Source organism: Halichoerus grypus, chromosome 12, assembly GCF_964656455.1.
Source record: "Halichoerus grypus chromosome 12, mHalGry1.hap1.1, whole genome shotgun sequence".
NCBI lineage: Eukaryota > Metazoa > Chordata > Mammalia > Carnivora > Phocidae > Halichoerus > Halichoerus grypus.
Genome location: NC_135723.1, coordinates 89,242,533 through 89,312,539, shown reverse-complemented (window position 1 = coordinate 89,312,539; position 70,007 = coordinate 89,242,533). Strand labels below are relative to the sequence as shown.

Sequence of the window (70,007 nt, the reverse complement as noted above, 5' to 3'; positions counted from 1 at the left end):
CATTTACTCTAAGTGACAGCTTTGTAGCATATTTTCACATCCATTCATCAAATCCCTGCTAGGCAAGAATTCAGGGTGCAAGATGGGATTTAACTTGCAGAGATTCCAACACTCCCTCCTTTATGAAGTCTCGGCAATATCTTCGGCTTCTTTGGAATCCTAGCCAAAGAGCAGCCAAAATGCCTTCCCCACAGAGAACTTTCCGTTCTGAGAAATTCCTTCTGGAGTCACCCAACCACCACCTCCACCTCTCTGACACTTACGCCCACCTTCCCCCAACACACATAGACACACATAGACACACACACACAGACATTCACACACAAACACACACACAGAGTATATTGGTCAGGGCAGGCCTAACCCCTGTAACAAACATTCCCAACATCCCAGTGGATCAACATACTGAAGGGCTATGTCCCACATTTAATGCCTACTGCTCTTACCAGATAGTGCCTTGATTGTAAGTTTTTTTCTAATTAAATGTCTTGCCTTCTAGGTCATAATTCTTTGAGGGAGTGTGTCTTCTACATTTTTATGTAACTGAGAGGCCCCTTTTTATCATTTGCAGTACAAATAGCAACCACCAACCTCGACCACATCCCATAGTTGGTAGTAGCTGGAAATCTAGTTTACGTTCTCCAAGGCCCTAGCTCCTTCGCCTTTACATATCCAAAAATACCCAAGTTCTTATTGGTATGTAGGTAGGGCATTGGAGGAGAAACTGCAAAGGAAATGAGAAGTCTTGCAGAGGGATCAAATGGTCTTTAGTCCTCACTAACTATGCCAACAGTAGCGGCGGGCTGAGGGCTGAAGAAGACTTTCACTTCCCTGGGTCTAGAGTCGCAATAAGCAGAGTGCCTTCTGGAAGCCACAGAGGTGATCTCTCTGGACTGTGCTCAGGCAAGAAAACTATGCCACTGGGGAGGGGAATGGGAGGAAGCTGATCCAAAGATACAAACTTCCAGTTATCAGATAAATAAGGACTAGGGATGGGACACACGACGTGATGACCACAGCTAACACTGCTGTGTGACGTATCCAAACGTAGATCCTGAGCGTCCTTGTCCTGAGGAGAATTTCTTTCCTTTTATTATAGCTATGTGAGGAGGTGGATGTTAGCCGAAGCTCTTGTGGTCATCACTTCACAACATATGTAAATCAAACCCTCATGCTGAATGCCTTAATCTTATATGGTGATGTATGTCAATTATTTCTCCATAAAACCCCGGGGGAAAAAAGCTATTCTGAAGATCTGAGCCCCCCACCCCCACCCCGAGATTCCATCAGCTGCTTCCTCAGGTGAGGCAACCCCGGGAGAACTGGATTGGGATGGGTTCCAGCAAACATTTCACAGACCCAGAACCCCTACCCCCTTCTCTCCCGCATCAGTCAGGTGGATCTATCAATCCACCTGTCTGTCAGCCTGTCTATCTATCTATCTCAATCTCCCTGGTAACTTCATTTGGGAGATCCTGTTTGGCAGTTCCTTTTGCTAAAGAAGAAAAATTCATTACCTCTCAAAGGACAGCGCCACCACTTATGTTTTCCCCACAGTGGCTTGTAGTGGTGGACAGAGTGAATGTTCATCTGAAGGCAACTGGGACAATTCTAAGAGGATTAGTAGCACCATTATTATCGTTCAAAAACCTAAGGGATGGATGGGAACCTCTAGAATTTGTTCCAGCTAAATCTGTGCATATGCTATGTCCCTGTTTTAGCTACCACCCCTTCCCGCCCACACACACACACACACACACCCTAGAAACAAGGGGCGTAATTGGTTATTTTTAATGTGAGAAATGCAAAGACCCCAGACTGGACAAAGTGCAACAAAAATACAGTCTCCTCTCCCTGGCCTCCCGAGACAAGGCACCTGCATTTAGAATGGGGAGTACGCGGTCACGTGGTCTACACAACAGCCAGGCGGCCGAGGGGATCGCATTGCAGGCGTTGCGGGGCCGTGTAAACCCAGCTCCAGAGGCTTTGCCCGTGTGGCCCGAGCTTGATGGTATTCCCACCGGAGGAGAGATCTGGCCCATTTTGTTCAATTGGCCCATCGATTCACAGACCTCACCTTTACCGCCCTCCCCCAAATTACTGCTCTGGCTCGCAGAGCTGGCAACAACTGCATGCCAAGGGCTTGCATCAACACAGGAGCTCAATTACCCTAATGCTCCTTTTAGCTCCGTGCACAGCGGACCTCTGCGTGGCACAGGGTGGCCTGGCCAGGGCTGGCCCGAGTGTGCACCTAGTACTGAGTCACTGAAGCTGGCAACTCTTCCGGCCGGTGGCTTTCCTGCTTTAGAGGCTGGCACTTCATAATTACAGCTGTGTTTCTGTTGTCATACCAAATTACCTCACTTACAGCCTTAAAATAGAAGCCAGCCTCAAGGTGCTGGCTGCACAAACAAGGAGGGAGGCTTCACAAGACCCAGAACCTGGGTGTGGAGCCCGGAGGCAGGGCTCGAAGTCAGACACAAATGTCCTCCCTGTTAAAACCTATGTCTCCTCTCTTTTCTCCTCCTGGTGGAAACGGAGGAGTGCCATAAACTGTGTCCAAACGAGAAACGAGAAGGACCTTGGAGTTCCGTCTCTGTCATGGCCCCATTCATTTTACTTACTTACTGGATGGGCTCTACTCCCCTTGCCTTCACATCACTCTCCCCCTTGGCCAGTCTGCTGTGTGCCTCGGAGCCTTCCGCAGACCCCATCACCCCACTCCCTTGCCCTCTGGCTGCCCGTTGGGTTAGGCTAATGGGAGCAGAAGATGGGAATTAGAAAGTGGGAGAGGAGAGAGGTCAAGGCATCTATCTATCCCCCTGTTCCCCGCTAGGCTGTAGTTTGCCGTGGCTGCATCCTTCCACCTGGGCCATAGCTCCTGGCTGGTGGCTGCTCTGCTACAGGTCATTGCAAACAATGGATTTCCTCCCCTTGTCCTGGAAGCCTAGGAGGTGTGTAGGAGTGTCCCAAAGCTGCTGTCCCCAAGCGCCACCAATTGGACCGTTGAAGACAAAAGAAGTGTGTTGTCTCCCAGTTCTGGAGGCTAGATATCTGAAATCAAGGTGTTGGCAAGGCCACGCTCCCTCAGAAACACGTAGGGGAGAATCCTTCTTTGCCTCTTCTAGCTTCTGATGGTTGCCAACAGTCGTGGGCCTTCCTTGGCTTACAGGGGCATCCCTCCAATCTCCGTCTCCTTCCTCGCATGGCTGTCTTCTCCTTACTGTCTCTGTCTGTGTCTCCTCTTCTAAGGATACCAGTCATATCGGCTGAAGGCCCACCCTAGTGACCTTATCTTAACTTGATTACATCTGCAAAGATCCTATTTCAAATTAAGATTACATTCACAGAAACTCGGGGCTAGGACTTCAAAATATCTTCTTGAAGGACATATTTCAGTCCACAACACGTGGTAACAGCCTCCACTGTGATGAGTCCCTGGACTAATCCCTTAACCCTTTCACTCCTTTATAAAGAGTCCCTTCGTTAGACTCTTCGATTCCTTTTCAGAGAGTGCCACCTGTTTTCTGCCAGGACCTTGACGGAGACCCCTACTGCCTCACTGCCTTGCTGGTAGAGCACCTACAAAGTACCAGAAGGTTCTAGGGATACAATGGTGAGCAAACACTAGCACAGTCCCTGCATTCATGGGGCTTACAGTCCACAGTTTAAGAGGCTTCATCAAAATATCACAAAGTAAAATTGCAACTGGGCTGAGATACAGAGGATCGGGTCACAGTGCTATGAACGTGCTTAACTGGGGGAATCACTCTAGTCAGGGAGGTCAGGAAGGGCTTCCCAGGGAGAGGGACACCTGCGCCAGAACGCAAAGGATGAATGGAGTCAACCAGGTAAAGAAGGGAGCTCTAGTCCCCCTCTTGGCTAAGGGAGAAGACGCCAGAAGACTTATGTCATGGTGTCCGTATTTCCTTCCATTGGGGGATCTATTTGCATTCATATCCCAATCCATCCACAAGTTACCCACCTCTGAGAAGACTTGACCCTGTCTCCCACCCTCACAGCTGCAGAGCACAGCAGAGAATCCGGATGTTGAAGGGAGTGCTCGGAGAGTGAGAAGCCACTCCCACGGCTCACGGGCAGCAACACAGTACAGATGGTATGGCAGGGAGTGAGCGCCTAGACACCAAGTAACACGAGGCCCAGCACACGAACTCAACACTTCCACACCGAAATCACAGCGTCCCTGAAACCAGCACCTCCTCCTTCTGTGCCCACAGTCTCAGCTGGGGACACCCCAGGACTTTCTTGTCTGCCCCCCTCTCCCCCCCTCAGCTCTCACTCTGAGGAATCACTGTGTGTTCCCAATTCTGCCTCTTCAGTCTTTCTCGAATCATGCCCTCCTCTCCTTCACCACTAGCTCCTGCCCTGATTCAGGTCCTTACCATCTTTCCCAAGAACTTTGCATCTACTCCCTCCTTGACCGGTCTCTACCCTATCAAACCCACCCTCCGCAGCAAAGCCACCATAAACCTAGCCACCTCGTTCACCTGGTGGCGGCCTCCAGGACTCCTTACTCCTGGCAGGAAACGGTCCAGGTGTGGCACAGAAGGCTCTCTATGACGGGGCCCTTCCTCCCTAGCAGCCTGCCTCCCACTGCTGCCTGCTTCACCCTTGATCTTCCAACAAGACCACCACTTTCAGTTCCACGTACACATCAAGTTGTCTCTCCCCTCTGTGCCATTTTTCAGGTTGTCCCACCCCCCACCATCCCTTCCCCCACAACCTAATTAAATCCAACTCATCCCTAAAATATTAACTCAGGTGTCGATTCCTCCAAGAAGCCTTCCCAGATAACCCTCCCCTCTCGTTTCCTACCATAGGGTCCTCCATCATTAAATCTAACATCGCATATTCTAAATAGCTATGGAGGTGTCTATTTCCCCGATTAGAATAAAGAGCCTTGATGCCAGGGACCATGTCTCATTTGGTTTGACATGCCTACTGCCTGGCATGGAGTTGATGCTCAAAGACTAGAGGAATGAAGGACTGCATGACAAACAAATGGGTGTTGACCGTGGTGCTTCTGCACTGGAGCCCTCAGAATGAATAGAATCCTCCCCCGCCTATTACTCCCTAGTACATGGGCCCAGCCCAGCAGTCCCCCAGCTGCATCATGCTTCCCCTGTGTAGCTGCTTTACTGGTGTCGTGTTTTCATCTCGGGCCCTGCTGGGTAGGATATGGGGGTACTTACCATTTAACAGTTGTGCGACCCTAGCCCTTGATCCTTTCTAAGCTTCAGTTTGCCATCTGTAAAATGGGCTCTATTATAGTATCCACTGAACAGAACTGCTATGAAAACTGAGTGAAATAAAATAAGGTGTGTGGTCAGAACTCAGTAAATGCTTGGAGTAACTCAGCTGTAAGGCGACCGGAGCTGACAAGAAGTACAAAGGGAAGTACAGAGGCAAAAATGCCCTTGAAAACGGTTGCCTTAAGGAGCACATCCTCACCACCCCCTAAGTGTCCTTTGTATAATCAGTAACTCGGGGAAGCTCCACTGTTGTGGGTTTATTGTGTTGTCACAAAAGGCTTCCATTTGCTTGCCAGTCTTACCCGGTGTACAAGACAAACAAGAAGAATGGGGAAAAAATCAGTGCAGTAGGCCAGGGTTTTCCAAGACTTCAATGAGGCTCCTGGAGAAACGAGGCATTTCCCTCCTGCTGCCAAGTTGTAGTGGTGGGAGAGAAGACCTAGTTCATCATCTCATGAAATGAAATTAGTTACAAACACATCCGTTCCCAGCCCAAATCCAAAAGCCAATCTTCAATGCAGCTTAGGAATTAGGAGGTGACAGTTTGGTGATTTGAGCCTACCTATGAAAAACTCCAGGACTGGAAGCCAAGAGTGTGATTTCTGGCCCTAGTTTCCCCGTGGCCAGGCAGTCATGTCCATCTTCCCTCCCCAGCACTGCCTCATTCACAGGAGTGTTGGCAAGAGAACAGGGAGGAGCTGGAGCTTTCTCTGCTTCCGTATCAGTCAACAAATATTGGATGGGCAGCTAGAGTGCCCAGTCCCATGCTAGGTCCTTTGGGTAATCTTTGCAGATTTAAAAAGGAAGTACACTGAATAGCAAAGGAAACCATCAACAAAATGAAAAGACAACCTACAGAATGGGAGAAAATATTTGCCAATCATATTCTGGTAAAGGAATAATATCCAAGATATATAAAGAACTCATACAAAAAAAAAAAAAAGAACTCATACAACTCAATAGCAAAAAAACAATCTGATTAAAAAAACAGGCAGAGGAACTGAACATTTTTCCAAAGAAGACATATAAATGACCAGGTATATGAAAAGGCACTCATCACCAGAGAAATGCAAATCAAAACCATAATGAGATATCACCTCACACCTGTTAGGCTGGCTAGCATCAAAAAAAAACAAACAATTACAAGTGCTGGTGAGGATGTGAGAAAAAGGGGACCCTTGAGCACTGTGGGTGAGAATGTAAATTGGTGCAGCCACCATGGAAAACAATATGGAGGGCCCTCAAAAAATTAATAATAGAATTATCATATGATCCAACAATGCCACTTCTGGGTATATATCCAAAGGAAATGAAATCCCTATCTCAAACTGACATCTGTACCCCATTTTCATTGCAGCATTATTTACAATAGCCAAGACATGGAAACAACCTAGCGTCCACTGACAGATGAATGGATAAAGAAGATGTCGTGTGTGTATACACAAACACACACACACACACACACAATAGAATATTTTCAGCCATAGGAAAGAAGGAAATCATGCCATTTGGAACAACATGGGTGGAAGTTGAGGGCATTATGCTAAGTGAGATAAACCAGATGGAGAAAGACAAATAGTAGATGATCTCACTTATATGTGGAATCTAAAAAAACCAAACTTAAAGGAACAGAGAACAGACTGATGGTTGCCAGAGGTAGAAGAAATGGGTGAAGGTGGGTCAAAGGTGCAAACTTCCAGTTATAAGATAAATATGTCCTGGGGATGTGATGTACATCATGGTTACTCCAACTAATAATACATCATTGTACATGTGACAGTTGCTAAGAAAGTAGATCTTATGTGAGGTGATAAATGTTAACTAAACTTACCGTGTTGCTCGGGCTACAGAACCCACCCTCTTACCTTCTAGCCTTGCTCCACCCAAGCAGTAGCCTCTGGTCACATGTGACTGTTGAACACTTAAAATGTGGCTGGTCTGAACCGAGATGTGCTGTGGGAAGTACACATTGGATTTCAAAGACCTGGTCTGAAAAAGAATCAAAAACTACTGTTGATATTTATATTGATTACACAGAGAAATTATATTCCAAATATATTTGGTTAAATGAAATGTATTATTATGATTGCTGCAATACTGTTTCTTTTCGCTTTTTTTTAACGGGGCTCCCAGAAAATTTGAAATTACATTTGTGACTCATGTTACACATCTACAGGACAGGAGTGCAGTCTTGTACTATTAACCGCATAGCTTTTGGTGCCAGCACTAATTCAGTCGAGACAAGGAGGACCTAGCGCAGTGCATAAAACAAATTAAGCACCAAGAGCTATTGTTAATATTAGTAAGATCAGTGGTTTTCAAATTTTATACTCAAGTTTGTTTTTCAAGCCATTTCTTACAACATTTAAAAAAGGAGTTCTGGGGGCGCCTGGGTGGCTCAGTCGGTTAAGCGTCTGCCTTCAGCTCAAAAGAGAAGGCGTTCTGATCAAAGCAGAGAGAGCTTGGCATCTCCCCAGGGACCCATTCACCCTGGGCACCACCTCCACAGGTTGGAAACCCGCGTGGTTAAGTCATCCTAAAATGTCCTTGAAGCTCTAGCTCCTTCAGAGAAGGTGAAGAGGTGATAGGAGACAAAAACCACGGTGTCTGTCTATGGCAGTCTTTAAAAATGATCATGAACCTCAAATGTTCTCACCAGAAAAAAGGAATGATAATCACGTGACATGATAGAGGTGCTAGCCAACACTCCAGTGGTCATCATATTGCAATACAGAAGTGCAGCAAATCGAATCAACACATTGTACACCTTAAGCCTACACAATGCTATATGTCAATTATATCTCGATAAAAGTTAATTAATGAATTACCCAAAACAAGATCATGGAAGAACACTACCGTTTTGCTTGGGAGAATCAAAGTGGTTTGGTCCCGGGTCTAGCTAGACACAGTCCAGCAACTGGGGTGTCATGAATGTGAATGGGAGGAGAGGGTCACTGTGGGTCCCCGGATCATTAGTGGCATATACAATACCCATGCACCACAGCGCTGTTCTACCACTGCTCCTCACAACTGCTGACTCCCCATCCATCCACAACCTGGGGAAGGCTCTCGGAGCTGGCCCTAGGCACCAAGATGGCTAGGTCCAGCTCCGGGGAAGGGCAGCAAGTGATACTCAACCCAGACACTACAATGACTCTGCTGTCCTCAAGGCAACTCCGGGCTGTCAGCCCCAGTTTCTGCCAACCAGGCCTCCCAGCTCTTCCAGCAGCCCTCGCCCCTGGCTCTGCTGTGTGTGTGTGTGTGTGTGTGTGTGTGTGTGTGTGTGTGTGGACGGGGACGGCAGCCAGCTCTCTAACAAGTTCCACGAGTCTGTTTGTCAAAGAAAAATTCCAGTGGGTCCATCCAACACATGGAACTCAAGTACAGAAATTATATTTATCCACCCCACTGCCAAGGAGATCACATGCCCCGTGAGTCACTCCAGATGTGCTCAAAAACAGAGTCTCTCTGTGGAAGCCCAGTCCCCCAATCCCGGAGAGAGTCGAATTAGCAGAGGTCCCAATTCCTGTCCCCCCCCACTCCCCCCCTCTTAGGAGGTTGCCTCTGCCTTCACCCTTCTGGGGCAGGAGAGGGCATCTGTGCACGTCTGTAAAGGGAACGGGGGTACGGACTACATCTTCGTGCCGGGAGGACCAGTGCGGGCATACCTGTAGCTCCCAAGGTCCCATTGGGTTTGAGGACAACTTTTCACCTTTTTAGAGGAAAAGATGTGCTGGAAGACGCTGCTGCTTCTGCTGTTGTGTTATGATGCCCAGGCTGCTGTGTCCCGCAGGTGGGGCAGGGGTGAGTTGCTTTCTATTTGTCTGTTGGATGCTCATTGCTCTTCCTTAAATACAATTAGGAATTTGGGGGAGAAAGAATAAGGTGGTGGAAGGAAATTAAAAACCCTGCACCAACCCCCCTCCTTTTATCTCCTCTCTGCCAATTGCTTGAAGCTTCCTGACATGTTAGAAGATGCTAGAAGCTGAGGAGGAATGGGACACTGAAAAATATCAAAGCCGCTGAGGGAACTCGGTGGAGGTGAAGAATGCAGAGGGCATGCCTTTCTGACATGCCAGAGCTAAGTCATCTCTGCTTCCAAGAATGTGAGCAGACTCCCTTGAGCACCCCCCACCCCCCAGCTGCTGTAGCCCGGCAGGGCATGTGAAGAGCAGGTACCAGGACTGATGCTAGTATCGTGGGACTGTGGGTGCTGGGGTGCAAAAGGCCTGCTACAAGGGGTCCTGGGCATTGGCTGTCCCCGTGGAGGTCTCCATGCTGCTTCCGAGCAGGGGTGGACGCATCTTTCCGGCTGGGGAGGGCTGGCCCAGTGGCAGGACAAGAAGAGTGACCCTTTAGCATTCACTCAGGTGTGTGTCAGACAGCTACTCCCACCTGCCCCGAGGTCCACCTCGGAAAGGAGGGAGCCTGGCAAGGCTGTTCCCTCATGGCCGACTTCCTTTCCCCCGGGACCCCATGGCATCTTTTCTCTATGCCCAGGACTGGCTCCAGTTGGCGGACACTGGTGGCATGTCCAGCCAATTAGAGTTGATCACTGCTGGGGACCGAGGGAGCAGCAGTGTAGACCACTCCGTGCAGAGCTCAACTCAACCCTCTCTGCTGCCTAAAATCAACTGAGGTCTCTCTCCCCAGAAGCACTGGAAAAAGAAGTCAGGCTCATAGGTGTTTCTAGAGCTCCAAAAGAGGACGCAGACTGGCATGGCGGGAGGGGTGGGTGTGGGGCTGAGCCTCCAGGTTCTCAAGGAGAGTGTTGAGGAAAGAAGGGGCATTGAGTGTGAACCAGAGATGCACAGAGCAAATGAATCTGACACGGGTGGGGAGCAAAAGCCATTCACGTATTTGAGTTTTATGCCCTCAGTTTTAAGCTTGAGATCAGTGATTTGCCAATTCTCTGAGCTGAGCTATGAAATGATTGTTACCCAGAGGCAAATAATTAATGGAACATTTTCCTTTTTTTCTGGGAACATCACACACACACACACACACCCTCCCTGCTCATGATGTGCACAAACTTCGGAGACAACACTTAGGAGAGCAAAGAGACCTTGGCGTTACATTCAGCCACTTACCCTGTGTGCTACTGGGGGCCTTCCCTAATTTGCCTATTAGAAAAAGATGATAATACCCCCCCTCGCAATGCACAGGCTGTTAGAAAGCCAAGTGAGATCACTGGATTTGTAACAAGGCTGTAAACACCACAGCCACGTCATGGGCAATCCTGTAAGAAACGCAAAGATTTAAGCTCTGCCTTTCATTGGCTGTGTGATGTCTGGCAAATCTCTTAACCTCTCTGAGCTTCGGCTCACTAACGAGTCACATATTAACAGTAACAGAGCTTATCTCCACTACGTGTGGTGAGGGTCATATTCAAAATGTAAATAAAATGTTTTGTAAACGGTAAAGAAGCTTATCACTGTGAATTATTACCTACCACCTAAACCAATGAAAAAAATTTCATTGAAGAAAGTTTGAGGTTCTCATTCCACAGAAGGTTCTATAGCAACATCCGGGGAGCTAGTGCTCTGCCCACCCCCTCCCTGGAGAAGGTCAGCCCCTAAATAATAATAACAAATCTATCTAGAGACAGGAAGCCAGCAGAGCTGGAACAGAGACCATGATGAGGCAGCTTTGTTAAGTGCTAGATTAGTGGTTCCCAGCAGAGTCAACAAGCGATAGAGTCCCTCTAACCATCATCAAAAAGTCTTCCACGTAGTTGATTTTTTTTTCATTTTTAACATTTTTTTCTAATTATAAAAGGAATACCCAATTGCCATTTTTTAAAGATGGAATGGGAGTCCCACCCAAATAAAAAACAATTTTTCCGAATGTACTTAACTGTTCCCTTCGCCTTCATCCTTACCCCAACCCCCACCCACCCCAGCGCCAGGCCTAATTTAGAAGAATTCCCTGTCGAAACAGCCAGAGAGCCACCTCTCCCTGCAGGGTCTTCCACCTCTACATGCAAACCCCCCCTCCACGCCCCTCCAACCCCCTCCACCCCGCCTCTCTCCCCCCTCCCTGAGCCCCAACCCCCAGCACCAGCACCCCAGTCCCCATCCTCCCCCACCCGCTGCCCCCAAGTGGAAATGCAGAAATCAACCCAAAAGGAACACACCCTGCTGTCAAGACGACCTTTTTCCTACCATTCTCCGGGCCTCTCCCTAGAACCGCTCTCTAGGATTCGGCCTTGGGAGGCAGTTTTCCACGCCAGCCTGATCCAGCCCCACCAACTTCTCGGAGACCTGATGACTCACCTGTGGTTAGCTGGTGACTCACCTGTGGTCGGCCGGACACACCTGGCCCAAGCCCCCAGGTCCTGCCAGAACACCACTTGGGGGGCTGAGGAGAACTAACCAGTCTTTTTAAAAAAGAAAAAGAAAAAAAAAAAGAAATGTATGCATTACATACTATAACTGTTTTTATTAAATACATGTCAATTGTTCTTTTCAAAAGCAGGTTAATAGGGAAGGATGGCCCTTCAGTTATCTCGCGGAATTTACGTCATTTTCAGGATTCCCTTTTAGTGCTGTGTGTGTTTTCAGGCATGAAGGGAAGGGCCCATGGTCAGTGTTCAGTATGTCCTAACAGGACTCGCGTAACTGAGCACAGCCCCGTAGGCCCAGTGACTCGGCGGGGCGGGTGGTCTTCTGACCACACACAGATAAGGACACTAGAGCATGGGCGAGCAGTCGAGGAGCCCAGATCACTCAGCCAGAAGGCTAGAGCTGGAGGTTGTCACCCACCCCACGTCTGCGGCATCAGAGTCCGGCTGCCCTCCCTCATCCCCTCCCCACCCCGCAGGTGCTCCCTGCTCCCCGTAGCCCTCTGGCCCTCTGGTGCTCCCAGAGGACCCCAACACATGGGGCCAAGATCCTGGCTCCCTCAGAATGTCACTGCGTTTCTGAAGGGCGGGCCCGGGAGCAGAAAAGTAAATGACATCCGTAAGATCTCACAAAAGATCTTTCATAAATGAGAGTTTTTCCTTTCCACACCCAAACCATTTCCATTGAGTTGCTTCAACTGCTTCGTTAAAAATATCGTGTATTTTGGCTTGATACGGTGTGCAGTTCGAATCCTTTCCAACAAGCTCTTTGGTACAAATGCTGTGTACAGTTATGCGGGAACCAGGCTTAGCCTTACTACCATTCTGTTCTACCAAACATGTTTGGAAGATGGCGGGGTGGAAGATTTTTATCCCAGATTACAAAAGGTCAACGAGAAGGTCAGGCTTCAGAGCACAGACAGGCTCTTCCATTTAAGGAGATTTCTGTCTGTATGTCTGGGCAAGAAAGCTTGGACAAGCTAAGGTGTGGGGGAGACAGGCGCCCGCCTTGACTGAGAACATTAAAAGGGGCTTCTCCCGGGCAAGAATACAGGCTCCTCGGAGATAAAGGGAGGGGGTGGTAGAGACAGGAGATCACATCTACATTTTGATAATTACCCAGCACCTGGAACTAAGAATAAGTTCTAGAATCCTCCTGTTAGAAAGAGAAGAATTTAGGGGCACCTGGGTGGTTCAGTCAGTTAAGCATCTGACTCTTGATTTCGGCCTAGGTCTTGATCTCAGGGTCGTGAGTTCAAGCCCCGCCTTGGGCTCCACACTGGGCATGAAGCATATTAATAAAAGGGGGGTGGGAGGGGAGAGAAGGATTTAGTAAAGCGCTCTGAAAAGAATGGGGTTTAGTGACAAGGGTAGTTAATGTGTTTCTATGGGATCATCTACTCCTTCGATAGTTGTGGGCAGGATGCTATGCACTGGGAATACAGCACCGAACAAAACAGACAAGATCCCACGCCCTCAGGGAGCTGACATCCTAGTGAGGGAAACAGACACAAACACAAATATAAATAAGACATCTGGTTTGTTTGCTGACAATAAATTAGGGACAGAGTATAAAGGATTATACGTTTAAATAGAGAAATCAGGGAGGGTGTCCCTGAGGAGGTGATGAAAGGCCTGAAGGAAACATGGGAGTAAGCCATGCAATCGCTGGAGGAATTATTCCAGGCAGAGGAAAGAGAAGTGCAAAGGCCCTGTGGCAGAAGCATGCCTGGTGTGCTCACATGGCAGTGAAGAGGCCTGTGGCTGGGGTGGCAGGAGTCTGCTTGAGATTCTCTCTCCCTCTCCCTCTGCCTCTTCCCCTGCTCGCACATATTCTCTCTCTCTCTCTCACTCTCTCTCTCCCTCTCAAATAAATGAATAAATCTTAAAAAAAAAAAAAAAAGAACAGAACAAGGGTGGGAGCCAAGAATGGAAGCTAAGACAACTTTAGGAGAGGTGCTCAAGCCTTGAACCAGGAGTCTAGCAAGAAGTACACGGATTCCAGATATATTTTGAAGGCAGAGCCGGGAAGACTTGCTGATTGGTTGGATGTGCAATGTGAAAGAGAAAAATCGAGGATGACTCCAAGGTTTTTGGCCTGAGCAACTGAGAGAGATGGGGAAGACTATAGACAGCAGGATGGGTGTGTAGGGGGAGCAGTGTTTGTATGTGTGGGGTATGTGTGTTTGTGTGGTATGTACGGTGTGTGTGCATGTGTGTGTGGCATGGGTCTGGTTTGTGTGGAGGTATGGTGCATGCATATGTGGAGTGTGTTTGTGTGTGTGTGTGGCATGTGGTGTGTGTGTGGTGTGGTAGGAGTGTGTGCGGGGGTGTGTGTGTGTGCGGTGTGGCATGCGTCTGGTTGTGTGTGTGTGGTATGTGTGCGTGGTGTGGTGTGTGCGTGTGTGTGTGGTGTGGCATGCGTCTGGGGTGTGTGTGTGTGTGTGTGTGTGGTGTGTGTGCGTGGTGTGCGTGCATGCGTGCGTGTGTGTGCGGTGTGGCATGCGTCTGGTTGTGTGTGTGTGTGGTATGTGTGCGTGGTGTGTGTGCGTGTGTGTGCGGTGTGGCATGCATCTGGTGTGTGTGTGTGGTATGTGTGTGTGTGTGGTGTGTGTGCGTGGTGTGTGCATGGTGTGTGCGTGTGTGTGCGGTGTGGCATGCGTCTGGTTGTGTGTGTGTGGTATGTGTGCGTGGTGTGGTGTGGTGTGTGCGTGTGTGTGCGGTGTGGCATGCGTCTGGGGTGTGTGTGTGTGGTGTGTGTGCGTGGTGTGTGCATGGTGTGTGCGTGTGTGTGTGCGTGTGTGTGCGGTGTGGCATGCGTCTGGGGTGTGTGTGTGTGGTGTGTGTGCGTGGTGTGTGCATGGTGTGTGCGTGTGTGTGTGCGTGTGTGTGCGGTGTGGCATGCGTCTGGGGTGTGTGTGTGGTGTGTGTGCGTGGTGTGGTGTGGTGTGTGCGCGTGGTGTGGTGTGGTGTGTGCGTGTGTGTGCGGTGTGGCATGCGTCTGGGGTGTGTGTGTGGTGTGTGTGCGTGGTGTGGTGTGGTGTGTGCGTGTGTGTGCGGTGTGGCATGCGTCTGGGGTGTGTGTGTGGTATGTGTGCGTGCTGTGTGCGTGCGTGCGTGTGTGTGCGGTGTGGCATGCGTCTGGGGTGTGTGTGTGGTGTGTGTGCGTGGTGTGTGCGTGCGTGCGTGCGTGGTGCGTGCGTGTGTGCGTGGTGCGTGCGTGCGTGCGTGCGTGCGCGCGCTGGCGTCGGCCCGGGTACGGGTCGGGAGAGGCCGCTCTCCCAGGCGGCCAAGGCGATGCGCGCGGGCGGCTGGGTGGCCGGCCGTCGGGTGTGGAGGGCGAGGCTGGAAGTCCGCGGGGCGGCGGCGAGGCCCGAAGCGAGGAGAGAGCGGGGATGAGGAGGGCTCGGCCGCGGGAAGAGGCAGGGGGAAGGAGGAGCCGCCCGTACAGAGGGCTTTGTGCTTCTCGGACAGAACAAGTGTTGGTGCCGATGTGGAAGACCCGGTAGCGAGGGGGGTGAAAGACGCGGGAGAGAGCAGAGGACGGGGGAGAGCTGCGGGCCATCTCCGCGGACGCGGCGCTCGCACGCGGGGAGGTCGGCTCCGGACGGGCGCACGGGCGCAACAGCGACGTCCGAGTGTGCGGACACGGCGCAGGCAGCTTTAAGGAAAGACTAGAAGGTGTGGAACCAAGTGGGAGGAACCAGGAAATCCGGAGCGTGGTCGGGCAGCATGGAAAGGCCCCTGTGAGCCGAACGACCGTGAACTCACGATGAGAGCACGTGACACGGTTGTGTTTTCCTCCGGCCACATCCAGGGGCACGGGTGCAGCAGGGGACACGGGCGGAGATGCGCTGTGACTTTGCCAAGTGATTGCAGAGAACAAACAGGGAGCAGAGGAGTTGAGGGTCTATGTAGGAGAGTGATCGCAGGGCTGTAGTAATGTGACCTTGCGTATCACAGGATTATAAATCAAAGTTAGAGAATTTTTAAAAATTCTGTGTGTGGTAAGGGGCGCCTGGGTGGCGCTGTCGGTTAAGCGGCTGACTCTTGAGTTCAGCTCAGGTCATGATCTCAGGGTCGTGAGATCAAGCCCTGCCTTGGGTTCTGCGCTGGGCGTGGAGCCTGCTTAAAATTCTCTCTCCCCCTCTTCCTCTGTCCCTCCCCCCACTCACGCACACTCTTTCTCTCTAAAAAAAAGAAAAAATTATGTGTGATTCATTTCAGAATATGTCTTATACCAAATGCATTCATTCATAATTAACTGCACTATCTTTCCTGAGCCCAGTCTTCGGGGGGATACACCTGCAAAAAGATAGCATTGTTCTCCCTATCGGTGAGATAGGGTTTGGGAGCCTGCGAGGTCTGGATTTTATCTCAGTCCTACGGCAAACAAATTGGGTGGCCTAGGGCAAGTTTCTTAACCTCCACGTTTCTTCATCTGTGAAATGGCATGTTAGTACTCACCTCACAAGGTGCGTCCGGAAAGCACACAGCACGTCGACTAGCACACAGTGGGCTCATGCACCTTTACGGTATCTGAGCTTCACATTTTAACAACTTTGGTCTGCGGTCCGAACGCGGCTCTCAGCAGAAGATATGGACAGAACATGCCGTAATACAGACTCTCGAATCTCTGGATCCAGTTCCCGGACTGGATCAGTGAACATGCATGACCTTTAGCAAGAAAATCCTTTGTTCTATGCTGGTCTGTCCGATATATCATAGACCCTCAATGTCCCCCCCACAAGGCTCATATGGCCAGGGTGTCGGGGAGGAGGGGAGAAGCTTACGGTCTCCCTGCCCCGAGACCAGCCTTGCAGCAGACCTTCGTGCTAGGAGACATGGAAGCCTCTGATGTCCCCTGGTCACACTGAGTGGTCCTCATGGGCACATTCACATCCTGAAGAAATAGCTGGAGGGCAGGCTGGCTGGGGAGTATTGAGAGGAGAAGAAGAAAACAAATTGGCCCAGTTTTACATCAAGCAAGAGGCACATGAAGTCAGTGATTTCAACAAACCTGTCCCAGTAGCCTTCTTGCTTGAGGCTCCATGCTCGGGTGGGGTCCTTCTGCCCGTCTCTGGCCCCCCACACTGTCCCCGCTGTCCCCTCTCTCCGCAAAGGTGCCATCGCTAATAGCCACCCAGTGGGGAGCCCTCAGGTCTCCCTCCCATCAGCCTGGTGGAGGCCGGGCTGCCCCAGATGAGCAGGCAGCCAAGCTTACGATGACCTCCATCAAGGTAGGTGATGAGCTGGCAGGACAGGAAGACCTCAGCAAAGCCTGAAGAGTGCACGGCTGTTTTGGTTTGGTGAGGCTTTTTAAAAATCCCTCGCTCATCTTTATTTCTATTTAAGATTTTTTTCTTAAGATTTTATTCATTTATTTGACAGAGAGAGAGAGAGAGAGAGCACAAGCAAGGGGAGCAGCGGAGGGAGAGGGAGAAGCAGGCTTCCCGCTGAGCAAAGAGCCTGATGTGGGACTCGATCCCAGGACCCTGGGATCATGACCTGAGCCAAAGGCAGACGCTTAACCCACTGAGCCACCCAGGCACCCCCAAAATCCCTGGCTCGTCTTTAAAATCATCCCCACATATATACTGAGCCTTCCCTTGAAGCCCAGTGTTACGCAGACATTGAGGTCAAGCAGGGGGAGCATAAACTTCCTCCCTCGCTCCCAGGAGCCGGCCACCCTGACGAACGCTTTCAGGGTGACAGACAGCAAGATGGGAAATGTGGAGACAGGACGCAGAGGGCATACGGAGCTGGAGAGAGGACACCGGTGGCCAGCAGGGTTGCAGGAAAGGCTTCCTGGGGGAGCGTGTCTAATGACGCGGGAGCAGGTCTAGCTTAAAGCTTCGCTCATACATGCCTCTGGGAGCTGGTCAGCTCTCGCGTGGGCCATTTGCCTTTCTGGCAGAGTCCAGCCTTTCCTGTCGCAGACAAGAACATCGGGAGTGACTGTATATCTAACCTTTTATCCAAATGTTTTGCCGAGGACCAGACATAGCTTATTTCCCGCCCCACCCCGGCCCCCTCCAGCGTCTCTGCAAAGGTGAATCTATCCCTCTCCAGGCCTTGCCTTCTTTCCAGAGAGTCAGACCCCAGCCTCTCAGATGTCTGGCCAGGGGCTAGCTGCATTTCCACACCCAGGGTGGTAGAAAAGCACCTGCTGGATACACCATCCAAGCAGTCCCAGCAACGGGCGGGGCTCCGGCAGAAGGTGGTGGAAGCATGTGGAGCAGGAGAACAAGGGGGGAGGTTGTCCATCTTTCAGATTTCTGTGCCCCCCACACATACACTTTCTGGGGCAATGATCAGTCTCCTGGTCCAGAGGCTGAAGCTATTTCTAACCATCTTCCCCAAACTGTGTTACCATTTTTAAAAAGAAACAGAACAAGGGCTCTTGGAAACAACAGTGTTTTCATGATTAAGCTGAGCTTTGAATCCAGAAGTATTTTCTTCCCCATTCTTTGAGAACTCAGGGTCCACTTGGGGTGTGTGTGTTAAAGGAGTGTTGGTGTTCACAGGGAGACAGTTCAGCTGTGAAGAACTTTCCGGAAGGCAGCCATCCCAAGTCTGAGAAGACAGGAAGCAGAAAGGGCTCCATGCCCACGGCATTCATTCCCTCCTATCCCCTTCACCTATTGGGGTGTGAATTTTTTTAAGGGAACAATACCTGTAATTTCACAATAAGAATGGAATCCGGGGACAAGAATTAAAGAAGTAAAGTTGCTCTCGGATCCTATCCTGAGAATGGGATTTCATCCACCCTTTCATGGTAAGAAGAGAAAAAGGGCACACAGAAAGAAGCAGGTCACATCTCGGTCTAAAACCAGGTCTGATCCTGGTGTCATCTCCCACCAAAGAGAAATTGGAGTCAAAGTACGCACCCTCTTTGTGCCTCTACTCGTTTGTCTCCAAGAACATGATGGCCCTGGTCTCTTCAGATGACCCCTCAGATGGGAGTGGGGTTCGCCTCATAGCAGGGCACCCGCTGCTTGGCTGTGGGTCTGGATAACTCAATGCCTGCCCACTGTAATGACCTGGAAGCTGTAAAAAGTCCCATTGCCTACATCCACCCCAGGGAGAGGCCCATGAATTGGCCTGGGAGCTGGCCTTGGGCATTCGGGATTTTCCAAGCTCCCAGGTGATCCGGATGTCCGGTCAAGGGTGACAACCGCTGGGTTACCCTAAGAGTGGCCATATGGCCGGGGCAGCTCCTTCTCCACAACGTCAGGTCAAGCACCGTCTGATTCTCAACCTCGGCTGCCATTAGAAGCTGCCCTAAGAAGCCTAGGAAGCTTTGAAAAAAACTCTTCCTGTCCCATGTGCACCCCGCTCAGTTAAATCAGAACCTCTGCAGCTGGGACCCATGCATCAGCCCCTTGGGTCAAGGTTGCAAATCAGTGGAGCAGGGGATGCCTCCCTCCACCTGAGACTGTAGGCAGAGGCAATGAGTGAACAGAGGCCAAGGCCTTCTCAAGCCCTAAAATCTATGATTCTGTGGGAAGTTGGCACTTCCTGGCAAAGAAAACAAATTTTGCTAAACTGCTGGGCTAGGAACTATTGCTCAGCAATTCATAGGCTCCTTCCCCCGAAATGCTCTGGGAAAGCAGAGTTGGTCACTCTGCCCGTCAAGGCTTCCTTCAGTGCAGGGATTTGGTCAGCCTGCCAGGCTCTGCTGGGATAGAGAAACACGAAACCGTATATATCCCAGCCCGGGAGGAACCTGTGGTATAGATAATAAATGAGTTACAGAGTAAACAGTATTATAGCAATACAATATCCAACCAGCTTTTTCCAGGAAGTAGGAGATGCCCACCAGTGGGCTTTTCAGGAAATGTCCTTTACATTGAAAATGTTTCACTTGTATCACTTCCGATTGAAAACCTTCTAAAATGCTTAGGCAGTGCCCTGCCTTCTTTAACCAGAGTACACTGGACATCACTAGACTCTTTCTTGGTGGTTCCAAGGGCACCATTATCAAGAAGGAGAACTGTTGTGTATGGTTGTACAACTTGTGGTTCGCACAACTTCAGGGGGCGCTACTTACCTCCAAGTCTCTTGGATTTTTACAGTTAGTTGCCCAGGCTTCTGGCAGATCACATTCAAGTGTCTTGAAGAAGATGCATCTTTTTTTATCAGCCGGCAGCAGGGGGACCAATCCCTTCTGCACAGTGCCCTGGTACAAGGTGGGGCTGGGCTGAACGGGGCTGTCTGCTCCTACCCAACACGATCCTGGAGAACAGCAATTTGTCCTGGTTATTCCCATACTCTAATAGTTGGTCTCCTCCTTCACCTTCCTCTGTCAGTTCCCAATTCTGCTACGCCCTCTACCTCTAGCAGCTCATCCATCTTCCTCCAGCTATAACTTCTAAATGCAGTCCCCAAGGAATAACACTGACAAGTCATTGACTTCATACCAAATGCATCTCTAAGTCAGCCAGCCCTTGGGGGAAGCGCTGAGCTTGGCTCACCACACCCCTGGGGCCAAGCGTCAGGGTCTCGTGACAGCTCCTTTCCTGCACTTTGTCACCTGTATTCAGATTCTTGGCGGCTATATCTCAGATGGCTGGGGACTAGCCAGAAGTCTGATCCTCTCATTAAAAGGGTTGTCAATAAATATAAACCAGTCCTTCCTATTGATAAAGGGAGCAGTATTATTAGAGAACTCATCTGTTGAATTGGGGCAGGGGGAGGGCTGTCAGTTTGCTCATTTCTGTTTTATTTTGTTTTATGTAAATTCTCTAGGATATACATATCCCTAGACATACATATTTTTCAAAACTTTCTGGGATGATTCTGATGAGCAGCCAGGTTTGAAGTCGCTGGTCTGAAATAGTAACGTCTGACATGCCTGGGAGCTCTCGGGGACACACCAGAGTCATCTGTCACCTCTCGCCGCTTCACGTCTACCGCCACCTGGAGTCAGTCACTCTCTGGACTGGCTGGCCGGCCTCCAGGCCATGTGCACAGCGCAGCCCCTCCAGCTAACTCTGGTTTCTTGCAGCCGTGCTGTTTCCTGCTGCCCATCGGCCAAAGAGATCCTCATCAATGCCCTTGAACCCCGTCCTGCAGAACTCCCTGGAGGAAGTCGAACTGCTCTATGAGGTAGGCAGAAGGGAAAGTGGTCAATTCAAGGCCTTCTCTATGTTTTTTGGAGAAGGGACCTAAGCGCCAGAGGGACTGGTCTAGACTACTTGGCGGATTCATCCCGTCCCGCCCATCCCAGAGCCAGGTCTTCCTCGTATCTCCTCCCCTCTCCCACACGCCGTGACACGGAAGGATGGCATCGGGAGTTCAGTCGAGGCAAAATCAGAGATTTCCGTTTGGCCCCGAGGTTCCAGCACCCGAGCAGCAGAGTCGGGCAACATTCCCAAGCAGAGGTTTTTTTGTTGTTGTTGTTTTTGGTTTTTTTAAAGATTTTATTTATTTATTTGACAGAGAGAGAGTTAGCGAGAGCAGGAACACAAGCAGGAGGAGTAGGAGAGGGAGAAGCAGGCTTCCCGCTGAGCAGGGAGCCCGATGTGGGGCTCGATCCCAGGACCCCGGGATCATGACCTGAGCCGAAGGCAGACGCTTAACGACTGAGCCACCCAGGCGCCCCCCAAGCAGAGGTTCTGAGGCAGGACTGGTCAGGAGTGCTGAGCTGAGCCGTGTCTCAGGAACTGCATGCTGGGACAGCTCCGTTTCTGACGGGCTGGGGCCACCCCGAAGCTCTCTTCCTCTGCCCCTCTCACCTGGGCCCCTAAGACCCCACTCATCCTCAAACCACAGGTAGATTCCCCAAGGCTGCTTGGACTGGTTCAGTGATAGAATTCCCAGTTCAAGATCTGAGCTGTCGTTCTGGTTCTGCCCCCACCAGCTGGGTGACCTCGGGTCAGCCGCCATTGCTCTCTGGGCCTGAATCTCCTCCACTGTTAAATGAGGAACTACAATGATCTCCAAAATTCCCCTCCTGCCTTGATATCCTCTCACATCCTCCACGTCCCAGAACTGTCTGGCTAAGAGACAGCCTTGTGCAGCCAAGCAGTTGAGCTGGGGTAAGGGGAAGGGATTTCAAATCCCGCCACGGGGGACAAACTTTGCCAAGTCTTGAACTTGGGAGTCACATGAACAGATCTGTTCTAGAAAGATAGCAGACAGTAGCATGGAGGATGGATTAGAGCCAGGAGGAGTCAGAGACAGAGAGGAAAGTTAGAATTCGGAGTCCAAGAAGTATTTATTATGTTGCTGGGATGAACCCGGCACGGAGCAGGGGATGCACGTGGCAGACTCCACGCTACTCTTAAAGAACAGGTGAGAAATGAGGACAAATCCCTGTATCCCACTTAATTCCTGGCACAATTCTCTGCATCCTTCGAATTCAGCTTCTGATTTTAAATTACCCAAAATAGTCAGTTCGTGCTCTAGAAGATCTTCGGTGGGTGGGTGGGAGGGAGATCAGGAACTAGTGCGCTGGTCCAGGCCACTAGTAACAGTAAGCAGTCCCTGAAATAGTGGCTTTGTACCAGACACCGTATTTGTCTTACTTCTCACAATATCCCAGTGAAGTATTATTGTCACTAATCATCTCACAGAGGAGGAAAATGAGGCTCAGAGAAGTTAAGTAACTCACCCAGGGTTACACAGCTAGTGGGAAAGTCAGAATTGGAGACACAGCTGCCTCCCCAGATGAACATATGTGATAATGAACACAGTGATGTCCTCAGCGATGCCCAAATGCTTCATGTCTTTCCATGTCCCGTGTCTCTCTCCAGTTCCTGCTAGCTGAACTTGACATCAGCCCTGACCTGCAGATCTCCATCAAGGACGAGGAGCTCGCCTCCTTGAGGAAGGCCTCTGACTTCCACATCATCTGCAATCACGTGATCCCCAAGAGCATCCCGGACATCCGCCGGCTGAGCATCAGCCTCTCCAGCCACCCTGGCGTCCTCAAGAAAGAGGACTTTGAAAGGACAGCGCTGACCCTGGCCTACACGGCCTACCGCACAGCCCTGTCCCAAGGGCATCAGAAGGACATCTGGGCCCAGTCCCTCCGTAGCCTCTTCCGGGCCCTGCGGCACGACTTGATGCGGTCCTCAGGCCCCAGAGCGTCTCCCTGAGAGACTGGCCCGCACCAGGACCACAGAGCAGGGACCGACACACACAGTAATCCAAATACTCTTCATTCTCTACTCCGTTTACAGAGCCCAGCAACAAAGCACATGCCACCAACTCAGAGTAGCAGAGGTAACATAAGGACGCCGTCATGTTCTTTGCCCCTTATAGATTCCCGACAAGCACATCTGATTGATGTCACAGTGTGACCTGGGCTGGAAGAAAGGGCTAGAGTGGTAATTTCGAGATGCCTCCAAAGGCCCAATGATTTGCCTGGCGACATGTAGAGTCTCAGCCATGCTCCAACACCGAGTGACTGCCTCCAACACCCAAGGGCGAGCACAGAGCTAGAGGAGACAACACAGAGGTTTGGGCATGGTGGGAAGATGGGGGACAGACCTCAGGCTGTGAGGTTGATTGAACATCTTTCCAAAGGTTCTATAGGAAGAGACTAAAAAAAAAAAAAACCCCAACCTAGAGCTATAGCCAAATAAATACATTGTTATCAAAGATATACTTCTCACCTTTTCCAAAGGTCGCCAAGAAGAATCAGTCAGAAAATCAGTAATTTTATGACCTATAGGTCTTGATTCTTCTTCTCTGAAAGCTGATCTAATACAGAGGAGAAACGTGAAGGGGGCCCACAGAAAGGCTACAACACTCATGCCTTGTCTTCCAAACAGAGAAAGCAAGCTAATGCAGAGAGGGTCACTCTCATCACCCTAATGAAGAGGTGGCACCAACGGCCATGTCTAGCCAAATGCTTAAAATCATTTAGCATCATCAGAAAATGAGGTGCTCCAAATAAAAATGATTTTTCGGATGACAGGATTTCCCCTTTCAAATGCCAAAACTTTCCTTTGAGCAATATTGACCTGGTATCTTTTTAAAGTCTACATACGAAACACCTTAGGCTCTTATTTAATATCTTTGAAACACCCTGATGAAGGAGTTGGATAAAATAACCTTTAACATTGCTTTAACTGCTTCTGAAATGCCCGTGATCATTGAGCTAAGTGCGAGCTATTACAGAGAGGACAGCAGGACCTAAGGGACCTGCTGGACTGTTTGCCCCGATCCTGGAAGGCCCCAGGCTCTTCTAATTCTGCATGTGCTCTGAGCTCTTCTGCTGCCTTCTTCACCGTGAGGCTTTGAGATGCACTTTTCTTTCTTGCCAACAGAACCCGCCCTTTGCAATGTGTTCTTTTGTAGCTGCTATCGCCTGAAGAACAAGATGGCTAGGCTTGTTATAATTCTAGGTTAAGTATGAGTTAGCAGATGAAGATCTCTGCTAGCAGGAAAGTCCTGGGCTCTAGGACAGACTCCCCACCGGCTCAGAGATCTTTCTGGCTCTCCTGGGTTGACAGCCGGGTTTTGGAGGCTACCGTTGCAAGAAGTCTAATCGTTGAATGAGTGAGACCTTATCGGGCTAAATTCGATACTGAAATGGGTATTTAACAGTGGTCATTTGATGATGCCTGAAGCTGCTCTGGACTTCTTAAAAACTTTGAATAAGTGATTTCCGAGCCGCACAAGCTGCATGAACACCTTGGAGAAATAGTAGGATGGAGGAAGAAGGTATTCATCATCAGAGAAGCATACAGCTTGGCATCCTCATGTGCTTGGGTTCAGAAGATTAGTAACTGTCAGTCTCTCTGGTTCTCATTCCCTGGTTATACTTCTCTCTTACCTCCCTCAAATGCAGTCTCTGATATTTGCTTTTTGTTCAGTTTTTCTCTTTCTAATATTACGTATTCTCTTTGACATGGTTACTAAGCTGGTCTCTTAATTTCAGTTGGTGTCTCTTCTGCTCTAGCTTTGGGCCCAGTTCTGATTATCTTTGTGTCCACTTCTTAGAGGCGTCTCCCAGTCTCTTTGGGCTGACTTTTGCTCACTTGAACTCTGCCTGCCTGCACTCTGATACTCACTGTCTTTCCGCCCCCTTCGGGTATCACTGTCTGACTCAAACAAAGGTCAATGTACAGGGATGGGATTTCCCAAAAGGCAGATTAGCCTCATGGTCTGCCTCCGCTATTTGTACTTTCCCTGGATGTGGGGTGGGGAGGAGGTGAGCAGAGGCCTCAACCCTTCGACATTGGGCAATAGCCCGGCCTCAGAGTCTTGCATCCCACCCCAGGGCTCCACCCCCCCTTAGGTTGGATCTGAGTGCTTTCTTCCAGTCACTGGGTGGAAAGACCACCCTGTAGGCCCTCCCTGTCTTCCATGTTATGATATACATGCCTGCTCCCAGGAGTAGGAGATCCATGAATGGGAGGATGGTTCCCAGGACCAGTGATAAAATGGTAGTTCATTCACCCTGCAGCAAAAAATTAAAGGCACCTGTGTAGTCATAAATCAGGGCCCATATTTATGTGGTAGTCAATGACTAAAAAAAATAGAAACAAGAAGGGCATGACCTTTTTAAAGACAAATGACAATTCCATTTTTACTAACTAGATGACACTAGTAATGACTGTTTTAGGCTGAATACAAATTGACTATTTACCCACAAGAACAGTTTATAATAGTAACTTCATTTACATGCAAAGTCAAATATAACACTCACCACCACTACCCCAAGACCCGACCCTTTGCTCAACGAACAGTAAAGTAGTAGACTGGACAGAAACGGACTGTCCCATTTTGCCTCATTAATACCACACTGTAACACCACGATCACAACCGGGTCACATTTTGTCATATGTACACATAGAATAATCTAGGGCATGGTGTCTGTTGTGGAAATTTGCCTGTAACTTATGGAATTTGCCTGTAACTAATTCTGCCATTTCTATACTGCTGGGGACTTTTAGGATCTAAAAATTCTGGAAGCGTCTTCTAGAGTTGGCACCCTCATGGCTACTTCTGGTGTCACTCAAGAGACATTGAAAAACATCTCTGTGCTGAAACTTCCATTGCTCTGTCATCTCACCTTGAATCTAAAAAAGAATCGCCTCAGTGATAAATCAGTCAGAGGTATTTCCACAGGTGAACGCTTGTCAAATGTCTTTACATGGCACCCCTTAGTTGCCTAACCCATTTTAACATCTTACATTTTTTTTATTGTTAAAAACACAACGTGAAATTTACCATCTGAATGTCTAAGTACGCAGTACAATAGTGTTAGCTCTATGCATATTGTGGTATGACAGATCTCTAGAACTTTTCATCTTGCAAAATTGATACCTCTGGAACAACTCCCCTCCCCCACCCCCACAGTGGCTGGCACCTGCCTTTCTACTTTCTGTTACTAAGAGTTTGACTACTTTAGATACCTCATCTAAGTGGAACCTGCCTTCTATTTCTCAAGCATAGTATTCTGGAAAATGTTTCCTTCATCTGAAAAAACGGATAGAGTCACGAAGAAGAACTACTGTCTTAATTGTGTCGCTCACCTTACCTAACTTTATTTAACAATTATTCACTTATGGTGTAATAAAAATGTCCTGATCGAGTTTACTAGGCTCCATGGAATCTTTGTTATGTCAGATTATGTCACCAAGGAATTTGAAGTGGTCTAGGGGTTGAATGGTGGATATTGAGTTCCGCAGCTGTTTATTATTTTCCAGCCTCTTTAATATTTGCCACCCAAACATCACACCTGTGGTCTTGTTCATTCTGAGTTTCAAAATCAGCACAGGAAGGAGGCCCGAATGTAGCAAACATGGCAGCCAGTTTTTCACATGCATTTAAAGAGATGGGTCATCGTAGCCTATCCTACAATGGCAAGATAACCTGGAAGGGAACCTGGACTGTCCATAATTGCCCCTGCCTTGGAAGTCAAGAAGAACTGGTTTTCTGGAGTCACTTCTCCAGTCTCTTTGCGTTTAGCCTGGGGACCATTTCCAACTGCAGACCTTGGAATGCCATTCTTGCATTCTGTGAATTCAAGAAAAACATGGGTAACCTTATCCACATGTCCCTTCTGAGAAAAGAGGCTAACAGCTTCTCCTGATCTCTAAGCAGCAGAAATTGCAGAGTGCAACAGCTGCTAAGGCCCTGACCCTGAACTTGTCAACTTCTTCCCTGCCCTCCCATCTCCTTCCTCCTTGCATACCGGCCAAAGGAAGCTTTCTGCTTCTTTTTTGGTAAAGAGCCTCAGAGAGGAGCATTTGAGCACCTACTCCAGTCGAGAGAGACCACTGACATCTGGGCTCCGAGGGCCTTTGAAATGAGACCGGCATCTAGACTTTTCCAGAGAGGTAGTAGCTACCCTTCCCATTCTCCCTAAAAAAGGTCTGTGGTCTTTCTTATAGGCTAACACCTTCTGCTGACCCAGATGCTTTGTATTCACTCAGATGCTGAAGCAAATGATCTTTGTCATCAGGAAAGTCCGAAGGGCTTAATATTGTACACTCTGGGGGCAAATTTCTCCAGAATTATTATTTCATTTTCTCCCTGCCACCAAACACATCTTCCTAAGGACAAGGTTCATAAGTGCTCTCCCAGGGAAAGCTCTGCGTAAGTGGGATCATGTTTACCATGATGATCATCACTCCAGCCCCTAGGATGTTTGAGAAACAAAAATAAGCTTTGCAAGTTGCCTAGGTTCTGCAGACTCAGCAGGCCCCTGCTGGGACCAATCCAGGGCTGCCTCTGGAAGAGATACTGCCTCGATCTTTCCACCGTACTGATTGGCTTTGAGGCATGGGCGGGACCAGGGCCACTGCCTGGGTCCGGCTCCCCATAGGTGAAGGAAAGTTAAGGTGGGCTTCCAGCAAGACTTTTGTCCGGTGACAGCAAGGAAAGTCTTGGGGATTTTTTTTTTTTTTTCCTGCTTTGGAGGCCCAGGTTCAAGGCAAATTATAAGTGGGAAACCAACTTGAAGGAAAGAAATTTGAACCGAGTTCAGGTGCCAGGTCCTGGGAGAGAAGACCAGCCCTGTTTGAAGTCTGCATCCGCCGCTGACCAACTTGGGGGCCTGGGTTAAGGGAAGGGGGTCCAGCAAGCACAGGCGGAAGAGAAACGGGTACCGCCCCAGACAGGCCATCAGAGGGAGCAAAAATGGTGGAGGGCACCAGCCCATGCACTTGGTGTTTTTAACTGGGTAAAGCCTTTCTATGATTTCTTCAAGGCGACCAGCAGCAGCAGAGGTGTGCCTTTGATTGGCTGGGGGGGCTTTCTGCGGAGCCCTAGAATGAAGTTTCTCTGCTACTAATCAAGCAAAGGGGCAACCCACTATGCCTGGGCTCAGCCTCCTCTCCCGCTCCCTTTCTGCTGGGCGTAAAACGATGCTCCCCAATCCCACCTAAACCAGGAGGCAAGGAGCCCAGGCTTTTTGTGCACACGGGACCTGTCACTGCCCGCCTTTTCTGCCCCCAAGACAAGGGAGGACTCTTGGAAGCCGACAAGGGTTTCAGAAGTCTTTCTGGCCCGAGCCGAGCGTGGTGAGGAGCGAAGGCCCCTGGCGGCCGGCGGGAGGCGGGAGGGGGGCGCCGAGGGCCACCATGGGCCTGCTCAAGGGCCTCCTCGGGGCGAGAAACCTGCTGCTCGTCATCTTCGTGCCGCTCCTGCTGCTGCCCCTGCCCGTGCTCCACCCCAGCAGCGTGAGTACCGCGCGTCCCCTCGGGTCCCTACGGGCCGGCCGTCGGGGGTGCGAGGGCAGGTAGGGCAGCGGGGGCAGGGGGGCCGAGGGATGGGGTGCTTCGCTCCCGGGCTCAAGGCATGGACAGCGCCTTCTGGGGGAGGCTCGAATGCTTTCTTCCCCCGGCGTTGCCACTTTCGTCCCTCCGCCCCCTCCCCGGGGCCCCGACCGACTGCGTGGCCCCCAGCCAGGGGTGAGGTTGGCGCGGCAGCTGAATCGGCTGAGGGGTGCTACCCGGTCGTCTGGCCGCCGGGACGGCGCGGGGGCCACGCGCTGTGCCCCCGAGGAGAGGGACACGCTGCTGGGCCGGCATTTGTCCTGGGCTCAACTGGGTCACCATGTGACCGGCTCTCTGTGAGAGAGCTGGAGAGCAGGGAGGCTTCCCACTAAGGACACCGGGGGTTGGGAGGGATGCGGGAGGGAGGGGATTACCCTGCAGGACTGGGGGGTCGCGGGCAGGGGCGTGGGGGTCAGGAGTTCCACCGGGACTCCTCTGCACCCACCAGGGTCTGTGGTCCTGATAACCACGCTTTGAAATGCAATCGCTGAAGTTCCTCTGAACTTGACGTTGAAAGCAGAGCTTGGCATCTTGCCCCAGTCCATGCATATGGCCCTTTGATCATTTGTATCCTCTGTGTTTTCTTCTCTGGGCTCTTGAAGGAGAGACTTTCAACCACGCGATAAAAAAGAAATAAGAGCCCCCAACTCTAGACCATGACCCAATTTTTGACCGGTTTGCACAAGCAGAGATGCCAAAGCTTTGGCTCTGCCTTCTGCCGGCTTCTCAGACCTTCAGGGCCTCCCTTCCCTTCCTGTCTCCCTCCCCTCCCCTCCTCCTCCTCTCCTCCTCCTCCCCCTCCTCCCCCTCCTCCCCTCCTCCTCCTCCCCTCCTCCTCTTCCCCCTCCTCTCAGGGGCTTTACCCCTTGTCCTGCAGCCACTACCCTTGAGACTTTAGGAAAAATAAGCTAAGAGAGGTTAATCATGTTTGTGGGAGGGAAGAGATTTTCCAGGCAGCTCTCCGAGTAACTTGGTAACCAACATTGAGTTATAAAGTTAAATAGAGGGGATTAGAATGGCTCGTCTTAAAAAACAAACTGGCTTAAATCTTTACTAGAATAAATACCCCAGAGTGATTAACAGCAGGCTGGGATTAGCTGACGGTGATTGTTGCTGACAGTTTTCCTGGGCTCACGCTAGTCAGTTCTCTGCCCTGTCCAAATGGGCTGTTTGTTTTTTCTTTCTTTCTTTTTTCAAGGTTTGTTGTTGTTGTTGTTTTTCCTCAATGTCTGATGCACTTAAGGGACTGTTCACCAAAGACACAGGGCCCTCCTCTTCGTGGCGGTATCCGGCACCTCTGTGTCCCCCCAAGTCAGCCCCATCTTTGGGGACCATGACTCTAGGGTGTGGTGTTGCCTACTTTTCATTCGGGGGCCCTGGCTTTGAGCTTCTCAGTCACCAATGACTAGTAAGAAGGATCCACAAGAAGAAAAAAATAAAATAACAAGTTATTGAAGTAGGCAAAATAATCTATAAATTCAACAGAAGACAGGTGTTATTTAAAAAAGGAAGAGAAAAAAGTCTTAAAAAAAAAAAAAAAGAGGAGAGAAAAGGAAGACCAGGTGAGCCTCTGCTTTGTTTGGGTCTGTAAATAATCTTTGAAGAGATTTTTATAGCTGGACTTACTGAGACCAAGGGACACTGCCCTTTCTTGGCCTAGCTCCTTCTGTCAGACTCAGTTTCAACTTCGAAGGGGGTTTCTCAACAGCCACACCAGTGACATTTGGGGCCAGATAATTCTTTGCTGCGGGGAGGGCTGTCCTGTGCATGGTAGGATGTTTAGCAGCATCCCTGGTCTTCACCCATTAGATGCCCGTAGCACACAGTGCCGCCCCCACCCCACTATGACAGCTCAAAATCCTTCCAGATACTACCCAATATCCCCTGGGCCGGTGGGGGGGGGGGTGTGCAAAATCGCCCCCTTTAAGAACAAGTGCCTTTTAAGAAAGTAGACCTCCCACTACGTCAGAGCTTCCCAGTAGGCGCACATGGGTGGACACTGTGAGTCCCACAGCCTCGGGGACAGCTAGATGGAGCCCGGCGTGACCAGTGCCCTCAGAGCTGGACGCAGGTGGCTTGCCACTTACCCAGGGTGCCCTACAAAGATGATTTCTCGGGGCGCCTGGGTGGCTCAGTCATTAAGCGTCTGCCTTCGGCTCAGGTCATGATCCCAGGGTCCTGGGATCGAGCCCCACATCAGGCTCCCTGCTCAGCGGGAAGCCTGCTTCTCCCTCTCCCACTCCCCCCCCCCCGCTTGTGTTCCCTCTCTCGCTGTGTCTCTCTCTGTCAAATAAATAAATAAAATTAAAAAAAAAAAAAAAGATGATTTCTCTGTGGGTCACCGTGTCAACGACAGCTCTGCCCTTCTTCTACAATGACATAAAATCACCTTGAGGTCACCAACGCCCACAGTAAGCACAAACCAACACAGAGAACGTCTCTCACCCATTCTTACTCCCGCGCATCAGACTTTTAGATTCTGATATTTAATCCCTAAGATTCCTAAACGGACCTGGTTGCTCTGGGCTGGAGCTGAGGGAAGGGCACCTGGCCGGGAGTTCTGGGCCTGCTGTTCTGACAGTTCTTCGAAGACATAAGCCATAGCTACATTCTAGGAAGGATTAGAATGACCTTCCCCTTTTCCCTGCCAGGGGCCCAGACTTGGTCTCCCATGTTACAGAAGAGAAGGGTGCAAGAGGGGCTTGTCCATAACTGAGCCCTGCCTCAGTGTCCCTGGCAGGACAAAGGTTATTTCAGAAAGGCCTCACAGTCATTTATGACAGCAAATAAACAGACCTCAAGCCCCTTCCAGTGAAGTTCGAATGGGACATCATTGAGGTGATCGGACAACATGGGAAAGGAACAGATTTACACATCAGTTGGTAGCAGAGTCAGGAAATACCCTATATGGGGAATGCCACTTTTGAGCTCCCTCCTTTATTTGTAAACAGAAGCAAAAAGAACTGAAAATACTATCCTTTAAAGGCACTGCCTGAATACTCATCGGCCCCTACACACCTGCTGACTAGTGGCAATGATAAGGGGTCAAGAGTTTCCAGAATATTCTCTCCAACAGATAGAGAAGAGAAACCCGATAGCCAGCAGAGGAACCCAATTCAGTTCAACCAATGTTAACTGCCAGACACTGACCAGATGTGGGACCCCAGGATTCCTGTGATCAACCCTCACAAAGATTTTTGAGGATTATCTAAATATAAGCTTACCCATTGAATTTTGAGAAGGTTCAGAAGGAGCAAAAGGAAGTTTATGTAAATTCCATGCATGAACTGGGTAAGAAATATGGAAAGGGCCTCTGGAGGTGGTCTCTTGGCCATTCTTGTGCTCTAAGGAAAGTCCAGGTAAAAATGATGATGGTGGTTTATCCTGTTCTTAATGCTGGATGAAGGTGGCTTGCTGACTTCCTCCAAGCCAACCTATTCTAATTCGTAACGATAATTACAGTCAAAAAGCGTACCTTGGCTTACCCAAATCCTCCTAATTCAAACTAAGATGGTGCCTGGGAGAAAGTTTTTTCTCCATCTTTCTCTCTCTCATTCTTTCTCTTGGTCTGTCGCCCCTTCCCCTCTCCCTTAACTTGTGGCCCCTTCCCCCCATCTTAATTTGTGGCCCTGTAATGACAAGAAAGACTAAAGCTTCTCAGGAAGGAATAAGGGCTCTCGGGGAGGGACAGATACGCTGTCTCCTTTATCTTCAGCTACAGTTAAGACCTGCCATTCTGTTTCCCAGGGAAGAGATAGGAATAAGTGAGTTCAAGGGGGCTCAAGGCTTTGAACTTCTTTAAGTCGTTTTATTTCTGCAACGAAGGGGGTTATTTCTCTAAATTGCATTATTTTCCAATAGAGCCTTTTTTCTCCCCCCCTACTGATTCTGTTGTCTTATCAGCAACTTCCCAAAGTTTTAACTTCTCTCTCATCTTTTGGTCCCAGAGGAAATCTCAGTGGGAGCTAGAGTCAACAATCATTGGGCCCTGTTCCCATTTCTCAAACCCCAAGGCAATAATCCATGCATATCAGGAGGGAGCAAGGTCCCATCCAGCCGGGCTGGGTTAATCACTCCTGACGCCCCTCACTGATCATGGCGACCTTTTGTAACTTTTGTGCAAGAGTTTGAGTACGCCTGTTCTGAACCCAAGGGAGAGATAAACAGAACAAGATTTGTCAGGCTCCTTGATCACCAGCCAGCCTCAGGGCAGGTCAGACCTGAGCCCAGATGGTTTAGAACTATGTATAAATTGAGGAAACCAGAGCCAGCTTGGACCTTCTCTACAGTGGCCCTCCAAGTCCATTGTTAAGGTCCTTGAACAGCGACCCCTCCCGAGAGTAAGCCAGTGACCTTTCTCGGCACCATTGATCCAGCGTGACTCCGAGCAACCAGCATTACTAGAGGCTGAGGTTAAGGAGGGCTGGTTGTTGATAACAGTGTTGTGCTTTTTTATTCTATGCACCCCAAGGTTGTACAGCCAGCAAAGTGAGGGCGTTGGGGAAAACTCCAGGCCTTCCCTTGCAAGTAGATAGCACTTTTTATTCTCTTTATCAGAGGGATGTTTCCATGTGCATCAGGCAGGGGGAATGAAGTCCCAGAGCAGTGAGAACCAGACACTGGTAAGGACACGGGTTCTCAACCAGGGACAAATTTCCCCCCAAGGGACATTTAGCAAAGTCTAAAGACATTTGTGGTTGTCACAATTGGGAGGTGCTACTGACATCTAGTGGGTAGAGGCCAGGGATGCTGCTAAACCTCCTAATGCACAGGACAGCCCCCCACAGCATGGAATTATCCAGCCCTAAAATGGGCCAGTCTCAGAGCTCACACGTGAATCGGTTACACAAACAGATCCCAACTTGCAACTACCCCAAGAATATCTAGTGTCCAATCAACTCGACGCCAAACTATCCTGCCGCCATGTTAAAGCTGTGAACTCCAGCTTTAGAGGCTGTGATCTTGGGTCTGAACACTGAGTTCATTTCAGTCCCCATCCTGCACAGTTTCAAGTGCCACCTAAGTCTGGTGGCTACGCGGCTGCAGACCATGTGCCACACGCTGGTCCACCCAAGAAGCAGACATTACTGCACACACCCAAGTATGGGCCCCGCCAGGCATCCACCACGTTCCCCTGCCAAGGCCAGCTTTGCACCTCCCAGGGCTGTGTCCTGGGGCCCGTGTTTGAGTCTGGGTGCCTGCTGCCTCCACTCTGGGTCTTACTGGGATTCTCCGCAGCAGCGGCTGTCCCTGAGACTAACCGCCCACTTTCCTCCCCTTGCAGGAGGCTGCGTGTGCTTACGTGTTGATCGTGACCGCTGTGTACTGGGTGTCTGAGGCCGTGCCTCTCGGAGCTGCAGCCCTAGTGCCTGCCTTCCTGTACCCGTTCTTCGGAGTGCTCCGATCCAGCGAGGTTAGACCATTTGTGGCCCAGCTCCCTGCTCGGGTCCCTCCTGGGCCAGTGAAGGGGGCTCAAGGTGAAGGGAGAGCCCCAAAGCACTTGAGGAGAGGGCTTTCTTCACCCTCTGGAACAACCTCTTAGCACTAAGCCTTTGCACCTGCTATTCCAGACCCTGAGTTCCTCTCCCATGACCCTCATCTCCCTCAAACTGCCTCTTTCAGGAAGCCTTACTTGACTGATCACATCCAATTGCTCCTTCAGTCTGAAACCCTCTAGGAACTGGTTGATTGGCACCTATAAGCAACCTGCTGTTGACCTTTCTCAGTCTTTTGTATATCCACTTAAACTATAAGGCAGGAATCAAAGGTAGGAATTGGGTTTCCCAGGTCTTTGGAATCTCATTATAAACCTCAGTCCGTGTATAGTAGGTGCTCAATAAATGTGTGTTGACAGAGAGACTCATCATGTTTTCCTGAGTCCTGACAATGTTTTCAACCACCACGCCTAAAAAAAAAAAAAAAAAAAAAATTCTATTCCTTCTTCCCCAACTCAAGATTACTGCATATTCTTTCCTTGACCTCTGTCTACCTAGATCTTGCCCTCTCTGTCCACTCTCTCTCTCTCTATGGCATCCTTAAAAGCTCAACCAGAAATTGTCAATTATCAAGCCCAGGCTGTGGTCAGATTTCAGGGCAAACACTTAAACCAGCCACAAACGGGAAAGAAGAAAAACACAACCAGAACCCAGAAGCAAGATGAAAGATGGTCCTCATTCATTAACACCTGGTTCTATTTAGACTGTTATAGCACCTGGTCTCTGCTTAGAGTTTCTGATAAAGATCGAATAGTAGAGATTAAGGACAGAGGCACAGAAAAAAGACGAAAGGGAACTGATGTTTGTAGGCCTACTAGGAATCAGGCACTGTACTGGAAGTACTCTATCAGTTATGTAATATTCCTGAGATCTCCACAAGGTGGGTGTTGATATTTCCACTCTACAGATGAGGAAAGAGGCTCAGAGAGTTAAGAAACTGGCTCAAAATCACAAGGTAGGAAGTAGCAGAACTGGATTCAAACTCATATCTATTAGATTTCAAAGTCTTTTGCTTTCTATTCTACCAGATGGACTCAACTATTCTTGCTTTCTATTCTACCAGATGGACTCAACTAGCCAGTTTGTTTGTTTGTTTGTGTTTGGGACATTTGGGTTTTTGGTTTTCATTGGGTTTTTTGTTGCTGTTGTTTTATTCTGTATTGTTTTTGTTTTGGGATGGGAGGGTGGGTGGCAATGAGTAGCTGTAGTAGCCTTAGTTGTTCCATAAAGGATGGGATCCCCCAAACCATCAGCAGTGCTTTTATTCTTGGAGATGGGTACAACACCAATATCCTGGAGACCCTCATAAAAGCTAGCCTGTGACCTGCATCACCAGGCAGTTGCTCCAAAGTGTCCCCTTCTTTTGTGGAAACAAGAATAGGTAGTTTGGTCTGTGTGCCTGCCTAAAAGAACCACCAACCTTAAACACGACTTTTCTTAAGAAAAGCATTTAAACTTATTCTGCACATTTCTATTTTTTTTTATTTTTTTAAAGATTTTATTTATTTATTTGACAGAGAGAGAGAGAGAGAGGGAACACAAGCAGGGGGAGTGGGGGAGGGAGAAGCAGGCTTCCCGCAGAGGAGAGCTCAATGCAGGGCTCGATCCCAGGACCCTGGGACCATGACCTGAGCCGAAAGCAGGAGCTTAGTGACTGAGCCGCCCAGGCGCCTCTGCACGTTTCTCTTTAAAAGTGAGAAACCAGAAGCCCATGAGTCAGGGGGTGAAAATAGAGGGCAGAGAAAAAAAAAAAATGACATTATAGAAAGAATTAAATCTTAACTTACATTTAACATGAGCTAACTATTAATTAAAAGATTTCTATCTTTGTGTTTCACTTTGGGGCAGCCCCAAAGCCGACAGCACGCCTTAGCCTTGAAGGAGATGATGTCCCTATTTCTCCAAGGGCTGCCTGCAGCAGGAATCCTCCAGAGGGGTGGCCCAATCAGCGCCTCCGCATGGTAGAGATGTTGCTAGGCAACCGTTCCTCCAAGGGCCCGCCCCTCTGCACAGCCAGGCAGGCCAGACCTAGAAGGCATCTACTGAGTCAGTGGTTTGTGGGGGTAACGTGACTTTGTGAGGGGAACAGGAAGACTGTCCGGTGAAGGATTAGGCATTGTTATTGCTGGGGCTGGAGATGGAAAGCACTGGAAGAGCCAGAGGGCAGGTCTTATCATTTGAAGTGAAAACTCCTGCGCCATCTGCCTGATAAAGTAGCAGTGCCTGGCAATGATATTTAACAGCTGGGCTATAGGAAGCAGCTTCAGCCAAAGATAGTCTGTTTAGTGGCTTTTTAAACTCAGGGTAGAGGAAAATGCCGATAAGTAGAGGCCATGGCTTATGCCCCTTTGTGAGCCACTCAACTTTGCAGATGGAGACCTAGTCCACCACCACTAGCCACACCCCTCCACCAGCATGTGCCCGGGCTCCCCAAGAAAAGGCGGGCTGGGGGTCTGCAGAAGCCCCCTTTGCAGACAAATCATCTACTTGTCACTCCCCAAACCCACCTTGTGCTTGCCTAGCGTTCCCTTGACTCAAAGTTCTCTCCAATTCCCTCCACCTTTAAAATCCTGTCTAGGGGCACCTGGGTGGCTCAGTCCGTTGAGCGGCTGCTTTCGGCTCAGGTCACGATCCTGGGGTCTTGGGATCGAGCCCCACATCCGGCTCCCTGCTCAGCGGAGAGCCTGTTTCTCCCTCTCCATCTGCCTGTCACTCTGCCTACTTGTGCTCTCTCTCTGTCTCTCTCTCTGTCAAATAAATAAATAAAATCTTTAAAAAAATAAAATAAAATAAAATCCTGTCCAATTACCCTCTGCAGTGAAGCCTTTCCAAAGACCTTAGCTAAAAGTGTTGCTCCCTTCCCTTGGAACCGATCTGATGTCTTTAGCCTTTCAGTGGTACATCAGATATACCTGATAGTAACTTTCTGTGGACATGTCCTCTCTCCACAAAGATTCGCAGCCCTTAGGATTTGTGGTGTCTACGGCCTGCATCCTTGTGCTGGCCCTCAGTGAAGGCTTTTTGGTTGCAGGGTTTCCGGACGGTGTGCAATAGTGTGCTCTGCACCTGAAGGAAGGCATGTGGGTAGGATCGGTGTGACTCTGGAACCGTGGCCTCTGTCCCTTGTGTTACTCATTCAACATTCAGAAAAATATTTCCTGAGTTCTGTATCTACCATGGACCACCTGGGACGTTACAGGGGCCCTGAAGGCGACAAAAATGAAACACGTAATTTCTGCCCTCTTGAGACTCACAATAATGCTTCTCAGTTTCCCACTGTTGGCTTGGATGTATGCATACAAATGGTTCATTTTTATGGTGATGACTTGATGGTCAGCAGGTGCTAAGAGTTTGTTGTGTGCAAAGCTTAGACTTCCTCTCTCTGTCTTGCTGAAAAGAGATACAAAATGATAGACTCCTGACCTTGAGAAGTGTCTATTCTAAAAGAGAGAAGGCACAAACCAAATGGGAAAACGCAGAAGAGCCATGCAGTAATGCCTCATTTTCTGGCACTGCGGAGGATTCACCCAATTCCCCAAGAGGGAATGTTCTAGATAAATGAAATTTACCCCACCAGGTGCCCAAATTTTATGTTGACCACTTTTCGATGGACGTCTTTCTAGAAGGCTTTATAATTTCCCCAGCCTTTTAAACGGAATTTGTTGACTACAAATTAACTTTTTCTTTGGAGCCTTCACAATTTCCAGGGGAAAAAAATTCTCAATCAAAGGAGCCAATGTGGGCTGGATGATAGCACAGTTGAGTAACTTGAGTGCTGGCCCAACAGCTGAACCTAAAGAATCTTGAGGAACATATTGGCAGTGGACTAGAGAGAGAGCCCAAGTGAAAATCTAAAAGACACATTATCAGATCTGCAGATGACTCAGAGCTAGATGGGCCAACTAATGAATGATGACAGAAACAATGCTGATAGGATGACACAATAGCTTGGGACTGACAAAATGATGTTTTATAGGGATAAATGTTAACAGTGTGTGTGGAAAAGACCTTGGCTTTTAGTTGAGTACATATGCAGCATGAATCATCTATCAGCCCAACGTGGCTGCCAAAATTTGGAGCATTTACCACATGCCAGGCACCGTGGGAGGTCCTTTACGTGCTCCACATCACTTAATCCTCTGTAAAGTGGTTCTTAGTTCTGTTTTTACGAGGAGTTCAGAGAGGTTAAGGAACTTACTATGGGGTGGAGCCAGGACTTGAACCCAGGAGTGTGTGCCCCCATTAACCATTGGCCAATATGTACTGAAGTCTGCTGAGTTACTAAATGTATGTGTCCAGAGCATCAAATTCTAGATCAGGGGCTCATACAGTGGGGGGGTAGCCAAGATGTCCAAAATCTAGAATGTGAGTCACATGGGGAAGGAAGAGAAGACTCAAGAGGGACATGATTTTTGGCTTCTGCAGCTCCACACACAAGGCTCAGGGGATCAAACCAGAACCAGAGTCCAAGCACCATAAGAGAGACCCGCTCCATGTGAGGGAAGATGCTGGAATGGGCAGCCACATGGGGTCTGGGTATTCCTGTTCGTGGGAATGCAAGCCAGGCGACCATGTCAGGGATGTTAGAGGTAGATTTCATGCCTTGGGAGAGGGGATGGACTCAAAGGGCCCTTTGACTTTGGGATTCTATGACCTTCTTGTTGGCATCCTGCCACTTCTTCCCTCTGCTGGTATACAAAGCTCAGGCCTGGATTTTAGGTTTGTTCTTTATTTTACCTCCATTGTGACTCTCACGACTATCATTGTATCTGCCTCGGGAATGGTCTGTGCCCTTCTAAGGCACTACCATAACCAGGGACAATCATGTTAGCTAAGATTTACCGTTTCTAGGAGGGTGGGAGCCAGAGTGTTCTCTGGGGCAGTAAAAGGCATGGTTTGAATGCTGGGGCTTGGGAACAGTCTCCAGGGTGTCCAGGGTCAGGAACTACTTCCAATAGAGGTGACATCTGCTTTCTATCTCTCCCCTGCCCAACACACACTCACACTCACACTCACACACACACTCGCACACTCACACTCACCCCCTCTGCTGTCCCCGCGGCCCTGCACTGCAGGCCCCTGGCAAGTCTCCTTGGCATTCTAGCTCCCGCCAGGACAGGACAGGCTCCTGCGATAACAAAATGGCCTCTGCAGCCCCATGACACCAGGGTTCAATGTCATGAATCTGCTTCCCTGTTGGTTTCTGATTTTCTGACCTGCCAGATTCCCGACCATCACCGAGACCGTGACTTTCTCTGTTTGTTTGAACCTGGGCGCACTTCATATACTCCTCTCTGCTCTGCCTTTCTAGGCTCTGCCCTCCATGGAGGCTGACCCCCCCCCCATACAGGCCTGTGGGGAGGTAGGCTGAGCCTCGGGGCCCAGCCACCTGGCTGAACCCAAGCAGCTCATCACCCACAGCCGTCCAGACGCAGCTCAGAGCTGAGCTCCACACCCAGGCTGTGAGTGGGGCCTGGACCAGGAACCTATAGATATTGCAGCCTCTTGAGGCCAAGTTACTGGGGGGGAAAGCTACTCCCTACATATGAGCCTGCCCCTTTGCCTCTGGACTCAGAAGTCAGCCCCCTGCCTTAGTTTCCTCCACTGAGGGCAGTTCTTAAGGTCCCAGAGAAGAAACTGGGGGTGCTTTATGAGTCAGCATCTCCGGGAGCTAAGCCAACTTCCGGGCCAGTCAGCACTCATCTGAGTCTCTCTGCTTTAGACTTCTCTGTGGTAGGGTTTGCAAAGAATGTTTTTTAGCAACAAAACCTTTTCTTTAAACCACATCTTGGGAGGCTCAATACATAAAACAGACGGAAGAAGAGGTCCTACCCAGATTGGGCGTGGAGGCCCAGAGCCCCGGCTGCTTGGGCCCTTCCTGCAGGCCTCCTGAAATTTCAGAGGCACTGAGTGTGGTTTGCAAACATCTGGCCTTGGGGGGAGTAATTAGGTGATGAGGAGGGTGTTGGAGCCCGCAGAGACTTATCCAGCAGGAACAGCATTCCTTTCCCCAGGAAAAGGCGCGGAGTCAGCCGCACTGGATTTGGCTGCCTAGCTGGGGCACTGGCTGGAATGCAGTAGCCTGGACTCCAGCCCTGCCTGCGGGCCTAGCTCCGTGCTGAGGTTGGGAGCCACCCCGGGCAGCCCCTCCGGGGGTCTAGAGGATTTCCCTGCAAAATTGTCCAGATGCCCAGAAGAGCCTCAAACGAAGTCCACTGCCAGAGGCCACCACTGGTCTCCTGATGGCTGGCCACGTTCCCACCATTTCTAGAGGTGCCCACAGCTGACCTGCAGAGCACTGACTGTCTGCGTTTCTGGGGTTCCCCCACCCCCCGCGAGCCACCAGATGTCCGCCTCAGGACACGGTCAGATCCACCACACCTCCTGTGGTCTCTGGCTGCTGTCGCCAGGAGCGGGTAGAGTGGCAGCGTGGAAAGGGTCAGGATCCAAGCTGGGAGTAGGGTAGACCTGAGTTTGAATCCAGTTCTGTCACTAACTGGTCTCGAGCAAGTTGCATAATCTCTGCAAACTGCCCTTTGCTCGCCTGAAAAAGGACCTAGAAATAGCGACCTCGCGGGGAGCTGAGGATTTTCCACTAATGGTGAGTGTGCAAGCCCATACCACGTACCACGGCGTCAGCGACAGGGAGGATGGGTTGGCCCATGGGCCTCCTCCACCGGGATGGCCCCAGGGAAGCCGACTCACATTCCTCCTGAGAAGAGCACTGAGCCAAGCCTGCTGTCCAGAGTTCCCTTTTCCAACGTCTAGGAATAGAGCCACAACCTTTATAAAAAATTGTTTTAGGGGCACCTGGGTGGCTCAGTCGTTGGGCGTCTGCCTTCGGCTCAGGTCATGATCCCAGGGTCCTGGGGTCGAGCCCCGCATCAGGCTCCCTGCTCTGCGGGAAGCCTGCTTCTCCCTCTCCCACTCCCCCTGCTTGTGTTCCCTCTCTCGCTGTGTCTCTCTCTGTCAAATAAATACATAAAATCTTAAAAAAAAAAAAATTGTTTTAAACATTTAAAACCTAACCTATCTAGAGATCAATCAATAATTCCACCTTCAAAGAAAGTAATGTTTTAAAAGCTCATCACTAATGGATGTCGCCTGCAATTCACTAACAATGAGCTAGTTACTGAAGGACCACATCGGCCGGCCCTTCTGTCCTTGGGCCTCTCCATCCAGCCTGACTCAGAAAGCTCTTTCGGTGTGCTCACACTTCGCTAAGAAAACTTGGAGGAATCTTTGGTGTTCAGGCCCCACCTTGCTCCTTCTTATTTCGTTTCTTTCTCCTCTTCCCTCCTTCAGTCATGCTGACCTCCCTGGCATCACTCTCAATCTCATCTTGAAGCTTTTTATCCTTTTTTTACTTCTTTAATAATATGCACATTTATTGAGCACTCCCTGTATGCCAGGCACCGTTCTAAGACTCTACCTGCGTTATCTTACTCGAGGCCACGCCGTGACGGATTAAATGAGCTGTGTATCATGACTCTCGCCACTGAAAACATTGGAATGACGGGGCCACGGGGGTTCCGTGGCTTGCCCAAGAGCCTCCAGCTCATCTGCGGGGAAGCAACCCTTCAAACCCAGCTGGTCTGAACTCCAGAGCCCATGCTATTGCTCTTCTCTGCCCCCCCTTTCCACGCGGCCTCCTTGAACGTATCTCTTCTAAAACACTGTCCCGGAACACCTCTGCTCTCCAAGCTCAGGGCTCTGGAAAACGGAGAAAAACCACAGAGCAGAAAAGCAGAAAAGGCAAACATCACAGACACCGTGGACTCTACTCATGGGAGGAGCGCTCGTTTGGGGATCCTACTCCTCTTGGCAAATAATTCTAACAAGCTTTGTTATCTAGTTTCCCAACTCAGACAATATTAGTCTCAGAAATTAGGTAGTGGGGAAAGGAATGCCCACAGCACGCAGGAGTAAGCAATGCATGTTAGAAAACAATGAAAATAACCCTCAAGAATCCTGGAACCCTGGTGTTCCCTGAGGGGTTCTGAATAACCAAGGTTTGATTGTAAAAACAAACAAACAAACAAACAAACAAACGAAAACCCAGTGGGCTGGACAACTAACAAACACCACCATCGGATAGAATTTTCATTTATAAAAGTGGAAAGGCAGCTTTGTGGCTGGTCCCGCTCTGTGTGCAGATGGCCACAGAGCAGGTCGGCCTTTGTGTGGACCACTGAGCGATAGGAAGAGCTGCCAAAATTCCTGGTCGTCCACCCGGTGGGCCCTGCTAGCTGATTTGCATCTGTCATTTACTCTTGACAACAGCTTTACAAAAGGTAGGGACTCACATACTCTTTTTTTTTAAATTTAGATGCCTAAATGAAGCCCAGAGAGGTTGAGTAACTTGCCCAGGGTCACACAGCTGAGTCCCGACGGACTCCGGAGCCCTCACTCTTCCCCGCTTGGTTGTGCTGCCTCTTAATCACAAACTACAGCCAGGCTGCCTGGCCCAAGCGCAGGACACCGCTGACAAGGGGGCAGGGAGGCCACGCGAATAGACCTAAGCCCACCCAACACCAAGTATGAGAACAGCCCAGAGCCAGTCTCCCGCTAAAGCCGGGCCTGAGGCTTCCAATCGGCCAGTGTCAGGACTGTGATTATGACTGAGGACAGAAATGTGTGCCTCCTCATGCTGTCACCGAGACCAAGAAGACTCCCCTAGAGTTGAATTAGACGCATGGTTTCCAGTTGGCCCACCCTGAGTGACATGTGCAGTAGCTTTGGATTCAGGTGCACCTGGATTGATAGCCTGCCCCCGCCCGTCGCGCTATGACCTTGAAGACTTCCTTAACCCCCCTGAGTCCGTTTCCTCACCTGCAAAGTGAGGTGCTCAACAGTACCTGCCTCCTAGACTGTTGATGAGAAAGTGAATGCGAAATGCAAAACTCCCCTGGTGGAGAGGGCCCTCTGCAGGTGGGTTCCTTTCTCCTTGCCTTTGAAAGGAATCCCGAGAAAGCAGCCCCACCTGCCCTCCAGGCTCTGGGCTCTTAAAAGGCCATCACAAACTGGTATTCCGATATGTGCCAAAGAGGCAGAAAATGAAAATGTTTGCAGCCGGTCCCCTGGGAAAGTAACCACGATAGCACTGACCTTTTTAAAGGCTTTGCAGGGGCCTCGAGTCAGGGGGCCAGTGGCGGGACGGGTACTGCGTCTCATGACTTCTGTCGGTTTCCCTTCTCGGTAGACGGAGGAAAAGAAAACACCGATTCCGCCACAGAGCTGCCTCCTAGACTTCTGGGAAGGTTAGGGTGCAGTGAGACAGGTCCTGCACCACCACCCCTGCGCCCCCTCCCCCCGACTTCGCCGTAGCCCTCAGGTATCCCCGCGGTGCCCCCGCCTCCCACTAGGGGGCAGCATCTTCACCCATGCGCACCTGGCCCAGAGGCCTACCCGCCCCTCCCAGAGGGGACTCTGCCCTAGAGTCACCAGCCCGGCAGAGCGGGGAGCCTTCTCTACCCTCAGGAAGCATTAGTGATAGTGCCAACTGACGACTGGGTTTGGGGACAAGAACTAGATTAAGCAGAAGCAGGGGGCTCCTCCAGGAAATGGTCACAGAGAGGGCAGGTGACCCTTCTCTTGCTACGCAAACCTCATCAACCAAACACAAGGACATCTCTGTGGGATGAAAGAGAGAAGAGAGAAATGGAGCACGCTGCTTTATTTTGGCTTTTTGGTTGTCAAAGTGTTAGCAGTGTTTAAAAATCACATAATACTGAAAAACTCATAATGCAAAACCAGCAGCTGCCTTCGGCACCCCTCCCCCTCGGCGCCCCCACCAAGTCCCCCCTCCGCCCCACCCCCACCCAGGGTCAATAACTTTCATCTTTGTTAACTGATTCTACTGGAATTAAGCACCATATGGTATTCTTTTTTTTTTTTTTAAGATTTTATTTATTTATTCGAGAGAGAGAGAATGAGAGAGAGCACATGAGAGGGGGGAGGGTCAGAGGGAGAAGCAGACTCCCTGCAGAGCAGGGAGCCCGATGCGGACTCAATTCAGGGACTCCAGGATCATGACCTGAGCTGAAGGCAGTCGCTTAACCAACTGAGCCACCCAGGTGCCCATGGTATTTTTATTTGATATTTGTTTTAAGATTTTTTTTTAAGATTTTATTTATTTATTTGACAGAGAGAGAGACACAGTCAGAGAGGGAACACAAGCAGGGGGAGTGCGGGAGGGAGAAGCAGGCTCCCCACCGAGTAGGAAGCCCGGTGTGGGACTCCATCCCAGGACCCTGGGACCATGACCTGAGCCGAAGGCAGACGCTTAACAACTGAGCCACCCAGGTGCCCCTAAGATTTTATTTTTAATCTTTATACCCAATGTGGGGCCGAGACTCACAACCCCAAGACCAAGAGTCACATGCTCTACCTACTGAGCCAGCCAGGTGCCCCTCTTATTTGATATTCTTATATTAATTCTTGAGTCATCATTTGTAGACATTATCAGTTGATTTTCAATGACAGCAGATGAGGATTTTGTCCTCTTAAACCCACCCCCTTTTCCTGCCTCCAGTCCTCCCAGTATTATAGGTACACCATGGTTTTGGTTAATTCAATAATCAAAGTTTAACAGTATGATTATGTAAATTTTGTTTATTTCCAACACCACATATTTTACTGTATTTACGTTTCCTGCAGTTTTCATTTTTCCTGCAATTTTCATTTTTCCTGCAATGAGAAATGTTCTTGTTTTCCCACTTTAAAGAGGGTTTCTCAATTAGAAATTAAACTTCTCTGTATCTCTTCCTCTCAATTTCTGTCATGGTTCCCTTGTTGGGAACAATTCTGTATGTGATAAATATTTACTGAGCATCTACTTTGCATCTTGGTGCTAGGGGTTAAGAGATTTACAAAGAAACATGATCCTTGGCCTTTTTGCAGCCTGAAATTCAGTCGAGAGATGAGAGAGGTACATAGAAAAAGACAGAGAGCATGAAGCGAAAATTCAAGCATCGTCCTGCCTGCTCTGCGATGGGTGGAATTAATGGTGTCCACACTCCACTCTGGAGTCAGAGGCCAGAGTCACAGGGAAAGTTTTCTTCTCTCACAAGGAAGGCCTGAACTGGGCTTTGAAATCCGATTGTAAACAGAGAAGAGAACGTTCCAAGTGAGGAAATCAGTGAAGGGTTGACCTGCGGACCAGAGACACATGAAGCATCTTAACAGACCCCAGTCTTAATTTCCTCGTCGTTAAGGGGCAGGAAGAAGTTAATTACTGGTATTTGGTTGTGGAGGAGAAAAACCCCTCTTCTTAAGAAACGGACACTGAAGTATTTAGGGGAAAAGGCTAACACGTACGTGTCTTACCCTCAAATGGCTCAGGGGAAAAAAAATGTAGACAATGTATGGGCATTCCTTACGTAATTATCACTTTGGAACTCTTTGCAACTTTGGAATTATTTGGAGTGTTTTAAATTTTTAAAAATTTTTAAAGATTTAAGGCAAGCTATAAAGATACCCTGGAGAACTCTAACCTGAGGAAATGATCACATTTATATAAGGTGAATGATTTAAGCAGATTCTTTGTTCCATTTGTAGTTTAAAAAAAAGGAATTAACCTAAATATTCAATAAAAGGAAAATGGCCAAATTCTGTGGCACATTACGCTTCTATTAACATGATTTTTTCCCAACAAATTTAAGTCAAATAAGAAAATGATCGGGGTATGATGTAAATGGGGAGGGGAGCAGAATATAAAACAGCACACTATGTAAATCCAATTATGTATCTATATAGACATAAATTGGAAATATATCGAAGTAATAACAGTAGCAGGATTAAGGGTAATTTCACCTTAAATTTTTCTGTATCTTGACGTTTTCCATAATGAGCATGCATTAATTTTCTAATTTTAAAAATTAACATAATTTTCTAAAAAGCTAAAAAAAAAAAAAATGAGATTTGGGGATAAGCCCAGAGTTATTTTATGCTTTTTTAAAAAAATTTATTCATTTGAGAGAGAGAGAGCCCAAGCTGGGGGAGAGGCAAAGGGAGAGGGAGAAGCAGACTCCCCCACTGAGCAGGGAGCCTGCCACCCAGGCGGATCCCAGGACCCTGAGATCATGACCTGAGCCGAAGGCAGAGGCTTAAGCAACTAAGCCACCCAGGCGCCCCCAGAGTTATTTTTTTTTTTTAAAGATTTTATTTATTTATTTGACAGAGAGAGACAGCGAGAGAGGGAACACAAGCAGGGGGAGTGGGAGAGGGAGAAGCAGGCTTCCCGCTGAGCAGGGAGCCCAATGCAGGGCTCGATCCTAGGACCCTGGGATCATGACCTGAGCCGAAGGCAGACGCTTAAGGACTGAGCCACCGAGGCGCCCCGCCCCCAGAGTTATTTTAATAATTTTTAAGGATTAAGATAAAATTATATATTTATTCTTTGAAATGATATCGTAATTAAATACAGGGTGCTTTAATATTTTTTAAATAAATAAATAAATAAATAAATCTTTTTTTAAGCATGGAGAAGAATATCTACCCTATTGGGTTACTGGCCAGATTAAATGAAATCATCTCTGTAAAGTGCTTAGATCAGTGGCTGCCCAAGGTAGTAGGAACGTATATATATATTATATATGTGCGTGTGTATTATATCTATAAATACACAACGTCAAGCAGTCGGCTACGTCAACTGCCCGCACCTCCCCGCTTCCCGCTCGCCAGGCCCTGTTGAGCAGGCGTTGCGCGGGGCGCATGCGCTGGGCCGCGGCGGGGGAGGGGCTGACCCGCTGCCTTCCCGCAGGTGGCCGCCGAGTACTTCAAGAACACCACGCTGCTGCTGGTGGGCGTCATCTGCGTGGCGGCTGCCGTGGAGAAGTGGAACCTGCATAAGCGCATTGCTCTGCGCATGGTCATGATGGCCGGAGCCAAGCCGGGCATGTAAGTAGCCCTTGAGGTGCCCAGCCACCGTGCGGCCCCCAGCTGCCAGGGGGCCACCTGGACAGGGGTCCTGGGCCCCCGCGTGAACGTCCGGGTCAGGGTGTTTTTCTACTAATGGGGGTGGAACGACATCAGGCCTGCTGGGCTCCCTCCGGCGAGAGGGCCCTCGATCGTGGAAGAGAGGTGCGTGTGTGACGTTGGTGTCCTTTATTTTCACAGTCTCAATAATTTATCGGAGCCACATAGACTTCGCGGGCAGCAGGTTACAAAATACAAAGGGCCCACTGAGTAAAACGAGAAGGACCAACGTAAATTGTTTCTCAACCTTTTTTCCAGCGTAACAGGGAACGGGCTGGACAGGGAAATGGGTGTCTTCTCCTTTGCCATTTAAGGAGACGTGGAGGTTTCCTCCCATCCACCCTGAGTTTTTGTTGTCCCTGGTTCAGACTGCAGCTCAGACATGTTGCCCCTGACCTGGCGTCGGAGATGCCCTCCAGGCCCTCAGCCGCGTCCCGGTCTCTGTCTGCTGGGGGGAAGGCCAGGGGAGACATTCCCAAACTTGGGGAATGTGCAGGAAAGTCGGGAAGGAGTTTTGTGTTAACCTCACCTCTGCTGCATCGAATAACCCTACCCTTCTCTTTCCTTCGGAATATAGGTCTCACCTCCTTCTATTTACAGCTTTCTTGTGACATTTTATGTAAGCGGCCCTCACTCCTTTGAGAGTCCAATGGCTTATAAATAAATAATATGGTATCAGTTTTCAACATTAGTCATTTAGATGAATACACAGCTTAGGCCTCAAAGGAGATTCCCGTCTTCCACTTAACTATAGCTTAATTTGGTGTCATTTGCACCCTCACTAATAGCCTTGTACCCCACACTCAGCCTCCTAGGCACACAATGGCATCTACACATCATGCTGGGACTCCGCAGCTCTTTAAAACCTCTGTGTATTCAACTCAAACTCAAGAATGCTGCTCGCATTGCATTTCCACTCTTCTTCATTTACCTCCCCCCCCCCCCCCCCCCGAGCATGTTTCCACCGTCTGCGGGGCTCTCTGTCTGCTGTTGGTGGGGGTCCCGGGCAGGCAAACTCCTGTTGCTCTCAGCCTAAACAGAAAAACTCCACCAGGACTTCGGCCTGCCCGACCTAATCCACACGACAGGTGTCCCCACATTGCGCGACATCAGGGATCCCACCTCAAGTAAGAAACGTGGGTGGTCTTTATGTTGGCTTTGTCTTAGGAAGCGAGAACCACGTCTGTTCCGACACACATTGTATGTTTCCAAAGTCAAAGGGAAATAACTTGAGGGTTATTTTTGTGAGTGCTTTCCTCCGAGGGCTGACTTTTCAAGATACCAGCTGAAGAAGTGCGCGCAGTGACATGGGACACTTGGGTGGCCGGGTGGGGCGGGGGGAGCTATCCTTTCAGCACGTGGGCGGCTGGGCAAGTGGTGGGCAGAACCGTGAACTCCATACGTTAGTCTCTGGTCACTAGTAACTACGGTGACGTAGCTGCAGAGCAAAGACTGTAATGGTCCCCGAAGAACTGCTGTTTGCAGGGCAGAAAAAAGAATTCCTTTATGCACCAAAAGCACACCTCATTACCGAGCAAATGTCTGCAGAGCCGAGCAATGAGTAAAAGTCCAGGCCCGGTGACCCTACTACCAAAGCTCGTCTTTGCTTAAGGAAGGGCTTTTTGCTCACTGAGGCCATCAGCCCAGGAAGTGTGATTTATTCATTCAACAAATATGAATTTAGTGTTTACTCGGTGCCAAGCCCTGGGACTCCAGAGCTGAATGCATGACATAAAACCCTGACCTTCTGGATACATGCCAGCGCCTCCCCCTCCCCCCGGCCCCTTCTCTAGGCCAGCTCCGTCGGGTTCGTAGGAGGCCCCAAAGGAGCCCCGCGAGGGCAGCGGGGGGCCACCCCGGGGAGTGGCCATGCTGTGGACACCGCACCCGCCCGCCCTGCCTTCCAGGCTCCTGCTCTGCTTCATGTGCTGCACCACGCTGCTGTCCATGTGGCTCTCCAACACGTCCACCACCGCCATGGTGATGCCCATCGTGGAGGCCGTGCTGCAGGAGCTGGTCAGTGCCGAGGACGAGCAGCTCGTGGCTGGCAGCTCCAGCGCCGAAGAGGCCGAGCCCATCAGTACTGTTTGCTGGAGTTCACCTCCCCTTCGCCCCCGGGCCCTCCTCTTGGGACACCGCCCAGCTCAGGGCCGCCCCCAGAGCCCTCACCTGTGCCCCTCCCCTCCCCTCAATCCCAGGCCAGCCCTCGGAACCTGAAGCTCCCTTGTGACCCCACATTCCTGGCTCTTCCTTCCTCCCCTGCTCACAGCAGCCACCTCTGCTCCTTTCCCCCAAACACTCGAGGGTTCTGGCAACACCCTGGGCCTGCCTGTGTCCGCAAGCCCCGCCATGCTTTCAGAGCGGAGGGAAGGGCAGTGGTCACGCCTGCCTCCAGCAGGATCTGCCCTCGTTTTCCCTGTTCAGCCCCAGCCCTGAGCCCCTGCCCTGCACGGTCAGCTCCAGCCTCCACATCTCATGTCTGCTTTCCTTTGCTCCTGTAGGTCTTGATGTAAACAACAGCCAACCCTCTCTGGAACTCATCTTTGTCAATGAAGAGTGAGTATGACTGCCCTCCTCCCAGACGGAGCCTTGCCAGGTCTATTCCAGAGGTCAGGAAAGTGGGTACCTGAACAGCTCTTTTAGATGTATGGGCCCAGCTCACGTCCCGCCACACCACCACCTCCCTCTGCCCTAATTTCCTCTCCGTATCTGGGAACCACCTGCCAAGAGCCTGAGGGCAACTCCCTCAACCACAGGGAGTGGCAGCCATGAGGGAAGAGACAGAAAGACTGACTGAATCTGATTGTCCACACATCTACCAAGTAGAACTGAAGTAGAAGAATACTACATTTAGTTAATGGAAAAACATAATAAATGTCACTGGAGATTCTCAGAGAATCACAGAGTATCTTCTAGATACTAGATATGGTCTTACTAGATTTGGCCTTGTCAGATATGACAAGGAAAGATGAGGTGATAGGCAGTGGATTTGAGGACAGTTGATGAGAGAGTCGCATGAGGGCGGGGAGAAGCTAAAAAAGGAGAAATACGCCCCCAAGCATTCATGTGAGACAGATCCATTAATAGCTCATTTCTTCCAGAAATTCTATATCAAAATGTGGTCTTCAAGGGATACTGTGATGAATGTTGCCTTTAAAGGTTGGATGTGCAGCAGAGCTGAGTTTTGCAGTTTGGTATCTTCTTGGGCAACGAGAGCTGCCCTGAGTGCAACCAGCACGTGTGAGGGGAGAACATAGAAAGGTGGGGACAAGCTTTGCTCTCCCCCGCACTGCTGCCTTCAGTCACAGCTGTCCGATTCCCTTCTGTGGCCCTGGACAAGATCTCAGGCAAACTTCACTGCTCTCTGGTTCTTTAAGGTGTTAGAACAGAATGAGCTCCTTTGCAGGTAGTCAGCAGTCTGGTCCAGACTCCGAAACTTCCGTCTCTCAGCCACAGTGCCTCCTGCCTCCTGTCCCCCGGGCCTGCAGGGTCAGAGGTCAGAGTGCGTGGGGACAGACTCCTCTTTCACCCTTCCTCCTCCCAGCCTCAGGGCTCCCACCCCTCCCTCTGCTGCCTCTGACCCCTCCAGGCGTCCTCCCCTCTCTGAGACTCCCTCGCTCTCCCACTTGCCAGGGGCCCACATTCAGCATCTCTGGAGTGTCCCCTTGAGGCGCCCTCTGCAGAGCGCCAGGCCTGATGGCGGTGGTGAGGAGCTCCCGGGTGACCACTCACCCCCACCCCTCGGTTCTGTGCTCTGCTGCCTCACTCCCCCAGAGCGTCTTCGTTCTGGGGGTTGCCTTGGCCTCTTGGGTAGGGCCTCTTCAAGACGGCTCTGGCCCTGCCACCTTCCATGTGCATCACCCGCCACAAGACTCCACATTATGCCCTGCCTTTGTTCTTCTCCAGACCTATATATATGTCCCCAAACTCTGAAGCAGAAGCTCAAGTTGTCCCTCGAACTCTCTCAGCAGAGTGCTGGTGGGAGCCTGGCCATTTTCCGGGGGAGGATGGCAGTCTTCTGGGGTGGCCAGCACCTCCCATGCTGTCTGAGGGGCTCCGGGCCTGCCCTTCTCACCCGATTTGGGAAGGAGGGAGGGGAAACATCATACCACTCTACTCCTTCCAGGCTAACGACCCTCTCCAAACGCTTCCCTCCGAACCCCCATCAACCCCTTACCCTCCCCTGGGGTAGCCTGGACATGGCTATCGGCCATGGGACCCCAGGCCTGCACACGTGTCCAACACCTGTCTTTACAGTGAGCTCATGGCACCCACTGTCCTCAGAACTAAGACAAATCAAAGCATGCATTTAGCACTGAGTGTAGCCAGTAAGCTACAGTTCAGTTCCCACCTTCCCCTCACCCCCATCCTCTTGCTCTCATCTGCCTTTCTCCATGTGCAGCCCAGACTCTCCCTACTCCTGCAACCTCAGAGAAGCATTTCACAAGGTTCTCCTTCTAGACAGTGACCTTCACCGAGTCAGCCGGTGAGAATGTGGTCAGGGCTCCTCTCTGGGCCCACTGTCTACTCTGTACGTGCAGGTAGGAATACCGGCGCCATCCATCTGTTACGAGGATAACAATGTTGTGAGGACTAAAGTCCATATTTAAGTGCTTGGCCCCTAAAAAGCACTCCATGTTAGTTATTAGGAGTGTCAGCACTGCTTCTAAGGAAATGCTGTGTCCCCACAAATCCTGACAGCATCTCTGGAAGGCCGGGAAGCCTCGGGTGAGATTAGTCGTCTTTGTAGCCTAGGAAACTGGACCCTAGAGGGGTCACTTACACCAAACACCAATGGGGGGGTGGGGCATTCCCATCTCATGAAGTCGGATCCACTGTTGTTTTCTCATGTCCTTTGCTTTGTTCCAGCACATCGACTGCAGACTTCACCTCTCTGATGCAGAACAAGGTAAGGCCTTGGGTTTTTTCTGTGCTTTAAGATCACTTGGAAGTCCCTCAAGATAACTCAGGGACAGAGACGTCCTAGAGCCCAGTGGCAGCCACTGATGTGAAAACACAGAGGTGCTTACACGAGCCCGGACGTGAGAAGGGTTGCACGGGCTCCGGGCGAGGGCCTGCATCTCTGAACCCTGGCCCTGAGAGGGCTTAGCCTCATAAAGTACAGGCTAGCCTTTCCCGTGGAAGCCCAATACTCAGCCATCCAGATTTCCAAGAGTCACAGATTCACCCTCAGGATTCCTTGCACTGGGGATTGCATACAAAAACTATATTATAAAAAGGGTCACATTTAAAGATTTATTTATTTATTTATTTTAGAGAAAGAGAGCATGCACTTGTATGGGTGGGGGGAGGAGCAGAGGGAGAGAATCTTCAAGCAGACTCCCCGCTGAGTGCAGAGCCTGATGTGGGGATCGATCCCACGATCCATGAGATCATGACCTGAGCTGAAACCAAGAGTCGATGCTTAACTGACCGTGCCACCCACGTGCCCCAAAAGGGTCACATTTATAGAGGAAAGCAGAGTTTATGGCCTCACCTCTTCCCCCAGAACTGGTTTCACATCTCCTTATATCAGCCCAAATTTTGATCACCAAACTGTGGACTTTGTTGTGGTGAGGTTTTGTTTTGTTTTGTTTTGTTTTCATTTTCTTTGTGTTAAAGAAAAATGAAGGATTCTTCATTAGCTAATGAAATTCCAGAAAGTCAAGCTGTCCTACAAGGACAGAGCCATGTTCTGCCAAGTTTCAAAAGTCTCTGCAAATGGGCTGCTTTGCACCCGCTGGATGGGACTCTGTGTCTTGGAGGCACAGTGGGGTGTTTCCCCACTGCATGCTCTCCCTGGCTTCTGGTCTCCGATGGCCACAGTGCTGAGGCGTGGGATGCGTGGGGCGATTATGCAGCCCCTCTTGAGGCCTGCCACCTCCTCTTCCTGACAGTGGGACGGTCTTTGTCCCCACAGAACGTGAATGGTGTGCCCAGAATCACCAACCCGGTCAAAGCAGCAAATCCCCAGGGCAAGAAGGAGCACCGGTCCCAGGTAATGGAACTCACCCTCTGACCCTGTTTCCTACATGAAATGCCTTGAGCTTCCCAAGGGGCACCGGTCTTGAAGTTAGGAGGGCATCAGGCTAGTGTGCCGTCACCAGGCAGTCCATCCACAGGCAAGTCTGACCTGCGTATGCCACGGGGATAAAACATCTAACTCACTGTTGATTTTGGCAAGTCATTCTACCATCTGAGCCCCTGTTTTTTTCTTCAGCTATAAAAGCTGGATCAGAGGTGTTCAAATTTTTTCCTCAAAGGTGCTTCGGGGACAATGCAAGTGTTGTATTTGAGTATTCTGAGACTGTAAGCAAATGGCTTTTCTTGTGTGAATGAGTATTTTTCCTGCTTGCTGTACCACTGAAACAAAATAGACCTTGAAGTTGGCCTAAAGTTGCGGCTATCAGTTATAGCCCTTGATTTCAAATTTTTGTGTCCATCCAAATAATCTCAAATATTTAACATTCATCATCAGCATAAATAAATGCCACCATTTCTGAAACACTGATTGTATACCAAGCACAGCGTGCTGAGCATTTTCTCCCTAGTCTTGGCTCAGGGAGGTAGCAGTCTTGAACTCTATTTCTGCAGATGAGGCAAAGAGATGACATCATGTGGCCCAAGGCCTGAGAGCCAGTAAGCAGGGAGAGGAGCATCTTGATTCAAATCCAAGTCTCCCTGGCCACACGTATCTACTTTCAGTTATAAAACAGACGTATGCTGATTAAATGCTACGTTACGTTTTAAATATTGGAGGTCCATGAAAATTTTCGTTAGAAGAAAGGATCGTGGAAAACCACTGGACCAGAGAATCTATGAGGTCCCTTACAGCTCTGATAATGAATCTCTCAGGAAGGCTTGCAAGGGTCCAGACTGCCTTGGGCCCTCCTACGAGGTGGGGCACTATGTAAACTTTGAGAGGGAGGCAAGGTAGCCTCTTCCCCGTGGGTTTCCCAGGATCTGGCCTGCTGATGTTTGCCCCAGGTGGTTCCTGGTCCCATAAAGACTCAGTGGGGGGAGAATAGGCCTAGAGGGGCAGAGGGTACTTGCTGCTGCTGCTTTTCTTTTTTAAGATTTATTTATTTATTTGAGAGAGAGAGCGCGCACAGTGGGGGGAGTGGGGGGAGGCAAAGGGAGAGGGAGAGTCTTTTTTTTTTTTTTTTTTTTTTTTAAAGATTTTATTTATTTATTTGACAGAGAGAGACACAGCGAGAGAGGGAACACAAACAGGGGGAATGGGAGAGGGAGAAGCAGGCTTCCCGCGGAGCAGAGAGCCCGATGTGGGGCTCGATCCCAGGACGCTGGGATCATGACCTGAGCCGAAGGCAGACGCTTAACGACTGAGCCACCCAGGCGCCCCGGGAGAGGGAGAGTCTTAATCAGGCTCCACGCTGAGCTGGGAGCCTGACACAGGGCTTGATCCCACGACCCTGAGATCACGACCTGATCCACCACAAGAGTCAGACACTTAACTGACTGAGCCACCCAGGTGCCCCACTTGCTTCTTTATCTACACTGGAGGCCAGGGGTCAGCAACCTCTGACCCTGAAAGGCCACCATCTGGGCCAAGCAGGGCCTGAGAGGAGCACTGAAGGCTAGCCTTATATGCAAGGGGAGGGGGAGAGTGGGGAGGCAAAACCAAGAGGCAAGAGGCAGAAAAGAGTGAGGAGAGAATCCCACACTGGATTCCCTCTGCAACCCAAGGCTTCTTTCTCAGTCACCTCCCGGTCAGGACTGTCACTCCAGCTCCAGAGAGAACCACCACCTTCCATGTGTCATTCACATGCAAAGCGGAGAGCAACCAGTTTTGCTAGAGTTCAAGTGAAACAGAACATGCTGTGACTAACAACAAAAGTAATAACAGCTTACCATTCGTTAAATGCCAGGAAGTGTTGTTCTAAGTGCTTTACATATATTACTTCAATGACTCTTCACAGCAATCTGGTGGAGAAAATGGGACTTCCTTCATTTTGCAGAAGAGTATGCAGCTCAGAGGGGCTGCCCAAGTTGCTGAATGGTAGAACGAGGACTGGGATTTGTCTTTCTGACACGCAAGCATAAAACCTTTCCGCGGCACCATGGTGCCCCTGCCCATGCTTTGTGTGCTGGACAGCCCACACTGGCTTGGAAAGATGCACTGGTTTTTCTCTGATAGGAAAAGCCGCTAGTCCTGATCCCTGGCCCCAGGAACCAGGAGCTCAACAGAAAGTACAAGTCCCAGCATGACCAGATGATCTGCAAGTGCCTCTCTCTGAGCATATCTTACGCCGCTACCATTGGGGGCCTGACCACCATCATTGGCACGTCCACCAGCTTGATTTTCTTAGAACACTTCAACAAGTAAGTAACTCACCTGGTCGACAGATACCCACTAACCACGCACTCCGTGTCAGGAGAAGAACTAGGTGCTAAGGATAGGGCAGAAAAAGAAACTAGAGCAGTTTCCATACCAAGAGGGAAAAGAGACGATGGAGCATGACAGTTCAGTGTGACTGGAGAAGGGTGGGGTTCTGCTGGGAGAGCCCACAGGGGCTGCCCAGTCACGGGGAGGACATGCCTCCCCAAGGACACAGCTAGGGAACAAGACCGGAAGCACAGCGGGCATACACTGGATGAAGGGAGGTTTTCCAGACCAAGACAACAGTGAGTGGGAGGACTCAGAGGCGAGAGAGCAGAGCACGTAAGAGAGAATGGTAGAGGGCAAAGGGAGGCCAGGGAGGTGGACATGCAGATCACAAAGGGCTTCTTGAGGCCCAGGAAGGACCTTGGACTTCATCCGAAATGCCATGAGAAGCCTTTGAAGAATTTTAGGGAGGGAGTGAGGTGATCAGATTTATAGTTTTGAAAAACTGATTCTGGACTGAAAAAATGGAAAAGAGAAGGTATGCCTATTTTCAGCAGGAGGGCAACTTTGGACACCACTGCAGATGCCCAGGAGAGAGCTGGTGGTGGCCTGCTGACCCAGGCAGTAGTGAGGAGAAATGGTCAGATCTGAGAGATAGGCAGAGGTAGGCTTGACCAGCCTTGGCAGGATTAGAAAAGGCCTGAGAGAGGGAAAGGCCAAGTCTGATTGTCAGACTCACGGCCTCCGCAGCTGGGGGAACAGAGTTGCCCTTGACCTACAAGAGCAGAAAAATAAGGAAATGTTGACATGGAGGTTGAGATGGCCAGATGGATACACAGCTCTGAATCTCAAGAGAAATTTCCAGGCTAAAGGCATAGATTTAGAATCAGTGGCCTCCAGAGCTGTCTTCATGAGCACACAACCTGTGTGATCACACCAGACCACCATGCTCAGAAGGGCCCCACACTTAGCTTGAGGTTCTGCCCTCACCATCTGAAAATTCTTAATCATTTTTTAACAAGCGGCCCCACATTTGCATTTTGTACTGGGGCGCACAAATTAGATGTTAGTGGGTCCTGGTGGGATGCATATGGAAATTGAAGCCAGGAGAGTGAAGAAGATCGATCACTCAGGGAGAACATATAGAGTAAGTAGAGCAGGGGCCATAAATATGAAGCTCAAATATTTAAAGTAGACTGTAAATGAGAGAACAATAGGTATCACACAGGGAAGAGAAAAATCTGGTGTCATTCTATCCAAGAGAAGAAAGTGTTCAAGGAGATGGAGTGGGCCATATTGTTTAAAGTGGCTGAATAACTAAGCAAAAGAAGGACAAAAATGTGTCCATTCGATTCAGTGACGTGGAGGTTACTGGTGACCTAGGCAAGAGCACTTTGGTGAGCTCCCTGGATCTCCACTGGTCTGAAAGTGCCACCATGCTGTTTTTCTTGGCACTGGTGAACAGACCACCCCCAGAGTTCATTCTGGCAGTGTTTCAAAAATCTACAGATTAGTTGTTACACTTTCTAAAGTGCTATAGATGGGAATAGGCCCTCCTCTGTATCCACAAAAGTCTATTTAATCTATTCTAAAAACCCATTCCCTTTCCTGGGTCAAGGAACAGGGCCTAGATTCTATGTACAGGGAAGAGATGATGCAACAGACTTTACGCCTGTTAGCCCCTACAGACCAGAGTGAGTCACTCAATGACTTATACCCCCTGGTATCCTTCTAGCTCCGAAAGCCCTTCTTTCCACCACCACCCCCCACTCTCAGTGACCCACTCTGGCCCTTAGGGGAGGCACAAGCTGTCACAATTTCCCAAGAAGCACATGGATGGTAAAGGTAAGTCCCTGACCAGGCCACAGTGCAAAAAAGCAGATGTCTCTGTGATGAGAGAGAAGATGAAGCACTCTTACATCCTGTGTTTCCACTGCATCCTCTCTGGGGGCGGGGTGGGGGGGATTCTGCTCTTGGTCTTTCTCTTTTTCCACGCAGTGCCTAGTGTGAAAAGAGGGGCAGTCTCTTCCCACCTTAGAGGTGGGAGAAGAGCCCAAGAGGAAAGGAACACAGGTGTTGTCTAGGTTAAAGTCATGGCTCGCATGTGGCCCATCCCGGCTCCCCAGGAAATAACTCCTGGGCTGAGGGGGCACAGCTCTTCCTGATGAGTGAAGAGTCCTCCGGGTAACCTCCCTGAGACCCTAGGGCAGCAGTGGATGTTGATGAAGGATTTGGAGATTCCAAGTCATGGTTCTCCTAGGGGCACAGTTAATACCTGGAAACTTCATGATGTTCTCTAGTCCAAACTTGTCCGGAATCGGTGCCTTGCATCCCTCAAAGCTCACATTCCTTCAGGAACTTTATAAACCAAGTATACCAGACTGCCCTTTCCATTCTCTGTTGTCCTGAAAACCAGATGAGTAAACTTATAAGAATCTCTACATAAATTAAGATCAAAACAGCTCCCGATTGGTTCTCCTGAGTGCCAGGTATGCATACTTCAGTGATATCAAGTGTGGTTGGTTAGGTGCCCTTTTTAGCTTACTTCATAATGCTTGGCTGGGCCCTGTGCAGTTGCAACTGTCAAATACGTGAGTTCTAGATAATGTGTTACCACGTCGTTACCCTTAGCTCTGATGTATGTCTTCTTAGGAGCATTTAGCTTATCACCCCCAGAAACCACATGGGAATCCATCCTTTTCTTATCACTGACCTGGTTCTTTCCCTTCCAGCCAGTACCCCGCTGCAGAGGTGGTCAACTTCGGCACCTGGTTCCTCTTCAGCTTCCCCATCTCCCTCATCATGCTGGTGGTCAGCTGGTTCTGGATGCACTGGCTGTTCCTTGGCTGCAAGTGAGTGCCAGGGCCCTGCCGGCGAGGTACCGAGGCTCTCCTGTCTATCCAGAGTCATGGCGGGAGCCCTGGGGAGCACCACCCAAGGGGGAGCTGCTGAGTAACCACGGAGGATGTGCGAGGAGAAGACACTGGACTAGACAGGGAGTCAGGCATCCCCTGTTCTAGACACTAAACATACATGGCCTCGGCACTTCACTATGAGCTCTGCAATGGAATGTTCTTAATTCCAACTCACTGGTTAAAGGAACCGTCAGATTTATAAAAAGTCTGAATGGGAGGGTGGTTAATGTAGTTTCATTTCTCTCAAAGCATACAGAGTAATTTGAACTAACTTTTAAAGAAATGTGACTCCAAGTAGAAGTTTCCTTAGGCTTAATTTTATAGACATGAGCGATTCATACATAGTAGTTGCATGAAATATTCACGTACCTCTCAAAGTCATAAGTTAGATATTCTTCTTGCAATATTATTCCTGATATTAATCTGCCTAGCAAGCCTTTCTTCATAACTATATTTCAATCAGCCTCAAACACATAACGGGAAGATATATATGATGTTTTGCTATCGGTCCATGGGACCCAAGACTCCCATTGCTCAGGGAATGTTCTCTGAGCGGCTTTTTTTTTTTTTAATAACTCAGAGGTTACTATCAAATCAATGATAGCTGTATATTTCTATACCTCCAGTATGTAGAAGATACCCCACATAAATACACTCGCACAAGTCTGTAAGACATGATACTTCACGTCAATACACCAGAGATGTACCCAAATGGATATACCCGGAAGCCTAGGGGAGAGGCTGAGGGCAGGCTGTGTAACCTGGCAGATAAAAGTCGTAGGAGAGCTGGGGTTGGAGAGAAGAGGGGACAAGTGACCACAGCAAGCCAGCAGTTTAGCATTTGCTAATCCTTGACTCCTGTGGGCCTCAGAAGCATGTTTCCTTTATTCTTCTCGTTCTTCCTTCTCAGTTTTAGAGAAACCTGCTCTCTGAGCAAGAAGAAGAAGACCAAAAGGGAAGAGGTGTCAGAGAAGAGAATCCAAGAGGAATATGAAAAGCTGGGAGCCATTAGGTAAAAATCAGCCATTCACCCTCTCTCCTTCTCCAGGAGAGAAAACATGGCAGGTGAAGCCCACAAGCAGCCTTGTTCAACAACCACAGCCCCTTGAGCTGGGGAATTTTCCACAACTATGAATCCAGGCCTTTAGAGATGCTACTGAATGCCCGAGTCGAGCGGGCCCAGATTCCAGGTGGCCACCCTTCCCCTTTGCCGTTTTCCAAGTCCAAGGTAGAGCCGCGGTGTGGGGTGGATGGCACAGACGGGGCCTCCAGATGGACAGAAGAGAGAGACAGCACAGCCACCCTCTTGGGACAGGCCCAGTTCCCCACACTGCTCTGACTGGGCCACCGCCAGTCCTATGGCCACTCCTGGGGAGCTGGGGGCATTAGGCATTCTCAAATACAGGCTTGAAGACAGAGGGCCCGAGGACTCGCCACCCCCATCAGCCATTATCAGCTTTCCCCAGTGACCCCATGCCCTAGTTGGTGCCATTTTTCTCATTTTAGGGCAACAGGCAGGTACAGCTTTGGGCAAAAGGATCCTGGTATAAGCAGTATTTTAAAATGTTTTAATTTATAAAAGGAATACCCGTTCACTGTAGAACATTTAGAAAATACAGGAAAATATAAAGAAAAAAACTAAAATTGACTTCTATTTATTCAGTGTTAACTGTTAACAACTGTTACCATAATGTACTCTTCCTTCCATCCTTCTTTTTGGTGCAAAATTGTATGTATTTTTGCTAAAATTCAGTCCAAACTGAACACAGTTTTAGATCTTGTCCTTTTTTCACTTAGCTTTAGACTGTCATTATATTCAATCCAGGCCATTAGCTCTGCAGTGCAAACATGATTGTTAGGTGCGTCTCATTCGAACCTGTAGTTACACCAAAATGTATTTGATGTCATGGAATATCACTGAATGTGTAGATTGTTTCCACTTTGAATGTTCAATTTTTAGATAGATAACATATCACTGTGCATTTCTGGTTATTTCCTTACATGAAAGGAAGGACTGAATTTAAGGCTCCTGACATACATCATCAAATTCCCTCCGAAAAGGACCCCGCTCCTCCCCCCGCCCCCCCTCCAGCATTCTCCTTGGAGGCCGCTCTGCGTTGTATAAACATATGCTGCCGTACCACCTCACCCCTTCCCACCTAGCTTCTCCAGGAGACGTGGGTGACGTCCCATTTTCCGGCAGTTTCTCAGTCCTCTTCCCACTTCTCCTCAGTGACTCGGAGTGGTGGGGCAGCCACTGTCTTGTCCCCGGGATGGGGGCTCTGAAGCGCACCCCACGCGAAGGGAAAGAGCGAAGAGAAACCTCCCAGCTCCTGGAGCGGCTTTTCCTGTTGTATCTTACAGCTACCCTGAAATGGTAACTGGATTTTTCTTCATCCTGATGACCGTGCTGTGGTTTACCCGGGAGCCTGGCTTTGTTCCTGGCTGGGATTCTTTCTTTGAAAAGTAAGTGGTACTGTCTCCTCCTTAAGAGTAAGCCCCTGACGCAGACCCTTCAGACAGTTCCCACCAGCGTCCCTCCTCGACTCCTCGTAGGGGCAGCCGTGAGCCCAGAAAGCACTCCGTCCCCCTGGAAGTGCCCCCTTCTCAAGGAAACCCATGCGGAGTCAGGAAGAAAATACAGTGTGTGGCGTCGGGTCTGGGGTTGGCATCTGGTGCTGCCCCGGACCAGCCTTGTGACCTTGGTCTTGTACTTAAGCTCTTGAAACCTCAGCTGTCTCGCAGGTGGCTCTGAGGCTGAGGCACAGAGATCAAATGCCCCTGTGAGAGCCTGAGGGGGTGGCTGGGGCCTTGGCAGGCAGAGGCCCCCCGGCCGCCCCTGCAGGACCCCTGAAGGCCGGGCCACAGATCTCTCAGCTCGGCTTCGCAATTGAGCAGACACACACGGAGGTGTGACCCTCGCAGGAAAGAGAACTCATCCTTTTCGAGTCCCCTTTACCGAAGTAACTCCTGATCTCTCCTTCTAAGGGGCCCATAGAGCCACACTAAGACGTCTACCGTAGCCAGGCCCAGCCTCCAGACTTCAACCCTTGCCCGCTAAATCCACCGCTGGATAGCATGGCAGCAGCTGCAGGAAGGAAGGCTGACCACCCGCCAGATTGGGTCCTAAAAAGAGGCACTGTGTTCAGACAGACTGTCCTGAGACATCGTGCCCCCCTCCTGACCCTCCGCCTCCAGCCCTGCTTGTCTCTTTGCTAGGAAGGGCTACCGCACCGATGCCACGGTCTCTGTTTTCCTCGGCTTCCTCCTCTTCCTGATCCCAGCAAAGAAGCCCTGCTTTGGGAAGAAGAGTGACGGTGAGAGAAGTTCAAGGGAAGAAGTCAGGGCTGGCTCTGGTCAATCATACCCAAGGCCGTTCTGGGCGCCCCCCCCCCGGCCTCCCCCTCCCCGAGAGCAGAACAGCCTCCCAAATCATCGGTGCATCAGTTAGGCCCTTGTCTCCCCAAGCCCCACCCATTAGGATTCATCCGGCTCTCCCGCTGTCTACCTGTGATCCAGGGCAGAACCGGGAGCCCTCGCTGGGGATAGAGCCCATCATCACATGGAAGGACTTCCAGAAGACCATGCCCTGGGAGATTGTCATTCTGGTGGGAGGAGGCTATGCTCTGGCTTCTGGCAGCAAGGTAACTCTTGAATTCTGTTCTTCTTGGGCCAAAGATTTTTTAAGCAGCTTTCCCTGATGAGTCATTTTGATTCTGGGAGGAAGATTCACAGGCACCGAGGGAACAGTAGAGCTGGGCGTGGATCCCCTGCCCTGCCCCGAGCCTCTAAGCCGGTGCTACTGAGATCAGCCGTGCTAGGGAGTCACTCCCACCTCACTCACCGGCCCACACTGCCACAGGCAAACGATTGACTGCATTTTACAGCCATGTCCTTCTGGGCATTTGACGGTGGTGGGAGGAGATGTGTCTCTAAGGGTCCAGAGACACCCCACACCCACACACAGCCAACTGTCCCTCCGTCGGTCAGTCCACATGCTTATGTTGAGCCCCTTTGGAGAATGTATGCTAAAGCTGACGTAAATGCTATTCATAGGCCCTGATTTCCTGATTGGGAGGAATTGGGATGCGATCTTATAAAAGGGACTGGTGGGAAATAGTTGAATTTCCTAAAGTGTTAGCCCTTCCTGAAATAGGAAACGATCCCCCAAATGAATCAGGTTCACACTGTTTCTCCCTTGACTTTCGCTATATTCATTAACTTGGCTCACTTTTTGACTGCCCATTCGTTGAAGGTCAAGGCTATCTGCATCAGTAATAATATCACAGAATCCTCCACTTGGAAGGAACCTTGGAGGACACTGAGTCTGATCTCCTACCCAGTTGAGAGAATTCCAACCCCTGGGCTTGGACCCCACCAGTGACAGGGCACTCCCTGAGCAGGGAACAAAGAATTGTTCTTTACTTTTAGCTCAGATCTGTATGTCTTCCACTGTTGGCTCTGGCTCTGTCCTCTGGAACCCCATCCTAGGTAATAATTATTAAAGTCATAAAAAGTTATTAGATCCCCTTAGATCTTTTTTTTCCCCCCCAACAAAAACTCCCTAGTTCCTTCAACCATTCTTCAAGATGTAGTGACCCCTTACCATGTTGGCCTCTCTCCTCAGCCTCACTACACTTTGCCCTTGGCCTTATTTAAACATGGTCCAGAGGTGGTCAGTCTACTGCAGAGTAAAGCAGTCATATTACCCAAGCCCCATCTCTCACCTCTGATCCAAGCACCAATCTGTATTTTTATGGAAGCTTTTATAAGGCTTCACTGGCACTCATGTCAACATTTATATTGAAATTGCAGCCAACTAAAACCCTCATTCTTTTCTTAGCCACTATTAAACGTCCCATCTTTCAGCCAATCCTGTATATGTGCTGTTGGTATTTCTAATTCCAAGTTCTAAATATTATACTTCTCTTTATTGAATTTCAGTTGTTAGTTTTGGCCCCTGAGTCTAGCCTGGAAAGATTTTTTTTTTTAACCAAAATTTTGTATGTATTAGAGATAGCATAGTTGATATTTCTGTAAAATCTACTGACTCTACTAATTTAATAATATAATTCAAGTGTGATATAGGTGATTCCTACCGAGTTTGAAATAATTTCAGTCTTGACATGAGGAAAATCCAATGTAAAATGTTTTAGTATCAAGGTTTAAAAAAAAAACAAAAGACTTCCTTTGTTGTGCTTTTTTTCTAACTTGGCAATCTAATTTATCAATTTATTTCAAATTACAATATAAAATAGCTTCTGGAAAAATTTGCTATTAAATTTTTTTCACTTTACTTCTGAGTACTATCTGGATAATGTGATCAATGGAACTCCCATTTCTTTATAAGTACTGTTTCCACTCAGCTAACTGCTCTTCCTCTCCTTTGTCCAGTGGGTACGGTTTAATGTGCTATAAGAGGTAACAATCAGAGAGTTCCTGTCGGCCCCAAAGCTCTGTACCAACCATGAATTGCTGTGGTCCCCACATGTTGGATTTGCAGCTCACGGGCAGTGGAGCAAAAGGAGAAAAGAAAGTGCTCCCAGGGGGCATCTGCCTTCAGCTCAGGTCATGATCCCAGGGTCCTGGGATGAAGCCCCACATCATAGTTGGGCTCTCTGCTCAGCAGGGAGCCTCCTTCTCCCTCTCCCTCTGCCTGCCGCTCCCCCTGCTTGTGCTCTGACAAATAAATAATATCTTAAAAAAAAAAAAAAGAAAAGAAAATGCTCCCAGGTAAAATGGCCACAGCAGAGATCAAATAGCCTTTGGTGAATTCGGAAAAGGGGAGAAAAATCAGCCTGCTGGTAATGTGATGAGGCTGTCTCTAATAGTAAAATATGAGTAGGACTTAGAGCTTGAGGAATCATAAAATGTCTCACCTTGCTTTGGGCCCTACTCTCCAGGTCTGTAGTGCATTGGCAGTCTCTAGGGTAAGCAGGAAAAGTTAGAGCACGTCAGCCATAGAAGGGAGAGGAGGAGGCAGGGAGGGCCGGCGAATGCATATGGCAACGTGAGGTTTTTAGTACAAAAACTCAACCGTGTCCTTTAATTTTCTGAGGAGGGAGGGAATCTTCACTATTGACAAAGGAACAACTTCTAACCAAAGAAGTTATTCCAAGTGGGAAATATTCATTTATTGGAGATCTATATAAATTTTGCTAACGGAAAAGGCTCAAGAGTGGCACCATGCCTTCGTATCTTGTGTCGTGAAAAAGCACTGGTGGACTATAGATCCTGATGTCAGCCATGATGAGATTGAACCTGAAACAGGCCGGACCGCCATGACCAGCTTTGTGGGCCAGCCAGGTGGCACCCTCCCACTGAGTGCAGATAGACTGGGACTCCCTCTATGTAAAGCTTCTAGTGTTCAGCCCTGCCCACTGACTCCCCACAAGCCACAGGAAAGGTTACTGTCCAAAGATGTTGATAATCTTCCCCCCCTTTCACAGGTGATGAGAGCTAGATTTCAAAAGGAGAATTCAGGATTACATTGGGGAGTCTGTGCAAAATCACTGTTGACTGGATGCACAGAGTGAGAATGTCAGAGGCTGGAGAGAGTAATAAGATTGAAGTTGAAGGGCCCGTTGCCCCAAAGATCTCCAGCCCCTGCCAAGCCGTCATGGCAAAATCCTGAGAAGAATCATAGCCATTAGGATGGACGGCTCTCCATGCGCTGTGATGACTGCCCAGGAAACCCTAAGACTGAATGTTACTACAATCATAAAGAATTTTCTGGGCTGTAAAAATGATTCCATCGTCAAATCAGTAATGCTTCTGGGTCCAGTCTGCCTGAAAATAGGATGGCAAATTAGATGCCTCCTAGCGGTTCCTTCCAGCCCCCCACCATCCCTGACCTCCCAGAGTCTAAGAATCCCATGGGGAACGTGTTCTTCCTCCTCTCTTCTTACCATATCACCCGTCTCCCTGTAGACCTCTGGCCTCTCCACGTGGATTGGGCACCAGATGTTGTCTCTGAGTGGCCTCCCACCGTGGGCTGTCACCCTTTTGGCATGCATCCTGGTGTCCATTGTCACAGAGTTTGTGAGCAACCCAGCCACCATCACCATCTTCCTGCCCATCCTATGCAGCCTGGTGAGTAGGGCAGGGCCCCCAGATGTCTGGAGGGGTTGCCCCGGGCCCAGGGAGCAGCTCCCCAGCTGTACTCTCTCCGCTGGTCATTGCCAGACTTCAGTGATTGGTCTCCAGCCGTAGTTTGGAAATGAAGTGTTTCAAATTTGATAGACAGACAGACAGACAGATAAATGGTAGCAAGGGCTCTAGAAACCCTTTTCTGAAAGACTAGGATTAGTTTAGAGGCAGTCCTGAATGGAAACAAGAATGCACAGAATATCCTTAAAACCCTAGGATTCCAATTCCTCACAATCATCATTTCTTTCTCTCCTAAGACCTAAGAGTAGGGCCAGAGGAATAACTACAGAAAATGGGGGCAAGATGCTCCCAGAGGTACACTCAGCTGTAAAGACCAAGACCACAGCTCTATCATCACCACCTCCCCCCAGTTTCTCAGTCCAGGGGGGTCTGAGAATTGAGGCAATGCCAGCCTCATCTCATGGTCTCAGAACAATTTGTTATTCATGAATGAGAGGAGGGGAGCAACTCCCAGATCTCAGCCTGGCTAAGCAGCCCCCGAGGTAACAGACCAGACACAATGCTGCATCTGTCCCATTAGTGAGGGGAAACCTATCAAATGAAGGCTCCTCCCCATCCCCAACAAAATGATATCCTTCTGCTTTAACCCCAGACTACCCCCAGCCACTGTCTTTGCTCTTTGCTCAGGTGTCTCCTTCCAACCGCTCCCTCCATCATCTCATTTGTGTGAGCCTTGGCGTGCACTTAGTTAAAACTCAGCAACACTGAGGGCAAGACCATGGGTTTCAATCCCATACAAAGCAAACATCACCTAGAAAAACACCTTAGTTCTGCACCCCAAGGATGAGGGACCCCTACCTCAACCCAAGCAGCTCATTCATGAGATTTGAGTTTGAAGAATGAATCTCCCAGCGAAAGGATAAAATTAGACCAGCACCAAGAAATGAAACGTCCCTTCTAGGAAGAAACTCAGAGCCCGTGTTTCCATGGGAGTGAGCAGCATGAGCCCCTTGTGAGTAGTGATTTAACTGCCCTCAGCACATGATAACCAGCCAAGGTTAGCCAAAGTCAAGCCACCTTTTAAAGCATGTTTGTGATGTGAAGCCCAAGAAATGAGAGCCGCATCTCAACGCTGATGTTTCTGTGAATTCTCTCTTCTCCTAGTCTGAAACGCTGCACATTAATCCACTCTACACGCTGATCCCAGTCACCATGTGCATCTCGTTTGCAGTAATGCTGCCCGTGGGCAATCCCCCCAACGCCATTGTCTTCAGCTATGGGCATTGCCAGATCAAAGATATGGTAAGTCGTGGATGCCCTCTTCCCACCGTGAGGACAGGGACGAGTGGCTCCACAGCCTTCTCCTGAGGCTTACTTACCATTTTGTAGCAGTGTCTGTGATCTGTCAACACTCAGTCTGGTGTGGTCGAAACAATGGTGCTGGCAAAAAGGCCTTCAGCTGGTCCACAAGCACCAAGAATAGCAAGAACGTGCTCGCCTGCCCTTCCGGGAGAAAGCGGGTACATAGACAGAGACAGCTGGAACAGACCCGAGATGCAGCCCAGGGTGAGAAGGCACAAGGCTCTGCCCCAGTTTCTTCACTGGACCAGTGGGGATGTTCATTGCAAAAGCTGCCAGTTCACTCATAGAAGGGAAGCAGGAGAAACTGTAGGAACCTAGGGTGAAAGGTCTGAGGGGACAGGACCCTCCGTCGAACGCAAGAAGCCCGAGGCAACAATGGCAAAATGAAGCACCCACACCTCCTTTCCTAGTTCTCAGCTGGACTCCCACAAGATGGCTGAGGAGACATCTGGTCAGATTGGAGTGTTGGGCCTATTTACCCTCGACCCCTCAACCTATACTCACTGCTGTGCTCCTGGATATCCAGGCCACTGGGGGAAAAATGAAAACCACTCCTAATTACTGGGGCTGGGCTGTCTGAAATAGGGCTCAGTCCCCCTTCCCGAGGGTCTCACACATTCAGCAGCCCTATAAATAGCAAACGGAGGAAAGGGAGAGTATCAGGCTGGTCACAGATACTCAGATCCTTTCTACCATTCAAACCACTCATCGAAGTCATCTGTAATACTTCAGGGAAGGGAGGGCACAGCCATCGCCCCCCCCCCCATCTCTTATTGCACAACCCTGTCTGCTCGAGAGTTGAGCTCGGTCCCAACTCTCCTGTCCCCCCACTTCCTCTCCTGGGCACCCCCACCACTCACCCCCGCCCCCTGCCACCGTCTTTTCTGGAATCAGGTGATCAGAGACAGTGCCTTTCAAAGGTACCAGATGACAAGAAGTAAGCCAGTCGTGGGTTCTATTCCCAGCCCGGCAGACCTGAGACCTCCATTTCCTCATCTGCGTTAAGATGGGGGTTCCAACTAGAAACTCTGCGTGGTTCCTTTCAGCTCTAAATGACTTGAACTCAGCCCCTTTAGAACCTGCCTCCTCTGGCTAGGGGACCTGGGCAGTTCTCCACGCCCAAAGCCCAGGTAGCCAGGATGATTAGTAAGTCCAGAGCTCTGGCCAGAAAGCAGAGAAGCAACACATCTAGTCACTTGCTTGGAACATTCATTCTCCCTCACAGCTTTCCCAACTCAATGCCAGCTAGTGGACCCGTGGTGGCTAAGCGGTGTGCTTCGTTCCTCCCTCGTAGGCTGCCAGCCATCCTTACCGTCCTTTTTTCCAACTGGCCCTGGCTCTGCCAGCCGTCATCCCTCATACCCCCTCAGCCTGTGTCAATCCCACGGCAGAAATGGGAGGGTTCAGGGTCATGGACGTGACATTCCCTCAGCAGAAAGAAGCAAAGCTAGCGTGTGTCACCCTCCCATGGAAGGAAGGGCTGAGCAGAGGCAGCTGACCTGGTTCTCCAGGTGAACCCAAGGGACACTACTTTCCATACGCTGTTCCTTTGGGAAGGAAAAAACAGTTAACAGTGGCAAAGGCTTCATAGGATAGCGCCTCTCCTACGGGTCCCCATGTGTGTTGGCACAATAAAGGCTCCAAGAAGTTCCTGCCTTAATGCATTTCCCTATCATGTAGCTACAGGATCCTTGCGTATAACAACTCTTAACATTCTAAGACCTGGTGTTCCAAGTACACGCCTTCCAGGCCTCCACTTGGGAGTGAGAACCCAAGTGGAGATGGTTCTACTGGCCTCTCCCATCCTTCCACAGTCCCGAACCACCCTTGGAGGCAACCCTACAGATCCCAGGCAGTGACTGAACAGATCAGGGCCAAGGCGTGGGTGGGGGGCACAGAGAGGAGCACTGGGGGATCTGTGCTGCTGCCTGCTCAGTGACTTAGGGTGGGCTGGTTTGTGTCCTGTAGGTGAAAGCTGGCCTGGGGGTCAATGTCATTGGCTTGGTGATCGTCATGGTGGCCATCAACACATGGGGAGTTAGCCTCTTCCACTTGGACACTTACCCAGCCTGGGCGAAGGTCAGTAACATCACTGATCAGGCCTAACACAAGTGGGCAAACGGTCCAACTGAAGAAGCTGCCAGCACCTAACAGAATCTGACCAAGAGGCCAAGAAAGCCACCAGGAGCACACAACCAACACCAGAAGATTCCACCACCTGCCACCTCAAGTGAAGTGCAGCAAGCCTCCAACAATCAAAACACATGCTTCGATGTTAGTGCCTTCTGCTCTGCCCCCGTCCTTAGCACCATAGTTCAGGGAGACCTGTGCTCTTTCTCACTTCCTGTATCTTGGGCTCTCCACTTCTTTCTGAAGACAGGAAGAGAAGACGTTAGTTGCCGCTCAGAGGCTAAGCCTCAGAAACTAGCCTCACTAGGTTTATTCTTAATATCTTAACCCCTTTTTAGGAATTGAAGGGGAAATCCAAATCACTCTACCTACACACAGATAATGAAACCAGTTACATCTCCTCTTTCAGAGGAAAATCTCCCCCAGAATTTTCTCTTCAGTGTTTCTATCCTAAGCTCTTACCACAAAAAGGCAATCTTGGTAAGTCCTCTTTGTGGCAATCAGTACTCTTTTATCATTACTTAAGCATCTCCCTTCAATGGCTTTTCTTCACCTTTGGCACCAAATTCCCATAAGGAAACAGCGTTCTCCCTTAGAAAGGCGCTGGCAGGGTTCTCTTTGTCAAAGGAAAAGTAGAGGAAGAAGACACACTGAAGTTAGCACAGGTATCCCCTGCTCTTCAAAAGTTCTAGTTACACCACTTCACTTTTACAAAAGGCCTACATTAGTACCTGTTTTCGCTAACCGAAAGAAATCTGAGGAGGATTTTCAGGTTTATGAGAACCTGGTTCTCAGCACTGGTTTTGCAGCGAGCCCTTAGAGGAGCAGTGCGCAACCTGAGCAGCTAGAGTGGTGCCACCATGCCCCCTCCCGGGAAACAACACCCAGCATCTCAGCATCCAGCTGCCAGAGCTGTGAACATCTGGGCTTTATCTTTATTTTGTGCCCCCATTAGCAAGTGTCCTAAGGTATCAGAGAAGCCTAAGAGAGGTTCCTTTTTGAGTCTGCGAATGCTCAAATATTTTTCCATATAAATGAATGGTAACTGCTTCTTTGCTCGATGCCATTTCAGCTTACAAAAGATTTCATAGGAATGCTCTACTTTTGGATAGCGGGGGACACCTGTCTCTCTCATCACTTACCACTAATCCTCAATACCACTGCACTGGTTCAGTTGGGAGGGAGAAAAAATTCTCATACCTGTCTTATTAATGAGGCCAAAACTATCATTAAGACCACAGTACTATTAATGATATCTGACTAGCTTTCTTCTGGATGTAATGAGGAGTTCGTTCCTGAGAAGACAAGTACA

General features: G+C 49.7%; 2 protein-coding genes and 1 long non-coding RNA gene across 5 annotated transcripts; 2 read left to right on the top strand and 1 right to left on the bottom strand.

The window, feature by feature from the left end:
• Window positions 1-8,772: 8,772 nt before the first annotated feature.
• FAM180A (family with sequence similarity 180 member A) lies at window positions 8,773-26,173 on the top strand. The gene is made up of 3 exons (XM_036100669.2): window positions 8,773-9,077; window positions 20,627-20,727; window positions 22,377-26,173. Exons 1-3 carry the CDS (start codon window positions 9,002-9,004, stop codon window positions 22,719-22,721), a joined length of 522 nt encoding a protein of 173 aa, XP_035956562.1. The 5' UTR covers window positions 8,773-9,001; the 3' UTR covers window positions 22,722-26,173.
• Window positions 26,174-27,398: 1,225 nt separating this feature from the next.
• SLC13A4 (solute carrier family 13 member 4) lies at window positions 27,399-68,671 on the top strand. Of its 2 annotated transcripts, XM_036100648.2 has the most exons (16): window positions 27,400-28,262; window positions 33,643-33,771; window positions 46,617-46,753; window positions 48,739-48,911; window positions 49,333-49,387; window positions 51,701-51,740; window positions 52,752-52,829; window positions 54,990-55,174; window positions 57,911-58,030; window positions 59,004-59,105; window positions 60,458-60,559; window positions 61,313-61,410; window positions 61,613-61,737; window positions 65,024-65,185; window positions 66,368-66,505; window positions 68,534-68,671. In XM_036100648.2, exons 1-16 carry the CDS (start codon window positions 28,164-28,166, stop codon window positions 68,669-68,671), a joined length of 1,881 nt encoding a protein of 626 aa, XP_035956541.2. In that variant the 5' UTR covers window positions 27,400-28,163. The 2 variants fall into 2 exon arrangements, with proteins under 2 accessions (XP_077915724.1, XP_035956541.2); XM_078059598.1 differs by lacking the exons at window positions 61,313-61,410; window positions 68,534-68,671 and having other exon boundaries at window positions 27,399-28,262; window positions 66,368-66,506.
• Window positions 52,116-67,391, bottom strand: LOC118541176 (uncharacterized). Of its 2 annotated transcripts, none has more exons than XR_013442889.1 (3): window positions 61,602-67,391; window positions 57,454-61,387; window positions 52,116-54,775 (listed from the first exon to the last, which is right to left on the bottom strand). It is a non-coding gene; the product is annotated as an uncharacterized LOC118541176 (long non-coding RNA). The 2 variants fall into 2 exon arrangements; XR_013442888.1 differs by having other exon boundaries at window positions 52,116-57,583; window positions 57,892-61,387.
• Window positions 68,672-70,007: the final 1,336 nt, after the last annotated feature.

Bases quoted from the DNA above. Each gene is read 5' to 3' on its own strand.
- FAM180A (XM_036100669.2), top strand. From the start codon at position 9,002: ATGTGCTGGAAGACGCTGCTGCTTCTGCTGTTGTGTTATGATGCCCAG. The intron at 9,078-20,626 runs GTGAGTTGCTTT...GGTTTCTTGCAG, and splicing joins GTCCCGCAGGTGGGGCAGGG to CCGTGCTGTTTCCTGCTGCC. The intron at 20,728-22,376 runs GTAGGCAGAAGG...GTCTCTCTCCAG, and splicing joins AAGTCGAACTGCTCTATGAG to TTCCTGCTAGCTGAACTTGA.
- SLC13A4 (XM_036100648.2), top strand. From the start codon at position 28,164: ATGGGCCTGCTCAAGGGCCTCCTCGGGGCGAGAAACCTGCTGCTCGTC. The intron at 48,912-49,332 runs GTACTGTTTGCT...TTGCTCCTGTAG, and splicing joins CGAAGAGGCCGAGCCCATCA to GTCTTGATGTAAACAACAGC. The intron at 66,506-68,533 runs GTAAGTCGTGGA...TGTGTCCTGTAG, and splicing joins ATTGCCAGATCAAAGATATG to GTGAAAGCTGGCCTGGGGGT.